Source organism: Pteronotus mesoamericanus, unplaced genomic scaffold (assembly GCF_021234165.1).
Source record: "Pteronotus mesoamericanus isolate MK-2021 breed Mesoamerican mustached bat unplaced genomic scaffold, CSHL_Meso_final scaffold_125, whole genome shotgun sequence".
Taxonomy (NCBI): Eukaryota; Metazoa; Chordata; class Mammalia; order Chiroptera; family Mormoopidae; genus Pteronotus; species Pteronotus mesoamericanus.
The window spans coordinates 9,869,232-9,931,363 of NW_026555304.1; the positions used below are offsets into that span (position 1 = coordinate 9,869,232).

The 62,132-nt window shown below is 41.5% G+C and overlaps 1 protein-coding gene across 1 annotated transcript; it reads right to left on the reverse strand.

Moving 5' to 3' along the window:
* Positions 1-26,403: 26,403 nt before the first annotated feature.
* Positions 26,404-57,450, reverse strand: FBP1 (fructose-bisphosphatase 1). The gene is made up of 7 exons (XM_054588086.1): positions 57,179-57,450; positions 46,092-46,254; positions 39,306-39,398; positions 33,413-33,553; positions 29,707-29,844; positions 28,790-28,909; positions 26,404-27,129 (listed from the first exon to the last, which is right to left on the reverse strand). Exons 1-7 carry the CDS (start codon positions 57,346-57,348, stop codon positions 26,938-26,940), a joined length of 1,017 nt encoding a protein of 338 aa, XP_054444061.1. The 5' UTR covers positions 57,349-57,450; the 3' UTR covers positions 26,404-26,937.
* Between the last annotated feature and the right edge of the window lie 4,682 nt (positions 57,451-62,132).

The following is a 62,132-nucleotide window of genomic DNA, read 5'->3' on the forward strand; positions in this document are numbered from 1 at the left end:
TAACAGCTGAAGGAGACAGCCACGAACAGTAGATTACTAGAAGTCTCCACCAGACTGCCTGAGGTCATACAGGGTCAACATCTGACATCATCAGAGGCAGATCCAGAAATTAAAGACATTGGTCTCCAACCATAGAAGTTCACACCACAAAGTCAGGAAATCAAGACAGATCAACTTGAGAATCAGAAGCAAAAGAGAGGAGTCTCACAAATAATGGGAAGACAAAGAAATATGCCCCACTTGAAGGGAAAGGAGGAATCCCCACAAAGAAAACTAAATGAAATAGAGGCAAGTAAATTATCAGATATTGAGTTCCAAACAACAGTTCTAAGGAAGCTCAATGAGCTCAGTAAGCTCAGAGAAAATTACAAAAAACCACAGGGAAACTATGAGGAACTAACTGCAAACTATATCAACATGAAAAAAGGACATAGAAACTATCAATGAGACAAGAGGAAATGAAGAATACAATTTCTGAATTGAAGAACACAGTACAAGGAATCAAAGACAGGCTAGATGAAGCAGAAGATCGAATCAGTGAGCTGGAGGATAAGGTAGAAAAAAGTTCCCAGAAAGAGAAGAAAAAAAAACAAAACTCAAAAAGAATGAAGAGGCATTGAGGGAAATGCAGGACAACCTGAGATGTAATAATATCCATATAATAGGGATACCAGAAGGAGAAGAGGAGGAGCAAGGGATAGAGAACCTGCCTGAAAAAGTAATGATGGAAAACTTCCCTAATTGGAGGAGAGAAGAAGTCACACAAGTCCAGGAAGCACAGAGGGTCCCACTCAAGAGGAACCCAGTGAGGCCCAGTCCAAGACACATCATCATTAAAATGGCAAATATCAAAGACAAACAGAGAATCCTAAAGGCAGCAAGGGAGAAACAGGTAGTAACATATAAGGGAGCCCCGATACGGCTAGCAGCTGACTTCTCAACAGAAACACTACAAGCCAGAAGGGAGTGGCAAGAAATCTTCCAAGTCATGAAAAGCAAGTGCCTGCAGCCAAGACGGCTCTATCCAGCAAAGCTCTCAATTAAAATAGAAGAGGAAATAAGGAGTTTCCCAGACAAAAGAAGGCTAAGAGAATATATCTCCACCAAACCAGCACTGCAAAATATGCTAAAAGAATTGCTTTAAGATGAAGAAAAAGTTTCTATAAATACGCAGTTCCTTTCAGAGTTGCCAAACTTGAAATTACCAATATTTTTAATACATATTAATCTGATTGTGACAATGTGTTATTTTAATTGTCCCTTTACTATTTGTTGAAACTAAACCCGTTTTTAGTATATTTCTTGCATATTTCTATTATTTTAAAAAAAGCTTTAAATGACTTTTTGGTATTCTTTATCCATTTATTGATTAAAGGTTTGTAGAACTTTATTCCCTAAAAAAAACTATTAAGCATGTTTTAGATGTGTTGCAAATACTTTTCTATTCTATTCCTTGTCCTTTAACTTTTTTATATGTATATTACTATATAGTTAAATGTTTAATATAGTCATATTGTCAATATTTATAACTTCTGGGTTTGAATATTTTACTTCAGGTCATGAAAAATATTAGTTCTATTTTCTTCTAAAACTCCTTAGATTCTACATGTTGATTTTTATCTCACCTGAATATTTCTTGTATAATGTGAGAAATAGGGCTCTATATCTGTTTTATTTCAAGTAATAGTGTGGTCCATGCACCTTATTTGTTGAATAAGCCTTATTTTACCCATTAATTTCAAATATCAACTTAATCTTATATTGTTAGACAGATATATACATTTGTCTCTAGGATGCTCATTATATTTCATTAATCTATTTGATTATATCTGTACTGATGTCATGTTGGTTTAATTGCTGAGACTTTATAATGGTTTTAAAATTTTTTAATATTTTATAATTAATTTTGACATTTAAAAAAATAAATAAAATCAATCTGCATTTAAAAAGAAAGAAAGAAAGAGAGAGAGAGATGGAACTCCTACCTTTTGCAACAACATGGATGGAACTGGAGAATATTAAGTGAAATAAGCCAGTTGATGAAAGAAAAATACCGTATGATCTCACCTATAAATGGACTCTATTCAACAAAATAAACTAACAAACAAAATAAACCACAGGCATGGAAACATGGAGCAGACTGAAAATGACCAGAGGGCATGGGGCAGGAGGACAATGGTGGAAAGAATGGGAAGGGACTAGACAAAGAACATGTATGAATGACCCATGGACATGGACAACAGAGTTGGAATTGACTGTGGGAGTGGGCGGTGGGGGTGGCCTGGGTGGATTAAAGGAGTAAAAATTTAGACAGCTGTAATAGAATAAACATGATGTACAAATAAAAAAATAATAAATTAAAAAAATATGTTTATAAAAATAAATAAAAGATAAAATAAATTTAAAAAATTTTAAAAAACAACCAATCAGAATAAGACGGAAAAAGAATTGAAAAAAAAATGAGGATAGCATAAGGATCATCTGGGACAACTTAAACGTTCCAAAATTCACATCACAGGGGTGTCAGAAGGAGAAGAGAAAGAGTGAGAAATTGCAAATCTATTTGAAAAATAATGGAAGAAAACTTCCCTAATTTGGTGAATGAAATAAAGATGCAATTCCAGGAAGCACAGAAAGCCTCAGATGAGATGGATGCAAGGAGGCCCACTCCAAGACACATAATAATTAAGATGCCAGAGGTTAAAGATAAAGAGAGAATCAAAAGCAGCAAGAGAAAAGCAGTTAGTTACCTACAGATGAGTTCCTAGAAGACTATCAGCTGATTCTCAAAAGAAAACTTTGCAGGCAAGAAGGTACTGGCAAGAAATATTCAAAGTCATGAAAAGTGGGTACTTATAGCCAATATTGCTCTACCCAGCAAAGATATCATTTAGAATAAAAGCACATATAAATAGCTTCCCAGACAAGAAAAAACTAAAATATTTCATCATCACCAAACCATTATTATATGAAATGTTAAAGGTACTTTTTTAAGAAAAAGAAGAAGATCGAAACTATGAACAATTAAGTGGCAATAAATACATTTCAATCAACAATTAATTCTAAAGAACAAACTAAGCAAACAAGAAGAACAGAGACAGAATCATGGATATGGAGAGCATCTTGATGGTTGCCAGATGGGAGGAGGGTGTGGGGGAGTGGGTGAAGAAGTGTGGGGATTTAGAACTACTAATTGGTCATGGTGATGTAATGTACAGAATAGGAAAAGGAGTAGCCAAAGAACTTATACACATGACCAACAGACATGAGCAAAGGGGTGGGGATTGCCTGAGGGAGTGGGGTTGCTGGGTGGAGCACTGCAATGTGGAATAATTGGGATAACTGTAATAGTATACATCATAAAACATAATTTAAAAAAGAAAATAAAGAGTACAATTTCTACTTTTCTATAGCATAGTTATACTAAGTCCAGTTTTCATTGTGTAACAAATATATACATTCTTCAAATGCAAAAACAAAGTTAAAGCCGGGCTGAAATATGTTAAACCTATATTTTAATTTTGTAGTACCCATTGTCCCTTTTACTTATATTCTCACTACTCTACTTCTTTCTTTTTTCATTTTTTAAGACTATTTTCTTAGAACATTTTAGGTCAACAACAAAATTGAAAGGAGATATAGTGATTTCCTATTTTCTCTGCAACCATATATGCATATCCTCCCATTATCAATACCATTATATATATATATATATGCGCAATATGTGTATGTGTGTGGGAGGGGTTTTTTTTTTGTTTGTTTTTGTTTTTTTTTTACCAAGGATGAGCCTATATTAAAACATCATATCATCCAAAGTCCATACTTTACATTAGGGTTCACGTTGCGGGGGAGTACCGTGCAGGGCATCTGGATCTGAGGGTTATTATCTGGAGCCAGCTGAGGAGAGAGCAGGGCTCTGAAGCCTGCAGAGCCCATCCTGGGGTTGTGACAGATGAGGGAAATAAACACAAGTCATCACAAACACTTCTCTGTTTGCCAGGAGAGGGGACATGGCTCTTTCCTCTAGTGGAGAAGGCCCCTGAGCCTTTTTATCCAAAAGCTTTTATTGAAAAAGTTATCAATGGAGCTAGGTAATAGGAATGTACAGATTATCTCATTACATCATTGTGTTAACGTTTACAGAGAATAGATGATGTTTTGAAGACAACAAATGGCAGGAACACACCAATTTACATGGGTCCGAGAGGAGACTAGTAAACAAGAGAGCGTAAACATGAGATCGCCAAAGGGTTTAGGGTTAGGGTCTGTGAATACTGTAAATTTCCTTCCGAGCATGAGCTGGCTATCATAGCTTTTGAGGGAGAAAAAAAAAAGCATGCTTTAAAGAATTTACTTTTAGGCCTGATCTAGTTTAAGACTGTCTCCAGTATTGCTTTGAGCCTGAGCCAGGCAGGGGTGGGAGCCGCCAAGAGACAAGGAGTCTTCTTTCAGACAGAATGAGGACCTCAGCCATATCCAAGCCAAGCTGAGGGGTGCAGGCCTTTTTGCCCTTTCTCCCTGTCCCCCAAGTCCTTGACCTGCTGCCCATACCGGCTGTGTCCTTAGATCGTCCCTCTTCTTGAGGAATCTTACCCGTTATTAACTACCAACTATCACAGGGCCAAACAGGGTGATGTGAGGACAGGTTCCGTCTCCTCAGTGGCCTGTTTTCCCAAGGCCTCCTTGATTATTTTAAGCCTTGGGGCCCTCTTGCCTGTGGGTGGGGCTACAATTCCTGAAACCAGACAGGGTGTTTCCCAACAGGTTCACTCTTGGTGTTGTATATTCTAAAGGTTTGGACAACTGTACAATGACTTACGCCTAACAGGTTCACTCTTGGTGTTGTATATTCTAAAGGTTTGGACAACTGTACAATGACCTACGCCTATCTTTATTATATCATACAAGTTTTTCACTGCCCTAAAAATCCTCTGTGCTCTGCCTATTCATCTCTCCCCTCCCCTACCTAACCCACAGAAACCATTAGCCATTTTATTGTCTCTGCAATTTTGTCTTTTTCAGATGTCATATATTTGGAATTATACAATATGTAGCGTTTTCAGATTGACTCTTCACTTAGTAATATTCATTTAAATTTCCTCCCTGTGTTTTTATGGCTTGATAGCTTCACTCTTTTTAGCACTGAATATTGGTAATATCCCATTGTCTCGATAATCCACAATTTATTTATTCATTCACCTACTGAAAGACATCGTGGTTGCTTCCAAGTTTTGACAATTTTGAATAGAACTACTATAAACATCCTTCTGCATATTTTGTTAGCAGAGAAGTTTTCGACTCCTTTGGATAAATATCAAGGAGTACAATTGCCACATCATACTGTCAGAGTGTATTTAGTTTTGTTAAAAATTGCAAACTCTTCTGTATTCCAAAGTGGTTGTACCATTTTGCATTCTTTACAGCAATGAATGAGAGCTCCCCACCAGCATTTATTTGGTGATGTCAGGGTTTTAGACTCTCATTCTGATAGGTGTGTAGTAGTACCTCAGTGTTGTTTTTATAAGCATTTCCTTGATGAAACGATTTGGAACATCTTTTCATATGCTTACTTGCTATCTGTACATCTCCTTTGGTGTGGTGACTGTGAAGGTTGTTGGCCCATTTTTTAAATTGGGTTGTTCATTTTCTTATTGTTGCATCTTTTAGAGATCTTCACATACTTTGGATTACAGTACTGCATCAGACGTGTCTTTTGCAAATATTTCTTTCAGCCTATGGCTTGTCTTCTCATTCTTATGAAATTGTCCTTCCTGGAGCAGAAGTTTTTAATTTTAATAAAGCCCAGTTTATTAATTCTTTTTTTCATGGATTGTATCTAAAAAGGCATCACCATACCCAAGGTCATCCAGATTTTTTCCTATGTTACCCCCTATAAGTTTTATAGTTTTACATTTTACATTTTGCTGTATGGTTCATTTTGTGTTAATTTTTGTGAAGGGTATAAGGTCTATATCAAAATCTTTTTTTTTTTTTTTTGCCTATGTATGTCCACTTGTTTCAGCACCATTTTTCAAGAGACTATCTTTGTTACATTGTATTACCTTTGCTTCTTTGTCAAAGATAAGCTGACTAAATATATGAGGGTCTTTTTCTTGGCTCTCTATTCTGCTCTTGATCTATTTGTCTATTCTTTTGCCAGCACACACTGTGTTAATTACTGCAGTTTTATAGTAAGTCCTGAAGTTGAGTAGCATCATCCTCCAACTTTGTTCCTCTTCTTAAATATTGTGTTGACTATTCTGGGTCTATTGCCTCTCCTTATAAACTTTAGAGTCAGTTCAGTTTGTCAATATCCATAAAATAACTTGCTGGGATTTGATTGGAATTCATTATATCTATAATATAATATAATATATCTAATGCATTTTATATTTATAAATTTGTATCAAGTTGGGAAGAACTAACATCTTGACAATATCTAGTCTTCCTATCCATGAACATAAAATTGATTTAGTTTTTCTTTGATTTCATTCATCAGAGTTTTGTAATTTTCCTTATATAAATCTTGTACCTATATTGTTAGATTTATACCACATTATCTTATTGAATGATAATGTAAATGACATTGTGTTTTTCATTTCAAATTCCACCTGTTCATTGTTGGCATATAGAACAGCAATTGACTTTTGTATATTAACCTCGAATCCTGAAATTCTGCTATAGTCTCATTAGTTCTAAAAGCTTTTTTGTCAGTTCTTTTGGGTTTTGTACATAGATGATCATGGCATCTATGAACAAAAGTAGTTTTATTTCTTTCTTCCCAATCTATATACCTTTTATTTCTTTTTCTTGCCTTGTTGCCTTAGCAAGGACTTCTAGTATGACATTGAAAAGGAGTGGTAAAAGGCGTCATCCTTGTCTTGTACCTGATTTTGGCGGAAAAACTGAGTTTCTCACCATTAAAAATAATAGTATTTGTGTGTCTTATGTAGGTAGTTCTTATCAAGTTGAAAAAGTTTCCCTCTGTTCCTAGTTTACTGAGAGTTAGCATCATGAATGGATTTTGTCAAATGTGTTTTGTTCATCTATTGATATGATCATTGATTTTTCTTTTTTAATCTGTTGATGTGATGGATTACATTAATTGATTTTCAAATATTGAACTAGACTTGCATACCTGGGTAAATCCCACTTGTTTGTAATATATAATCCTTTTTTATGATTTTAATGATTTGATTTGGTAATATTTTGTCGAGGGTTTTTACATCTATGTTCATGAGATATTGGTCAGTAGGTTTTTCTCCTTTTTTGTAATGTCTTTGTCTGGGTTTAGTATTAGGGTAATATTTTATTGAATGAGTTAGGAAGGATTCCCTCTGCTTGCATCCTCTGAAAAAGGTTTTAGAGAATTGGTATTATTTCTTCCTTATATGTTTGGTAGAATTCACCAGAATGCATCTTGACCTTATGACTTCTGTCTTGGAAGGTTATTCATTATTGATTCGATTTCTTTAATAGATAGAAGTCTATTCATAGTGTCCATTTCTTCTTGTGTGAGTTTTGGCAGACTATTTTTCAGTGAATTGATCCATTTCATCTAGGTTATCAAATTTGTGAGCATAAAGTTATTAATAGTATTCCTTCATTATTCTTTTAATGTCCATGAAATTTGTAGTGATGTCCTCTTTATTTCTATTTTTTCCTTTTAATTTTTTAAATTGTTATTGAATTTATTAGGAGTGAAACTGGTTAATAAAATTATACAGGTTTCAAGTATATAATTCTATAACACGTCATCTGTATATTATATTGTGTGTTCACCACCCCAAATCAAATCTCCTTCCATCATCATTTAGCCCCCATTTATCCTCTTCTACCCTTACCCACCCCTCTTTTCTTCTGATAATTACCTTACTATTGCCTGTGGCTGTGAGTTGTTCTCTTGTGGGGTTTTGTTGTTGTTGTTGTTGTTTTTGCTTAATTGCTTCATCTATTTCACCTGGTAGCTCCCCAATCCTGCACCTCTCTGACAGCTGTCACTCTGTTCTCTATGGGTCTGTTTCTATTTTGTTTACTTTGTTCATTAGATTCCACACATAAGTGAGATCATATGCTATTTGTCTTTCACTGTTTGACTTACTTCACCTTAGCATAATACTCTCCACATTCATCCATGCTGTTACAAGAAGTAAGATTTCCTTCTCTTTCATGGCTGAGCAGTAGTTTTTCATTGTGTAAGTGCATTACAGTTTTTTTTATCCACTCATCTAGTGAGGGGCACTTGTGCTTCTTCCAAATCTTGACTATTGTAAATAGCGCAACAATGAACATAGGAGTATATATATTCTTTCAAATTAGTGTATCAGTTTCTTTCTGGTATATTCCTAGAAGTGGAATCCCTGGGTCATAAAGCAGATCCATTTTTAATTTTCTGAGGTAATTTCCTACTGTTTTCCACAGTGGCTGCATCAATGTGCATTCCCACCAACAGGGCATAAGTGTTCTCCTTTCTCCACATCCTCGCCAACACTTGTTTGTTGATATATTGATGAGAGCCTTTCTGACAAGTGTGAAGTAATATCTCATTGTGGTTTTAATTTGCATTTCTCTGATGATTAGTGACATTGAGCATCTTTTCATATGTCTATTGGCCATCTGTATATCCTCTTTGGAGAAGTGTCTATTTAGGAGGTCTTTTGTCCATTTTTTAATTGGATTGTTTGGGGGTTTTTGGTGTTGAGTTGTATGAGTTCTTTATAAATTTTGGATATTTGTGTCCTCTCCTTTTTATTTAGTTAGGCTGACTAGAAGCTTATGAGTTTATTGATCTTTTTAAAGGGCCTGTTTTGTCTTTTTATTTTCTGTTGATTTCTTGTTTTCAATTTCATTGATTAAAGTTCTAATTCCTGTAATTTCTTTTCATATGCTTACTTTGGACTTAATTTGCTCTTCTTTTTCTAGTTTCTTAATTCCAGATTAATTTTAGATTTCTAATATATGTATCCAATGTATAAATTTCCCTTTAAGCACTGCTTTCACTGCATTCCACAAAGCTGCTAAGTTGTGTTTTTATTTTTAATTAGCTCAAAATATTTTAAAACTTGTGTTGAGACTGTTCTTTCTTCTATATGTTATTTAGAAGTATGTTGTTGACTCTCCATGTATTTTGGTGTTTTCCTATTAGTTTCCAGTTATTGATTTCAAATTTATTCCCATTGTGGTCTGAGAGCAGAAATTGCATGATTTCTCTTCTTATAAATTTGTTAAAGTATGTTTTGTGGCCACAAATGGGGAATATGTTGGTAAATGCCTGCTGTTGTAAAATGAAGTAGTCTAAAGATGCCAATTATATCTTTTTTATTTAATAAAGTTTTGTTTTCTAAATGTACACCTGGTGGGACTTGTTCATGTATCTTCAGCAGGTGGGGCAACCCCACCTTTGGTGTTTCTTATATAAATTACTTGAGCTCTGTGCTTTGAAACTAGTTTAATAAGTCCTTTATTAAGGAGTTCCTGAAGGGCTGCACTGGTCAAGGAACAATGGATCTTTAGTCTCTCAGAAACTACAGATGGGGTTATAAGCTTGTAGATGGGAACTTGCTGACAGAGTTTGCCATATGTTGTTTTGTCAAGATAGGTTATTGAACTTGTCCCAAACTTTGCCTTTGTTTGATCGGGTCTTTGTCTTTCTCAGCCAACTATCTAGCTTCCTTTTTTTTTCTTGTCATCCTTGGGCAGCACAGCAAAACTCAAAGAGCAGCTGTTACCACTGCAGCCTCCATAAGATGTCAGACAACAATAACAAAAAAAGCCCTATTTTATCTTATTGATTGATGGCATTGTTAAGTTCAATACCTTCTTACTGATTTTTCTGCCTACTGCATCTGTCCATTTCTCAAAGAGGACTGTTGGAGTCTCTAGCTGTTATAGTGGGTTTATCTATTTCTCCTAACAATTCCATCAATTTTGAAAATGTAGTTTGACTCTCTGTTATTAGGTGCATACATGTTAGGATTTTTATGTCATCTGAGAGAATTGACCACTTTATCATTATGTAATGCTCTTATTTATTACAATAATTTCTTTACTTTAAAGTCTCCTCTGTCTGAAATCAATGAAGCTATCCCTTCTTTTTGTTGGATTGATGTTAGCATGGTATATTTTTCCTTATCCCTTTACTTTTAGTCATGTGTCTATATATTTAAAGTGGGTTTCTTATAAACAGCATTTAGTTGAGTCTGAGTTTTGATCCACTCTAACAAGTTATCGTTTAAGAGATAAATTTAGACCATCAAAATTCAAAGTGATTATTGATATAGTTGGATTAATACTTACCATATTCATTACTGTTTTCTATTTGTTGCCTTTCTTCTTTGTTCTTATTTTAATCTTCCACCTTTTTTCTGCATTTTGTTGTTTTATTATTGAACATTTGATATGATTCAATTTTCCTGCCTAGCCTATTACTTCTTTGTTTTTTTTAAAGTGGTTGCCTTAGAGTTTGCAGTATCATTTACAATTAATTCAAGTCCACTTTTAAATAACACTATTGTATTTACAGATAGTGTGAGCACCTTATAATAATAAATAATCCAAACATCTTCCTTCTATCGCTGTTGTCATTCATTTTACTTTTATGTAAGCATATACCAGGTCTGTCTATAAAGTATCCAGCCATGTAAACTGGAAAAATAGAGGCATTTATTAAAGATACAAGGAACGTTGTACATAAGACAATGATGCCTCAGTCCCCTTCAAAGCAGGCACACTGGGACCACATGCAGCCCTCCCAATTACCATCAGCTGCCCCATCGTATTTTCCTGAATCTCACTGATGATCTGAAATCTCTTCCCTTTTACAGGTGATTTTAGTTTTGGGAAAAGCCAAAGGTGTGGGGGGTACTGAGTCGCCCAGGTGATTTGATGTTTCATCAAAAAACTCTGCAGGAGACGTGATGCATGAGCGGGCATGTTTTTGTGATGATGCTGCCAATCCCCAGTTGCCCACAGCTGCAGCCTTCTGAATCACTTGAATAGTTTCCATGTAGGAATGTTCAAACTTCATGCAAAATTTGATGCAGATTCATTGCTCAAGTTGCTCAGTTATTTTTAATGTGACGGCTACAAAGTACACATGCTCACTCAATGGGCATCTACCGCCCCCACTGGGTACAATGAAGTTGTAATTGTTCACACATGGACATTCCAGTCCACTATCCTTGGCTGTCAGGTTATATCAATGTTTCGCAAACCATTCTCATTATATGAATAATGTCTTCACATTTTCCGGACAGACTTTGTATAAGCATGTATACGTAAGATATATACTTAAGCACATATAATCAAATGCACTGTTGCTATTATTACTTCGAACAAACTGTTATATGTTAGATGAGCTAAGAGTCAGAAAAGTTTTTATTTTACCTTCACTTATTCCCGCTTCAGTGTTTTCCCTTTCTTTACGTAGATCCAACTTTCTGGTCTATATTATTTTCCTTCTCTCTAAAGAACTTTTAAACAGCAGGTCTACTGGGAACAAATTTCTTCTTCCCCCTTTTTTTTTTATTTGGCCTGAGAAGTTCTTTATTTCTCCTTTACTCTTTTTCTTTATGTTGGTTTAGTATATTATATATTTTACCTTTGAAAGTCATACAAATCAAATATTCCAGTTTTTCCTATAAAAGATCCATTTTTTCAAACCATTATGCACAATTATAATATAATGACAGAATGATATTCCATAATTTTTAAATATAAAATGAATTCAATGACTCAAAAAGGTTATCTGCTGCAGTAAGTTTGAGGGGAAATTTCATAATCTACATCGCTACAGATATAAAGTATAATGGTTCAACTTTCTAGTGCTTGACAGGGAGGAATCATGATTTTAAAGGTCAGTATGTAATCAAAGGTTAGATAGTATCAATATCTAACATTTGAAATGTATCCTTGTTCTTTTGTATAGTTGTAAAAGAGGGGATCTGGCCATATCCCTGGACAGAGAGGAGGGATCCTCAAAGAGGTGCAAAAGGCTGCATCCCCAAAGTGAGGGCAGGGTTGTAAGAAACCCCAAGGAGGCAGATTGAAGTGGCAGCTGGCATGACCCATTCCCCCAGATGAGGGTAAACAAACCAGCATGATATGCCCTGCCCTGCACAGAGGCGCTGTGCCCCTGCATGAGGCCAGAAACCCTCCTCCCCACTTCTGGGTCATGGTGGCGGGAGGAGGAACAGAGATGCTGTGCAGGCTGATGCATGAGATGGATGCTAGCCTGGATTGGCTGGCAAGGTGGACACTTCTGCAGCACACAGGATTTGGGGGTGAAAGATTTAAATGGCGGCATGCAGAAACTTGCTCTCTTTCTTTCATTTCATTCACCCTGTCAGGGGTTGTGGACCTGAGTGCCTCTGGCTGTGTGACCAGGCTACAAGCCCTGTGCCCCACCCCATGCGGGAAGCGGTGGCAGCGCTGGTGACTGGCACTGTGCTGCATGGTCCAGCCTGGCCTGGCACACAGACTTACTGGCAAGGCCACAGGGATGGGATGCATGTGCTAGGCTGGCAGGTAGCGGCCAGGAGGCTGGAGAAAAGAGCAATGTGCAACAAGTAAGACTCTGGTGAGTGCACAGACTCCAAAGACTCATGAAGCTAGACTGTGACTGGGAACAATCTACGCTGTCTGGATGATCATGCTATAGCCACCTACATATCCCAAAGGACAGTATTTTTAAGTGGAAGAAGGAATTCCAGGTGCAGCCTTGAACTGATCTGGCAAAGGGTGAAGGAGTTTTTTGTCTTTGGGTATTTTAAAAGGAATGGGCTTTGAGGCAGAAGCCCATTATTCTTCCAAAATTGTATAGCCTTAAAAAGACTTCTTTCCTTTTCCACCAAAACCTCTGCCTCCAGAATTTATGAGCAGCAGGTGGCAGAACCCCATGTGGCTGTTTGGTAGCATAATATTAGAATCAAATATATTTATTTTTACACCTGTTATAATTGCTGTTGCCAAGGAGAAATACTATTGTCTATTTTCCAAGAGATAGACACAGAGCATTTTTTTTCCTCCAGGAAATTGTGCAAACCAATATAAGATCTAAATTCTTTACATAGTATATAAAACAGAAGAAGCCTCTTCAGATATATTTTTTGAATGGAATGCTGGCTCCTTCCGAGTAGGCAATAGTTTTCCATTCCACTAATGTGGCTCAGAGTTGCTGCTTACCTTGGGTCTAAAGCAGCAGACCTGATTTTTTTTTTAATATTTCTTTTCCATTAATTTTTTTTCTCCTTTTCTGTCTGGCCATAAAATATCTCATTATGTTGACCTTTGACTTTGCAGAAGATTCTTTGTTTTTAAAGAATTTTTGTGGGTTTATTTGCACCAAACTGACAATTGCCAGTAAGCAGAACCTCAATGAATAGAGAAAATGCTCTGGAAAATAGCAGTTGTGCACCTTATTTTACGCATTACAATCAAAAGAGGAGGCATAAGGGATTACATAAAATCCATTGGTGATAGATTAGGGAGGCAGGAGAAAGCAAAGCGTGGAAACTTTTGGGACTGGATAAAAAGGTAAAATGATACACACATACTTCTTTTGCATAAGTGGGTAGAGCATGGTTAACAATCAACAATTAACATAATAACAATGAAGGGATTTATGGTCTCTGCTCAAGTTGGGTCATTGTGCCCCAGGGGTTTGGAAAAAAAAGAATTTACCAGATATTCCAAAGGTATGTTATTTATCATGGATACAAAAAGATAAAGAGACAGGCTCAATTAAAGACTGATACTTTGTTACAAAAAGATTCTAGCCTAGGGCAATGACTGCCCACCTGTTCTTAGTAAATAAATTTTAATTGCAGACCATCCTCATGGTTCCTTTAGGTCTGAGTTTGTAAGGCTGTCATGCAGGCCTCCCCTGAGCTTGTCAGGTTTCATATGTGGCCCCTTTTCATCAATACGTCCCCCTTTTGGTCATAAACCAAAGGAGGCATTGATGGCCAACCTTTTGGTTGGATAAGCTCATTCCTAGCAAGTCTCAGTGTCAGGATTTGTCTTGCTGAAAAATGGACCATTGGGGATGGGACAAGATGGTAAACTTGGATGGAAGTCTAGGCGAAATATTTTCTCCAAAGTGAAAGGCAGGTTAATGGGAGGCAGTCAGGTCTTATGCACCTTTATTAAGGAAAAACACTAGGGATCATTTTTAACCTATGAGCTGTAACCACAGCAGAATGCCAGGCTATGCAGTCCTGGAACAGATTTGGGGTCTATTGCCTACTGCCGAAAAACCTAAGTCCCACTGCCAGAGTTAGGTGAAAATGAAAGGGGGTATTTATTAAAAGTTATACAGATTTAGAATGATGGCAGAATTCTGTTTTTAAGTCCCATATTCCCTTAAAACCAAACGCCGATAAACACACACAATCTGGCCTCCCCTTGCCAAACCGGGCCAGTCAGAAGTAATGTCTCTCAGAATAGAAAAAGCACAAGTCGATGGCTTAGCTAGGCAGGTTTCCATTCAGCATTCCAGCTTCTCCCAGTCATCTGTGCTCGGCTAGGCTACTGCAATTTCCAGCACCAACAGCCACATCTCTGTGCTCTCCAGTTCTTAATTCAGAACGACGCATCCAAGTATGAGAACTGCTACAAGTGACCCATTTAAAACTTGCACCAAGTCTTCTACATCTAGCAGGATTTCTTGCATCTCACATGAGTTCCTTGCTTTTTCAGGCAGGTGTTGTAAAGCTTGCACAGCAATTAGCATTTCTATAATACTAGCCAGCTGTTATTTATATGCAGCATAACTCTTACTGCGCTGCCACTCTTCCTGGCCCCCAGCCAGATTTGGAGGTTTTAGGGCTTCTCAGCCTCCACCCTGTTCTGCACCTCGTTCCACACCTATTACAATTCCCCCCATTCAGGTTTTAAGACCCTTTATATTCTTATAAAGGACAATGGGAAACCTCAATTTTTTTCCAGTACAGAAACAGAACAAAATCCTGAACTCGGACAGTTTCCAACAGAACAATACAGAGGCGAGCTTTCCCAGGTCCTTCCTGGCACAAAGCTTCACTGACAGAGACACCCTCTCACCCCCACCAGAGCATCTACTGACTCGGCAGAGACATGCCCTTTTGCCTCAGGCCAAAATACTCATCAGCCCTGAATGACCCTTCCTGGGTCCCAAGTGGCAAAGGCATTCTCCTCAACTGGTTACAGGTGACCTTTCCTAGGTCTTACTGGCTAAAGAGATAACAAAGAATTTCTGATCAGAGACAGAGCATAATTCAAACCACATTTCCATAAAATCAGAAAACAAGTAGTTTAGGTTTCCTTTTCTCCAGGTTTGAAACTTTCACAATCTTTGTATACGTTTTTACCTGTTCAGTTTTAACCATAACTCACTTTCCATTCTTGTTCTTTTTCCACTGGGAAGGACTAGATTCAAACACAGTATCTGGCAGCTAAAGTCCGTAGCTTTTCAAGCGCATGCGTAAAGTAACAGAAACATTGTCACCCTGTGTTCACTGACTTTCTTCAGAAGAGGAATTTCAACCCTTCTTCTGGTGAGCAGGTCCAGCTTTCCTTTACAGCATCAACCACAGCAACAGGGTCTACATCCTCCCCAGGTGCCCATTTTACCTGTGTGTAGTGAATGCAGGGCTGAATTCCCATCACCTTCAGGGAAGAATGCATTGTCAACAGGACATCACAGGGACAAGTCCATTGTTCAGCCAGCTGTTCAGGGCCTTGAGCCTTCCATGTCTTCAGTGAGACTCGGTCCCCTGGCTGGAACAGGTGCAGGTAGGGGCTCATCAGACAGAGAGACAGACCTGCAATGAGCAAACTTATGACAAATAGTGTTTGCCCTAAATGTTGCGCATGTTGCTTAATTCTTGCCTCATGCTCCAAATCTAGAGGAGGCATTCCTAAGCCAGAGATTTGGGGGGATCTCCCATAAACTATTTTGAAAGGGCTCAATCTGAGCCCACCTTTGGGTGCTGCCCTAATTTGAAGCAGAGAAATGGGTTGTGCTTGGTCCCATTTTAAATGTGTTTCCTGGTATATTTTTGCCACATCTTTATTGTGTGATTCATTTTTTCAGTCTTCCTCATGGAGTGAGGACTCCAAGACGCATGCAATTTCCATAGTATTTGCAATGCCTGCCCAAACTTCTGGGAGTTCTCCAAAGCAAACAGTGAATGCTTTGAATGAATGAAGTCACTCTGAATGCTTAAAGGAGGTCCAATGTTAGGAATTATTTAAGTAACAGTTTTGCCACCTCAGTTGCTTTTTCAGTTCTAGTAGGGTGCCCATCCAGAAAAAGTATCTGCAAAGACCGACAAAAATATGAAATTCCTTTTGGTTTTAGGCATTTGTGTGAAGTCCACCTGCCAGTCCTCAAATGGACACATCCTTTTATATTGTACTCCCTTTCCCGTTGGGACACACTCTGTCTTGGGAATGTTCTTGGCATATATTTGACAGGCTTGGGTGAACCTTTTCAAATAAAGCCCTTTTAAATGTGGCCTAATGAAGTCCATTAAACCATCCCTTCCATAATGGGTCCCTTCATGTAGGTGTTTGAGGATGGGATACACTTGAGCCTCAGGGAGTAAAATCATACCATGTGTGTTGAACTTCCACATAGAATTGGGATCAGTGTTACTGAATTCCCATTCATGGACCTGTTCCTCATCCTGTTATTGTTACCAAACAAATGGACCCATGGTGGGGGATGCCCAGATGCTATTACCGAAACGACACCACCTTTCCCCGGGGTCCCTTGTTGTAGGTCCTTTGCCAGCCTCCCTTGGAGTTATGGCTCTGAATGGCAGAGTTTGGTGAAAAGGAAAGGAACTATTTATTCAAAAGTTATACAGGTTTAATTAATGGCTAAACGTCGCTCTTAAACCTCAAAATCCCTTTAAAACAACCACCAGCACACACACCGTCCTGCCTTCCCCGCTTTGCCCAGTTAGACCAGTCAGGGGTACTGTCCTTCGGAAGAAAAAGAACAGAAGTCCGGGGCTCGGCTACGCAGGCCTCTCACGGGTCTCAGCACCATCTGCTGTGTTGCCATGATCTCCAGCTCTTAATCCATAACCATGTGGCACCTTCTCCTGGCCCACTAGCAAGAGTCCTTTCTCTCCTCTTTCTTCCCACGTGGTCTTTACACTATTCCCCAGAGTCTGTGTCCCTTTGTCTCTCCTGAAGGCCCCTGTCTCTCCTCTCTCTTTCCCAGTTACATTCTGTATTAAGTCTTTTAAACCTCCCTGATTAGCCTTGGTGATATGCAAATAACCCTCTTTGCATATGAGGAATGAAGCTATCCTGTTATTGACATGCAAAATGACTCTCAATGGCCCTGCTCAAGGCTCTCATCCCCCATGGCGGCCCGCCCTGGGGTGGGGAGAATATATTTTTTTCTTGGACACCCCATTTTCTGGACCCTGTTATAAATACCCTTTGGGGGTGGGGGGCCCTGGCTGTGTCCTGTTACATTCTGTGAGCATGTATAGAATGTAACATTCTTCTTCCAGTGAGCAGGTCCAGCTTTCCTTTACAGCATCAACCACAAAAACAGGCTACATCCTCCTCAGGTGCCCATTTTACCTGTGTGTAGTGAATGCAGGGCTGAATTCCCATCACCTTCAGGGAAGAATGCATTGTCAACAGGACATCACAGGGACAAGTCCATTGTTCAGCCAATCACTACCTTTAGCAATTGTCGAATCTCTCCAAGTTTAACATTCCTCTTCCTGAGGAAAGTCCTCTTTCCCTCCATATTGCTCCCTAGGCATGTACTACCATGAAGGTTTATTTGGAGTCTGTATATATGTTAACTTTCTTTCCTTGGGACAGCATTAAGGCTCTTGTGAGGGCTATTAGCTCTGCCTTTTGTGCTGAGGTTCCCGGTGCAAGGGCTTGGGCTTGTATTACCTTTTCTGTGGTGACTGCCACATACCTAGCTCATCACTGGCCATTGTCCATGAAGCTGCTCCCTTTGGTACATAGCTCCCAGTCTGGTGCTGCCAGCAGCTGGTCTAGCAGATCAGGCCTGCTAGAACAAACTTGGTCAATAATTTCCAAGCAATCATGCTCGAGGGCTGAGTTCCCCTCCTTATCTGGGAGTAGGGTTGCCAGGTTCAGAGTTGTGGTGGTCTGCAAGGTGGCCACCAATTTGGGTTGTCCTGCAGAACAGCCTGGCATTTCCCTGTGTGTCTTGCTGCCAGCCAATACCCTCCTCTTTTCCCAATAGTGTCAGGACCTAGTGCAGTACCAATACTGTAGTGGGCTGTCCCAAAGTGAATTTGGCAGCTTCCTGCAAGATGTCACAGGTAGCTACTACTGCCCAGAGACATAGTGGCCATCCCTTTATTGTGTAACCCAACTTCTTTGAGAAATAGGCTATGGGTTGGGTTATATTTCCCAAAGTCTGGGTTAGTACCCCCAATCCAATCCCCTGCCTTTCCTGGACATACAATTTGAAAGGCTTCTGTAAATCAGGCAGTTCTAGTGCAGGAGCCGAAACCAGATTTTCCATCAAAGTATCAAATGTTACCTGACAATCCCCTGCCCATTCAAGGAGTTCAGAGTCCAGTCCTTTTAAGGAATTGTACAGTATTTTGCTATGAGTCCAAAGGTTAGAATCCAAATCCAACAAAACCCTGTAATTCCTAAGAACTCACAAAGCTGCCTTCAATATTCTGGGATTTTTAATACAGCAATGGCTTGCTTTCTGCCTCTCATCAGGCTCCCGGTACCCTGTTTCAGTTGAAATCCCAGATATACCACTTCCTGTTTGCAAATCTGGGTCATATGAGGTGACACCTATATCCCTTTTTTGCCAAATAATTTAGGACTGTGATGGTGTTGTGCAAACAATCTTCACAGTTGCTGCCAGCTATTAATAGGTCATCCACATATGGCAAAAGAACCCCCAATTTCAACCCCAATTTCAACTGAACATCCCTTAAGTCTTTTGTCAGCATTTCCCTGAATATAGCTGGGGACTTCTTACATCCTTGTGGTAGCACGGTCCAGCAGTATTGGAACATGGCTTTAGTTCCTGGGTTCTACCATTCAAAGGCAAATAGTTGCTGAGCCTATTTATCTATTGGAATGAAGAAAAAATCATCCTCCTAGTCCAGGAGTGAAAACCACTTGCTATCCCCAGGCACAATGGTCAACAGGGTATAAGGGTTGGGCACCATGGGATGAATATGCTGAACAATGCCACTTATGACCCTGAGATACTCATCAGAATGTGGCTTTTGACTGGCAGAACGGGAGTGTTGTAGGGTGGCTGGCATGACAGAATTAATCTTGATTTTAAAAACTTTTGGAACACTGGCTGGATCCCCTCTAAAGCCTCCTTCTTGAGGGGATACTGCTTCTTTTGTGGGACCCACATTCTTTATTTTAGATTCATCTTTGTGGGTTGCACATTTGCCACTTAACCTGGGGTTCCATCAGCCCAAACAGTTCAGTCGACCTGCTCATAGATCTCAGGTGGGAAGGGTTCACCTCCAGGACCTGGACAGGTCATGAACGTCTGCAGCTGGAGGCATGTTCCAGCAGGACATCCACACATAACTGCTGTCTCTTGGGGGGAAAGGTTATTTGTGCTGCAGTTTACAAAGTAAACCTCAGTCCAGCAATGGAATGGGACAATCTGGCATATAGAAAAAACTATGTATAAGCTTTTGATCCCAGAGCTAGCATTCCAGCGGTTGCAGGAATGCTTGTTTTTGTAACTGGCCAGTCACTCCAGGAACCATTGCTTCATTTGAACTTTTCTTGGTTGGTTTAGTGTTCAATACTGAGTATGTATCTCCAGTATCTACAAGGAAATCAATTGGCTTGTTCCCCAGAGTTAACTGTACCTGGGGCTCCCACGGGGAAATAGAAATAGTTCAAGAGATGTCCAGCAGAGCCCCTGGGCCTCCTGATTCACCATCAGACTCACCTCTCCTTTTTAGCATTGTTTAGGGAAAATTCCCATCTGTTTTCCTTTCAGTGATTTAGGCATTCATCCCTCCAATAGCCCTCCTCCTTGGAATAGGCACACTGACAGATGCCTGCAGAGTCTTTCCTCTGCTCTTCAGGGCCCTCCTTGCAACAGGCACAGGGGTGGGTGCCAAACAAGTCTTCTTTACTTTAGTGTCCTGCCTCTTCTTTTGGCCTCCCCTGCTTGCTTCTAAAAAACGCCAAGGCCTGTTTTGTCTTCCCTGTTTCCCAGGAATTGTAAACTTTAAATACTATGTCCACAAGCCAAGAGGGATTCATTCTCAATACCCTGTCTGCACACTGCAGTTTCCTTCTAATACCCAGGGCACTCTGCCCAATAAAAGTCGTGTTTATTATTCTCACATTTTCTGGTGTCTCTGGGTCAGAGTCAGTGTGGTTCCTATAAGCCTGATAGATCCTCTCTAAAAATTCAGAAGGATCCTCATCTGGCCTTTGCTGAAGAATATCAAATTCAGGAGCCTCTGCTTGGGTACTCCTTTTCTAAGCCTTTCCAATATGCACCTTTTGTAATGTGCATTTCAAGGAAGCTTGGCCCCCACAGTTTGGGTCCCAGTTAGGCTCCACCAGAGGAATTGCCCCAGCTGGGTCGGGGTCCCAGTGGGATCTTTGTCATGGAGACACTGGGCCTCTTCCCTCACCATATTTGTAACCAACTGTTTCTCATCTGTAGTTAGCAAAATATTTAGGAGAACCTTGTACATCTGCCCAGTCTGGAAGATGAGTGGCAAAAATGCCAAGGTGCCAAGATCTCCCATTCCCTGAGGATCCTCCCTATGGGGGGCAGCGAGGGGCAGGGGGTGTTTGGAACTCCTCCAGTTCAGTAAGTCTGAAGTGGAGAACGGGATTCAGGCCCAATAGTAGCCAGTGGGCTGGCCTTTCTGATTTACTCCACCTATAGGAATCTGCTTCAAAGGGAATTGCTTGCTCTGAATTGGAAGGCCCCCTGGCTGTACGGGGTGCCCTGATGGGTCCTAGCTGGGGAAACCCATTCCAGGTCCTGCAGGGGTGGGGCTCTTGGCTCTGTGGTCTCCACCTCTGGGGCAGTTCCCAAAACGGGTAATGGCAAGGAAGCCCCTCCTACCTGTGAAGGGGGCAGTGCTGTGCTGGCCACTCCCACTTGCAGGGGGGAGGTGCCATGGAGGCCCCTCCTTCTTCCTAGCTTCTGTCCTCTTTGTTCAGAGCATTAATGAGGTTTATTTCCTCATTATTACTTTCCTCCTGCATTATACTATCAGAGAGGGGTTTTGAGGCTACCTTCCTTTTCTGTACCTTCAAGCGATTCTCTGCCTCTGGCAAATGCTATTGTGTTGTAACCTTTCAAGGCCAGACAGGTTCAAGGGACTCATGCATAGGGATGAATATTCACAGAGCTGTTGGGATGTCTGACATGTCTTTATTCAAGGGTGGACAATCCATGTGTGCTGCAAGCTGCGTGTCACACTACATGTCACCTGTCCCCTCTGCATGGCACCCAGTGTGGCCCTTGAATTTCCCCAGCAGGAAGCCCCTACCCCTTAATATACTGGAAACAAACAAAGCCAGCAGGGTGCCAACATATCTTATGCAAAGAGATTCTTACCATGCATGCGAGCCCAGTCAAGGCTATGGGACAGTTTATTGGACCTAGTCTCAAGGCTATGAGAACACTGCTTATCAGGCTCATTCTCAGGGCTCCCTTAGTTACCCAGACACCTGGATGAGGAAGCCAAACTGCCTCCATTTATCCTACAGGTATTCTACAACAATATAAGCTCATTGAAATAGCAGAGTTCCTTCCATTTGTGTTGGCAATGCTGTTTCCATTGTTTAATGATACAGTAACTCAGGGAACCATCTACAGGCCACCTTTCCTCACCATTCAAAACATACTTAGGCCAAACAGTGTTATAGTAATAAATCAAAGTCTCCTTTAGACATAGGATTCTTAGACATCGGATTACAGCAGTGAATCTTCCAATCCTCTAAAATTCTACCCAGCAGGCTTCCCCTAGGGGCCAGCCCAGAACTGCTCTTATTGTTCTGGCAACACATGCAAAAAAGCCATAAGAAGTAAAATAAAAAGCACATGGAAGCCACGTACACCCCAAACTATTGTCCACAACTCCAGTTCCATTATCCCAAAGCCGTGCTCAGCAACAAATTTTCAACCAAACAATCTCACTTCTCTGATCCTTTCCCAGATCCATGATCCATTTCCTTTTCACCTTCCAGGTGTGTTTAGACAGTCAGTGCCCTCAGGAGATCTGCAGAGACATTCTCAGAGACTGGGGGATTCCACAGCCTCACTCTCCCACTGCCAAGGCGGTCGGCCTGCCACAGGCAATTCTCAGCCATGTGTGGGGCACCAAGAACTGTAACAGAATGCCAGCCTATGAGGTTCTGGAGCAGATTTGGGGTCTATTTCCTATTGCCAAAAAATCATAAGTCCCAGTGCCAGAGTTAGGTGAAAATGAAAGAGAGTATTAATTACAAGTTATACAGATTTAGAATGATGGCAGAATTCTGTTTTTAAGTTCCAAGTCCCTTAACCTAGCACCCGTAAATACACAGAGTCCTACCTCCCTTTGTCAAACCAGGCCAGTCAGAGGTAATGTCTCTCAAGGGGAAAAAAAAATAGAAGTCTGCAGCTTAGCTAGGCAGGTTCCTGTTCAGCATTCTGGCTTCTCTCAGTTGTCCATGCTTGGCTAGGTTCCCTCAATTTCCAGCACCATCAGCCACGTCTCCATGTTCTCCAGCTCTTAATCCAGAACTGCACATCCAAGTGCAAGAATAACTACATGCAACTAGCTTAAATACTCGCACCAAGTCTTCTACATCTAGCAGGATTTCTTGCACCTCACGTGAGTTCCTTGCTTTTTCAGGTAGGTGTTGTAAAGCTTGCACAGCAATTAGCATTTCTATAATACTAGCCAGCTGTTATTTATATGCAGCATAACTCTTAATCACTGCGCTGCCACTCTTCCTGGCCCTCGCCAGATTTGGAGGTTTTAGGGCTTCTCAGCCTTCACCCTGTTCTGAACCTTGTTCCACCCCAGTCAGATCACGCTCAAGGTTTTCTTGCCTGTCTCACTTTTCTGTATTTCGCATCTAATATAACATTCACTTATAGTCTGAAGGCACATCGTACACCTTCTCAGTTTTCATAATCTCACCATCAGATGGGGTTCTATTTAATATGGCCCATCTACTTCCCATTGGAAGCACTCAGGTGCTATTATTAATATGATTTCTGATAGTCGTGCAATTGGAAGCTGTGACCTTAAGTTTTAATCAGGGCCAAGGCTGTAAGAACACAATGCTTTGATTTACAGCTGCCATCTAAAATATTCCAGAGGCCAGGAGAACAGGAAGAGTTTTATAAGTAAATTTTTCTGTGTCTCAGCAGCGGCTATAGATGGCCATCTACAAAGACATGCAGAAGATTCTTTAAAAAGCAGAGTTACACCACTGTCTAGCTAAATTCTTATCCTGTTCTTTGCCAACTACTTGCTCATCTTCCACATCACATTTATTGCCAACAAAAATTAAAACATCTTCTTTTTCCTTAACCTGTAAATTTGTTACCTCAGGCCCTGTAAGTCATTAAATGTGGACTGAGCTGTAATAGAATATACCAGTGCCAACCCTTGGCAATTCTTAATATACAAATCCTTCATCACCATAAATTGCTTTGTTTCTGCTGTATCTAAGATTTTGAGCATACACTGTTGGCAGTCTACTTCAGCTTGCTTTCTGTAGGAATCTTCTATCATTGGGTCATATTATTCAACAAAAATTCAATGGACAAACTGAACTGTCAGAGACTTCCCCACCCCTCTTAAACCAAGGACCACTAGCTTGCACTCACAATAGGGTCTGTTTAAATGCTGACAATCCCTACCTCTCCTATCTAGCTCCTCCTCCCCCTCCTCCTCTTCCTCCTCCTCCTCTCCTTTCTGGGCTGTTCCTCTGCCTCAGGTTCTGCAATTTTATTTCTCCTTCACTTTTGAAGGATAATTTTACAGGGTACTGAGTTCCAGATTGGTGAATTTTTTTCTCTCAACACTTTCAATATTCACTCCACTATTTTATTGTTTGCATGGTTTCCAAGAAGAGAGATTTAATTTTATCTTTGTTTCTCTCTAGGTAAGGTGTTTATTCCCTCTGGCTTCTTTCAGGATTTTTAATTTATCTTTGATATTTTGTATTTTAAATATGTAGTTTTTTGGCATTTATTCTGCTTGGTGTGCTCTGAACTCCCTGGATTTGTGGTTTGATGTCTGGCGTTAAATGGAGGAGTATTCTCAGTCAGTATAGTTTCAAATATTTTTTCTGTTCCTTTCTTTCTTTCTTCTTTTTCTGGTATTTCCACTTCACATATGTTACATCTTTTGTACTTGTTCTATATTCCTTGGATATTCTGGGGTTGTTTTTTTTTTTCAGTCTTTGTTCTCTTTGTTTTCAATTTTTAGGGATTCTCTTGATATATTCCCTAGCTTTGAGATTCTTTCTTAAGCCATGTTCAGCCCATCAAAGGCATTCTTCATTTCTGCTACAGTATTTTTTAATCTCCAGTATTTCTTTTTGGTTCTTCTTTAGGATTTCCATCTCTCTGCTTACATTATCCATCTGTTTAAGCATGTTGTCTACTTTATCCATTAGAGCCCTTAGCATATTAATCAAGGTTGTTTTAAATTCCTGGTTTAATAATTCCAACATCTTTTCCTTGTTTCCAATCTTTGCTCTGCCTCTTCAAAATGTTGTTGTTTTTATTGTTTTTGCCTTTGGTATGCCTTGTAATTTTATATCGATAGATGGACATGATGTACTGGGTAAAAGGAACTACTATAAAAGGCTTTTCATAATGTGAGTGTGAGGTGTCGGCGGGGAGGAGAAGTGTTCTACACTCCTATGATCAGGTCTCAGTCTTACAGTGAGCTTATGCCTCTAGACTGTAAACTTCACAAGTGTTTTTTAGTTTGTTTCTCCTCCCTTAGGTGGGACAAAGGGCCTAGAGTTTTCCTTTCCCAAGTGAGGCCCTGATAATACCAAGTTAGGCTCTGGTTAATCAGTTTCCCCTGAAAGCAGGCCTTATTAAGAAGAGCAGAGTGCTCTGGTGAATTTCAAAATGGTCCCTCTTCCCCTCCATCCTCCCAGAAGCCCAATGGGATTTTTCTCTGATGTTTACTATAGCAATATGGTCAAGCTTCTAGAGATAAATGTCACCATAGAGTTCTTCCTCCCCTCATGACTGGAGTTTTTAACTTCAGCAACTTGTCAATTATAGTTCAGTTTCTCCTAATGCACAAGTTCCCATGGTGGTTTCCCCTTGTGTGTCTCTGATCTACAAATCCATGATCCCTGTATTTACCTGTTGGTCTCTCTAATCTTAGGGGCAGTGTTTTTTGCTGTGTCCTCCCATATCTTAGGGATCCAAGAAGAATTGTTGGGTTTTTCAGTCTAGCTTTTTATTTGTTAGCATGGAGTTTCATCATAGCACTGAGGTGGGGGAATGTCATTTCCCATCTATCTTCCAGACCGATGCATCTCCCTCAGTGCTTGGAGAACCAGAAGTTACAAGAACTGACTTACAAGTTGGTTAAAAATCAGAAGGTGCTTTGCAAGTCAGAGGACTTCTGCGTGAGGGTCAGCCTCCATGGGAGTGGGAGAAACATTGGCACTGGGTCCGTTGGTGGACAAAAGTAGAGCCAATGCTTAAGATCAAACTAAGTTTCCTACTGGAAAGTTGTGGAATTGATGAGGAGTGTTTGTAGAAAAAGCAGGGGGATTTATTTAAGAAAACTGTTTCAAGGTAACAAGTAAAAACAAGTAAATAAGTACTTTTTTATGAAATCTAGAGTAAAGTATGAGATTGTCTAACCACTATGCTGTCTGCCCAAAACTAATACAAAATAATATTCAATGTAAACTGTAATTGAAAAAAATTTAAATAATTTAAAAGAGCCCAAGAAAAAAGAGGTGTTTCTTAAAACCTGATATAATTTGCCACAACCTTGGAAATTCTAGTCCAGAAAGAACCAGGGTCAGCCAGGGGAGTAAATGTTTATACAGAGAGTCTAATAAGAAATACACTTGCTTGTAAAAATATAATATTTACATAAATTTTATTTCTATGATGAATCTCCTTTCTTATGGTAATTAGACCTTAGACATTATTAGGCTTTTTAGTTCAATAAGGTGTTATATTTTCATTTTTAATAGTCACCATTGAGTAATAATGTAAACTTTCATTTGTAATTCAGGTAATTATACCCATATATGAGAGAGAGGCCAAGAGGTTGTAGATGGGCACCACCACCAACATCACCTCTTCAGTTCCCAGGAGAGTATAAACAGCCTTGCTCAGGTTAGTTCTGCACACCCAGACCTGAACACACAATACGTAGGAAAAGCAATAGGCTAACTCCAAGTTTGGTGGCCAGAACACCTGGATTCATATCTGAGCTCTGCTACTCATTGGCTAGAGACCTTGGGCAGACTACCTCAACTTTCTGCCCTTCATTTCATCATGATGTAATGGTGAAATAAGTTATTCATAGACCCTAATTCATAAGGCTTCTGTGAAGATTAAATGAGTTAGCTAACATTATATGCATTAACTGTTATTATTATTATTCCTATCATTTGACACAAAGCAATGAAGACTATTTTTTAAAAGGAAAAATATGTTTATTTCTCCTCTACCCATTCAAAATATATCTTGAGCATCAGTGGCACTATATAGATAGCATTTTGGTTAGGCAGCACCAGACATTGCACACCATTTGCTGGTGAAGATATCTGTGCTTTTTATTTCTGCTGTCTAGGAATATACAATGCAGTCAGAAGGGGTAGTGCCATGTGAAATAAAAGTCTAGATAAAAGGTGATTATTTATTTATGTATGTATGTATTTATTTATTTATTTATTTATTTTTTAAATGTAGGAATCAGCTCTTCATTTGGCAGCATGCTTCTTATATATCTCCAAGAACTCAGTCACGTCTTCAGGGGACCCTAAGATGACTGGCGCCCTCTGGTGTATATCAGTGGGAACGATGTCCAGTATGGCTTCCTTCCCAGTTGTAGCCAATCCTCCCGCCTTCTCCATGATGAAGGCCATTGGGTTACACTCATAGAGTAGTCTCAACTGGAAAACAAGAGCCAAGGGCAGCGTCTTCACACCAGAAGGTATTACAGAGAAAGAGGGTTTATTTCATAGCAAAATAGTGCCGAGCTGGTGTAAGTTTCCAAGGTAGCTGATACTTTCTCTTTCCTTCTACGGGGTTGTAAAAGTCCCTCAGCCCAACACACACACACACACACACACACACACACACACACACACACACACACACATCAGAGGCTGCATATAAGACCAAATGGTTAATTTAGCCATTTGGTTAAATTAAGCCATTCATCAAGCCAGAGGCAGGAATAGATTGCTTGATGCAAATATGAGACAGACCACCTGGACTCAGTACTGAATGACATATTGGCAGAACTGATGGTTCCCTTCTCTTTATAGCATAGAAACTGGACCTAATGAGTGATTCGGTGTGTGTTTTGGATGGAGCTTTGCCTATTCTAAAAGCATACAAAAATTCATGGTTGTGTCTGGCTGCAGACATCTGGAAAGCAGACTGGCTCCTCCAAACAGTACAATATTGTTTGCAACTCTACACACATTCCTTTTATAATTCTCCCAGGGCTTGAGGGTTGGGATTTACTGTATTATATGCCTTGGCATTTACTTTTAAATATTAACTTTTTTTATTGTATGTATTTTCATGCAGTCTGCCTACTGAGCAGACAGGTTTTTGCAGGTGTTTCCTGACTCTACTTCCATACAGGTGACATGGCCAGATTTGCAAAACTGAAAGAAAGAAGGGACCTCAGTATTTGTGTTAAGGAACAATTTTTTTGAGGCACTGGAGAAAAGTGCTATGAAGAAGGCTAATCATATAGTCTGGGATGACTGGGGTGGCTGTGGCACGAGTGGTGTTTTAAGTGAGTAAGATGCCTTCAGTGAAATGGACTCCGGACCCCATGTGCTGTAAACAGAGATCTGAGCATATCTGAGTATACAGATTTCTAACTGTCTGAAGGGGATTATCATTCCTATTCCTTCTCTCATATTAAAAAAGGAAAAGACACTCTGTTTACTGGGAAAAACAGAAGGACAATACTTGAGAAGGAAACACTGTCCCTCTGTGTAGAAGAAAAGGGGGGCCGCTTAGCCGCCCTAAGCCAGCAGAGCCCCACCCCAGCTTGCGCAAGTGCTGTGGGCACTAACTGGCGCAGTCAGTGACAACAGCTTACCTAAAAGCTGGAGGTTCCCCCTGAGATTCTTTCCTTCCCTAGAAAGGTACCATTTTCCAAGCAGCAAATGTCAGCTCGTTAGTTATTTCTATTTTATGCCCTTTAAAAGCAATCAAAGAAAACTTGTATTTGTAATACTTATTTGATTTGCTGCCTCAGTAATGGGCCTGGACTGTTTCATTTTTCTTTATGAATGGCATTTATTTTGTTCACACCAAACCATGTGCCCACTGGAAGCGCTAAGCACTTTTAGTCCCCTCCTGACCATAACACCATTACTTATCTTTAGCAATGGAAGGGCTCTGCAGAGACCATTTTTAGGCAATACCACTTGGCTTGAACCAGGACAACCTTTAATCTAGACAAGAATATGCTACAGATACCCTTAGCATCCTACTGCAGAGTCTAACAGCTACCATAATCTTTCTTACTAAGTCAAATCCTCAGGCTGCTAATAAAATCCACTGCTTCGCAGAAGATCTATTTACCTTTCCTTTGGGGCTCTTCTTGTTAGCTGGATACAGAAAGATCCCTCCATAGACCAGGGTACGGTGGACATCAGCCACCATGGAGCCCACATACCTGGAGCCGTAGGGGGCTGAGTTATCCTGCAAGGTTAAGACCAGAAGTAATTAGAGTTGCAGAAAAGAAAGAGAGGGAGTTCTCTGTGTGTCCTCTACACTTATTTGATTCAAAATTGTTTAGTGGGCACCTACACGGTGCATGTTTAGGTCTTTGCTAGGAAATGTGATGAAAATCCTGTTTCCAAGGAGCAGAAAAATGGAACAATGGAGACAATCTCCCATATGTCTTAGAGTAGGCCAGCTTACCCTCAGAAGCCCTGAGGAGGGTGCTGTTGATTCTGGCTATGGGGTTGGGGCCGGTGTCACAGAAATGGTACCACTTACCAGAGCCTTGTAGGTTAAGAAGGATTTTGCCAAGCTAAGGAGGGTGGGATTTTCATCTTGTGGGAGAGGGAGGCACACAAGCAAACAATGTAGAGAAGCAAATGCTGTCTACCTGGGTTCTGGGAAGGAGCTGGGGGCAGGGCCGAGATGAGGGGAATTCACGGTATGGTGGAAGGAGAGATGATAAAGCTAGAAAGAGAGCCTGTGGCCAGCTCTGAAGGCCTACATTTGGGTTTCCTCCTCAGGATACAGCAACCAAAAATGGCATTTGACAAGAGTGTGACAAAATTGGATATTTCCAGATAGAAGCAGCTCTGCAGACAGTCATTTCTTTTCTTCACAGTCAGTAATTAGTAACTGAGGGACACCAAGATGGACACCCTCAATCTTGAGACAATTTGATAGAAATCCATCAGACATCATGGAACAGGTATCAGCTGGCTTAATTATCTCGAAATTTTTTTGCCGAGAGACAGTGGCAAAGAACTCTCACTTACTGGTGGGAACTTCTTCCTCTGGACATATTCAGTGACAACAGGGTCAAAGTCCTTGGCATAGCCCTCATTGAGGCTGTAGATGTTCCCTTTCTTTTTGATCTTCACATCCTTGTCCACCAGAATGAACTCTCCAATGGCCTGTGAAACAGGAAGGAAAGATAGAGAGGCGATGAATCCTCTCCACCATCCCCCATCCTGGCCACCCCTCCCCCTCCCGCTTGTGTGAGGTTGTGGCAGGCTGGGCTAGGTAGTGGGGAGGGGTGCAAGGCCAGCAGTCACACCCATGCATCAGTACCAGGAACTTGGTTTTTTATTTTGCAAGTTTTTCTTATTGATGTATAACTGACATGTAACATTATATTAATTTCAGGTGTACAACACAATGATTCACTATTTGTATACATTGTGAAATGACCACCAGCACAGGGAGCTTCTCCTGGCCCTGGGACATGGGTGCCTCCAGCCCACCTCTCCAGCAACTGTGAGCAGGGCCAGGGCCAGGAAGAGTCATTGGTGTGACATGTGGGAAGGAACCAGGGAAAGACAAGACACTGCTGCAGACATTGATAGGGGAGAGAAGACTTTTGGCTTTGCTTTTAAATGGTTTCAGTAAAAGATGAAAGAAAACATCACAGGCCATTGTGACTCAGTTGGTTGGAGCACCATCCAGTAAACTAAAAGTTGGTAGGTTTGATTCCTGGTCAGTGCACATAGGACAGGCAACCGATGGATGTTTCTTTCTCACATTGATGTTTCTCTCCCTCTCTTTCTCTCGTCTTTCCCCTCACTCTAAAATCAATAAGCATGTCCTCAGGTGAGGATAAAAAAGAAGAAAACATTAAAAAATACGGAGGGCAGAAATATGTGAAACAACAGCAAACCCTCAGGGAGAGTAAGAATTGTGTGTCCAAAGCAACGTAATATGTGTATGCCTTCTAAAACACACACACACACACACGCACACACACACACACGCACACACACAAAACCTTGGTTCACTTGGTGCAGACAGGAAGTGGGCTATCAGTTAAGTTATACCAACACACCCAGGGCTGCTTTCAGCTTTCCATTTCTATCTGCTGACACTTCCCTTTTGTGTGTTGCTATAGAAAAGAGTAGAACCCTGAGTTTTGATTCACAGCATATGTAACTTCAGGTGCCTTTGCTCAGTGACTCACAAAGTATTTCTCAGAACATCCTTCTACAATGTCCCAGTGCTAAGGTGGTGCCTTTACAGCTTAGGTTCTTCAAAAGAGATTGGAATTTGGAGGGAAAGTGTCACGTAACTCCTGTTGCTCTGGACTGAGGATTGCTTGGGACTCCTGTGTGTCACTGAGAAGAAGGTAATTGGGACTCTGCTCATCTGGGGTGGGGGTGCTCCATGGAGGCAAGAGCTGGAAGAAGGGAGGCCCCATCAACACATCTCTCCACAGCCATTTATTCCCATAGCAAAGATTGGTCCTTGCCAACGTGGAGCATATTGGAACTACAGAGCGAGGAAGGGTAGGGGAAAGGACAGAAAAGAGACTAGAATTAATAGTGATCACTGAGAGGTGTCATTGCAAATGACTCTTCTTTTTTCTTTTATTCTTTTTTGGTATTTCCAACTATTTTGACCACATGTATATAGAAATATTCTTTTATGATCATTAAACTAAGTAAGTAAGTAAATAAATAAAATCTTTACCAAAAAGAAGAAGTCCAGAAAATGAAGCCATTGCATAACAGGTGCTGCAGAGCTCACGCAGCTATGCTTTGCAGACACTCCACCCAGCTACCTGACTAGAGAACCCAGGAAGTGGAGGGGAGTCCCTGTACATGTAGACAAGAGATTGAAAGCTTTTTGAAGGTTAAAACCTCCTAGAAATGCAGACATAGCTGTTGGGGTCCCTTCTAGCAGAAACTCTCATCCTGTCCTTGCAGCAAGCCAAAATGAAAAGAAAATGCGAAGCTGGTCCAAGGCTCACCTCCAGCCAGCATCAGCCAGTGGAGGGTTAGTCAGGTCTCAGGAAGGCAGCCAGTGGGGGATAGCACAGCAGCCAGTGGGGGATAGCACGGCAGCCAGTGGAGGGTAGGACAGCAGACTGCGGGGTGGGGTAGGGGGTATAAGAGAGAGGGCCTGCGCTCTTCTTCCAAATGCTGAGTGGCCATTACGTGTGAGGAGGGCAAAAGACTATCAAATACACAGAAACTTACTCCTGGAGACACCAGTTTGCAATCTAGAAACAAGAAGAGAGTTAATATATTCTATATACCCATCAACGCAAAGGTAACAAAGAAGTCACCAGAAGAATGTTAGGGAAACAGAAAGTGTCTGGCAAGATGTTGAAATCAATACTCAGCAATGATCTCTGAAACTGTACCCTGGGCTCTGAGTGAAGTGTGCTCTGGATCTGCCACTATTTTCCCTGATGTCACCTCATTTGGAGGCTTAACCTAGTGCTGCTGCCCCACCCTTGTTTGTTTATTAAGTGCCAATACTTCCAAGGAGGCAAAGTCCAGTGGAGCAAGAGTGCAGAGACAAAGGCAGCCCAGGCTCCGATATGTGTGACCTGCCACTCAAGCTCTACACCTTATCCATCCCCCACAGGACTCCAGCTGGCTGTTTGTCCTTGTGTTCAGTTTGTCAGCAAAAAGTACCAAATAAATAACATGTTTCATTAATGTCCTCCAAGAACATTTCCAACTAAGAGGAAATAAACCCATTTTTTTTCCTCTTCGTACACTGGACCAAACACATAACGAACATGCCGGCCTATTAAAGATTATCCTGTGGAATTTGTATTCAATGATGGCTTTAGTTACACCAGATATTTTAAAGGATTTCTTTCCCTAATTTATCTGCTCTGTTGAAACTGTCATCTAACTCAATAAATAATTAACTCCAATTAATAGATATGTATGAGATATTATGCACAAATTTAAACTGCTAATGAATATTTTTCATGGCACCCTGAGCTTCTCTCCATAAGGTAGATTTTCCCTATAAGGTGGACTAAGGAATTACCTGCATTTCCTTCTTGATTTTCACATCCTTCAGTTCATCAAAGCCTTGTCAAAGCTGCAAAGCTTAACTAAAGATTTGCACGCATGTGCACATCAAATAAATTTGATAGCTATTTTTGAGGAAACAATGCTTCAGTTGGGATACCTGTTCACCTCAGGAAAATAAGCTAGTAATGAATACAGTGGGTGGTAAACGGACCGTCTACAAGCCCCATCTGGTCCATAAATGTGTTTTAGTTGGCTGGCACTCTGTTTTACAAGTCCAGAAATATCACATTAAAAAAAAACAAAAACAGTGTTTCTTAAATATTGGAAGCCTTGGCAGTGGTTGCTATTCCTCTCCAGTTCACTACAGTCCCCAACATCACCCCTGGCCTGCCTTCCCCAGAACATTTACTCATTTATATGGCTTACCTGGCCTCGATGGGCATTTGAGTCAGTTGAGTGATGTCTGTTCTAAAGATTTCATCTTGGAACAAAGGACCCATTTAATGTCTGGAGAGATGTTATTTAGCACCTCAATAATCTCATGATGTACATATTGCCCTCCATTTCACTCACTTCCTCACCTCATCTCTGTCCCTCCATAGAACTTATCTCCCACCTCTGTCTGCCCCTGCCAACACCCCGCCCCCCACACATAACAGACACGCACTCACAGCCATCAGCCAAGTACCCAGCCTCCCACAGCGTCTCTCACCGGGTCCAGCATGAAGCAGTTGACACCACATGCCATGGCCAGAACCAACATGGTAGCACTGCCATACAGCGCATAGCCAGCAGCCACCAAGTTCCGGCCTGGCTGAAGAGCATCCTTCTCAGAAGGCTCATCAGTAGAGTTCTAGGAAAGGAAGAAAACAAACACATTTTTGTGGCTCTTTTTTTCAGTTCAACCATTAGCAAAATTTATTGTGAAGGTGCTTTCCTAATGAAACAGGGCATCTTCTTAGAGGGACCTTCCTTCACAAATCAGTGATATCCTGATTATATTACCACAGCAGCCTTCCCACACACCCCAGATTTCCTGCAGCTGGGTCTTTCTTTCCAATTACAACCCTCCTCAATTTTACTAATTTGATATTCCCTCATTTCTCTATTTTCACTTTCAGGAAAGAGCCTGCTTGCTTGCCAGCTCCCACTAATTTAATCTTATTATGTACATCAATGTCTTTCACCTGCCTACTCCATCTTTATTTAAACAAATTAAGACTGGGTTGCAGAGCTGTGAGTCTGGTGGGGATATCAATTTCATGAGTTCTTGCCAGTTGCAGCCCATTCCCCAATGAGCAGTGTGGTCCACATCACTTACACATCAAAGAAACTTTCAGAAACACAGGAACTTAGAATGTCTCTCCAGAGTCATTACAGATTAGGGCAGATGCTTCCCATATTTTTGACCATGACTCACAGTATGAAATACATTTTCCATAACAAACCAGTATCAACACACACTCACATGCACACACAACTACAGATATGTAATGAAACCATACTCACACTTAGGACATGGCATGCACTCTAATCTTTTCTTCTTTCTTTCATTAAAACACAGTGCACTGGGTCATGTGACCCACAATTTGCCTAATATTAAGGAACTGAATACCTTAAGGAGATGGCTCCTAATCAATGATTGCTAACTGATAATTGCCATCTTTATTAATACTTCATTGGTTTCTTTGTTCCTCAGAACAGCCCCAAACAAATGTTTCAGCTTGCATACTCTCTACCTGAATTTAAAGAAAAATGAAAATGAGCAATTTCTGCCAATTTTATTTATTCCTTTCCCAACCAGAGATTCAGCAGCTGAGAGTAAGGGAACCTATAGCATGATGCTAAAGAAGGTCATTCCAACAAAAACATTCATAGTAATTTCCTCTTATAACTTTCGAAAGTGTGGCCCAGACACCATCTGCATCAGAATCACTTGGAAAACTTATTAAAATGCATATCCTGGGGCTGTTGGCTAATTCCACTACGTTAGATTTTCTAAGGTGGTGCCTGAGAATCTGCATTTTACCATTTATCATAGATGACTCTTGCTCTGAAGTTTAAGAACTACTTATGTAAAAGGAAGAATTGCTAAAATCATTCTTTCCATTTTTCCCCTCATCCCCACTCCTCATATTTAATAAATGGTTTTCTTCAAGGTGGTTGGCTAGATGGTTGGTTGGGTTGGGTCAAGTTATTTGATTTGGTCTAGTTTGCATTCACAAGTAGCAAGCAGAGGTAAACACAGACTAACCATAGAATAGAAAATTTGAGTTGTCTTCCCTAACTTCTGATTTTTTGTGTGTTTGCCAGTGCACAACCTTCTTCCAGCTTCCTTTGAAGCCAGTGATATAGTGGGAAGGCTCGGGCCTCTAACTATCCTCTATCTCAACCACTTATTCCCATTAGCCAGTGCAGTGCAAAATCAGACAAAGGGAATATGTAAACAAGTGAATTAGTTGGAAGCTGCCAGAGGCTTGGAGTGATCAGCTCTCCATTAGCAAAAGTTCCCCAGAGATTTCACCTTGCCCAGTACCATCCGTGCCTGCCTGTGGGGAAGGTGTAAGAGTAAATAGAATTTCCCTGAAATACTGTCCCAAATAATCTTACCCTTTGACACTTTTGCATGAAATAAGAAAGGGTAACACCATTTATGATCCACATACTCACAACAAACAGAAAATAATGCCTTCAAGTAATGGATTTGGAGGAATTCTTTTCTTGCCTGACCCCCTTTTCAGTGCATGAATTCCCTCCTCCAAGCCCCCAGTAGTAAATGCCTCTGCTTCAAGAGATTCATTACATTCCCATGTGGATGCTCACGGGACAATGTGCATAAAGAACTTGGCAGAACCAGAAAGCCTCTGGACCTAACCATTCTCTGTGTATCCTGGGCCACCACCTGCTGCAGGTATTGGTCTGTTTTATTCCACATTGCCCCATAAAGAGCACAGGGGGAGACACATGGATTCTGGACAGAGACTCAAGGTGGAAGAGGAGAAAGTCAGACAGAAGTGTGATGGGGCTGCCATGTTATGAGATAGTCTCCCCTTAGAGGGGCAGCCAAACGCTCCTTAGAAAGTCTCACAGGACATTTAGCAGAGTCCTCAGTAACTTGGCCAGTGTTGTTCACCTACTCTTGCTCCTGGAAACCTAGCAGACAAAAATATATTTGATGTCCTTGCCTCAAGGAGTTTATAATCTGTACTGAAGATCAGTTGGTTTTGCCTAGCTAGTATCCATTACCCCTCTGCTGATAACTGCACCTGAAGATACTGCCTCCCTCCCTCTCAGCGCCAGGTGTGGGTACGTGACCTTGGCCTGGCCAACCAGAGCATTGCATGCTTCAGGCCATAGTGATTGGTTGAGGGTTGGGTACATGACCTAAGCCAGGCCAATCAGAGCCAGAGAGATGATATTCTTGTTGGAACTGTTGGAAAAGAAGCTTAAATTTTCTGCGTGAGTTGCTTAGAGAATTGGGTGTGAGCCTAGACCTGTTGGCAGCCATTTTGCAATCAGAGAGGAGGGAAGTAGTAGAGATAAACAGGAAGTGTGTCCTAATGATGTGGTCTCAGTCCCTGATTGCAGCTGCTCCAGAAGCAGACCTACCCACTGGGCTTTTTAGTTATGTGAACCAATTTCCTTTTCCTCCCTCCCTCCTTTCTTAGAGTTGTGATACTGTCCATTGAATCTTAATACACAAAACAACAGTAGTAATATTAATACCTACCATTTACTGAGCACTTTTTATGTGTCAGGCACTAATTTCAGTGTCTTAACTGAAATTCAGCTTCAGTTAGACTTAATTTTCAGTATCTCCCCTTTAAGCATAAGGAAATAAAAGGCATAGAGCAACTACCTTGCCCAAAGTCCCACATAGCTAGTGTCAATGTCTGGAAGCTATTACTATTATTCCATATAGCTATTGTTAATATGTCTTCCTGTGCTCAGTTAAGGGAAATAAGTTGAATCCTGAAGATGCTAGAACACTTTTAAAACTCTGCTTTGAATTATGGGGACTGGATTTTTTAAAGGACATTGTAAATGATAATGTATCTGGTAGATGGTGACCACACTTGCAAATGTCTAAAAATGAACTCCTATGAAGGATGTTTAACTTAAGATTTGTTTTTAAAGGAGCAGAAGAAAGCCATTTCTAACCATGTGAAAGAGTCTTATTTTCTGAATCTCTAAAAGGCCAAATGACAATAGGGAGACAGATTTTGGCTCAATATTTGGACAAATATTCTAACTGTGATGGTTGCTCAACATCTCAGGGGAATTATACCCCTCCTGGGTGTGCCCAGCCAGAAGCTGGGTGACCCCTCCAGAGATGCTGCAGCAGGAACCACGTGGAACACTGCACCATGTGCCCTTCAAGGTCCCCTTGGAGCCTGTTTCCAGGCATTGTGTGGGCAAGGTCCGGTACTGTTGCAGGTTCCAGTTACAGATGCTGTGCTGCTTGCTGAGCAGGTGCCCTAGGGAGCTGAATTCTAGCTGAGGACCATCCCTGTAGAAAGCAGGAAAGGTCACCCTTGAAGTATCAGGCACATCAATATTGATGCCTCATAAGCCCTCAAGTGGTTTCAAATAATCAATAAGTCTTTTGAAAACTGAAATGACTTAAAGGCACTGTCACACTCTTTTTTTTCCCCAGTCTTTTGAGAGAGTCACTTCAGGCTTACTGCATGTGGAGATTCATTGCTGAGCTGTAGTATCTTTAATTCAAGCTGTTGTGGCAAGTAGGTTTGATTTTTTTAGTTAATAGCCAGTGTCCCTTAATTTTCCAGCTTACTTCTTTGTTTCCTTCAAAGAGTCTTTGTTTGGGGGGCTGAGTGGAGACAGTTGCTGGCAAACATTCATGCTGCTTTAGTTTGATTGAGTCATTAACCCATGGTTTTCCTTCACATGTAGACTTTTGTTACAAACCTCTCTATACTAGAGATGTGAAACTTTGCAGGTAAAATTATCTGCTTCCATGTCTATAACAGGAATAGTATATTTCATGGTTGACTTGGAAAATAAATAAATTCTTGCATTTACCTTTCTGATGTAAGCATTAGAACCTATTAGTCAAATTGATTTGATGTGGATCTCCCTCTGATCCCAGACAAAAGCAAAATACACTCCAATGACCAAAGAGAGCTGTACCATGGTTTTCCTAATTTCCATATGTTTGAAAGGAGATTATGTGCAATACTAGACAAGTCACTTTGAACAATAAAGTGAAAATCGGGGTCTCAATGCTTAAATTATGGCCTCTGTATTCTAAAATAGGAGAGTGGGAGAAACCTCTTTAGTCAGCTCAACCTGCCACCTTGTCCATTAAGATAAAGAAACTGATTGATCCTCAATGTCATCTGTGAGGTTTTATTTCTGAATTAAATAACAAGGGCTGAAGCCAAAATGACATTTCAGAGTTCATGTTTTATGATGGGCCCACAGATATTCATCCTATTTAGTTTGTATATTTGAGCACTGTTCTGCCACTTGTGCAGATACACACACACACACACACACACACACACACACACGATCCATGCCACTTAAAGAAAAAGAAGGAAAAGAGCCCTGCCTGGTGTGGCTCAGTGGATTGAGTGCCAGCCTAAGAGCCAAAGGGTCACCAGTTCGACTCCCAGTCAGGGCACATGCCTGGGTTGCAGGCTGGGTCCCCTGTAGGGGGCGTGCGAGAGGCAACCACACATTGATATTTCTCTCCCTCTTTTCCTTCCTTCCTTCCCCTCCCTGTGAAAATAAGTAAAATATTTTTTTTTGAAAAAGAAGAAGAAGAAAAAGAGAAGCTCTGGAGGTACAGTTACCTGCCCAGGTCACACAGGTAGAAGACTCAGGGCAGGGGTCCAGGTCCCCATTCTGCAGCAGCGCGCAGTAAACTGTTTCCATAAATGGATAGACAGTAAACATTGTGGGGTGTACTGTCATACAGGCTTTATTACAACCACTTAGTCCTGCCAGCGCATCATGAAATCAACCAAAAGCAGCATGAAAACAAATGAGTTGACCACATGCCATTAAAACATTATTTATGAACAGTGAAAATTAAATTTTATGTAAATGTTATGGGCCATAAAATATTATTCTTTAGTTTTTACAGCCATTTAAAAATGCAGAAGGGTTATTTTTTGCTCATAGACCATCAAGCAACTGGCTGAATTTTGCCCTGGGAAGGGGCATAGTTGGCAGACCCCTGATTTAGAGGATTTAAAGGACAATTTTGATATACATAATCTCTATTGTTGTCACATTCTCATAATTTTCAGTTCACATAGAATCACCACTATAACTACTCTCTACAGTCTCTTTTATTTTTAACTTTATTTTCTATTATAAAAGAAAGCATGATACAGTTATGAGTAAACTACATTTCTCTTCCTATCTACACTTTACTACATTTTCTTTTAACAACTTAATGGATCTTCTCTATGCAGCTAATGCTGAAAAAGTCAGAACTGGAGACATAAACCTATGGCAAGCCTCACAGTTTCATGATATATATTCTGGCTGCTCCAATAGTCAACCAGGACTGGACGCTGTACCTTAACTCTGCTCTTGATCCCAAACCAAAGGCTTGACATGTTACATTTTACCTTTCTATAGATGCCAAAAATGGTTCCAATGGACACAAGGCAATCGATGTTGGAGGATCCATCAAGGGGATCAAAACAGACCACATATTTACCCTGAACAAAAGATAAAAAGGAAATACAACTTTACGTTAAAAATAAACATATAACACATAAACTAAGGGGATAAAAAAGGGAATCTAGGGGGAAGTTCAAGAAATGTTAGTCTTTTTTTAAGTGTATTTTATTGATTATGCTATTACAGTTGTCCCATTTTTTTTTCTCCTCTTTATCCTCCCCTGCCCTGCACCTCCCCTCCCTACAGCATTACCCACCCCCCAACTTAGTTCATGTCCATGGGTTGTATGTATAAGTTCTTTGGCTTCTCCATTTCCCATACTATTCTTAACCTCCCCCTGCTTATTTTGTGCCTATCAATTATTCTTCTAATTCCCTGTACCTTTTCCTATTCTCTGCTTCTCCCTTCCCACTGATAACCCTTCATGTGATCTCCATTTCTGTGATTCTGTTCTTGCTCTGCTTGTTTGCTTAGTTTTTGTTTTTTAGGTTCAGTTGTTGATAGTTGTGAGTTTGTTGTCATTTTATTGTTGATAGTTTTAATCTCCTTTTTCTTAGATAAATCCCTTTAACATTTCATATAACAAGGGCTTGGTGATGAAGAACTCCTTTAACTTTACCTTATCTAGGAGGCACTTTTCTTGCCTTTCCATTCTAAATGATAGCTTTGCTGGATAAAGTAATCTTGGATGTAGGTCCTTGCCTTTCATGACTTTGAATACTTCTTTCCAGCCCCTCCTTGCCTGTAAGCTTTCTTTTGAGAAATCAGCTGATAATCTTATGGGAACTCCTTTGTAGGTAACTCTCTCCTTTTCCCTTGGTGCTTTTAAGATTCTCTCCTTATTTTTAATCCTGGGTAATTTAATTATGATGTGTCTTGGTATGTTTCTTCTTGGATCCAATTTCTTTGGGACTCTCTGAGCTTCCTGGACTTGCATGTCTAGTTCCTTCACCAGATTGGGGAACTTTTCCTTCATTATTTGTTCAAATAAGTTCTCAACTTCTTGTTCTTCCTCTTCTCCTTCTGGAAGCCCTATGATCCAGATGTTGGAGCTTTTAAAGTCGTCCCAGAGGTTCCTAAGTCTCTCTTTATTTATTTATTTATTTATTTACTTTTGAATTCTTGTTTCTTCATTCTGTTCTGGCTCAATACTTATTTCTTCCTTTTGTTCCAAATCATTGGTTTGATTCCCGATTTCATTCCCTTCACTGTTGGTTCCCTATACATGTTTCTTTATTTCACTTTTCATAGACTTCATTTCTTCCTTTATTTTGCAACCACACTCAATTATTTCTGTGAGCATCCTGATTACCAGTGTTTTGAACTCTGCATCTGATAGGTTGGCTATCTCCTCATTACTTAGTTCTTTTTCTGGAGTTTTTCTCTGTTCTTTCATTTGGGCCACATTTCTTTGTCTCGGTGCACCTGTTAGGTTATAAGGGGTGGAGCCTTAGGTTTTCTCCAGGGTGGGGCAACCCACTTCGCTGCATTGTTGGAGAGGGGTCAGAGAGGGAACAATGCCGCTTGCTAGCTTGCTCAGCTCTCGCCCCACTTTCCGTTACTTCCATCGCTTCCCAAAGTGGATTGTGACCTTTTGGGTGCTGATTTCTGGGTAGGTGGGCTTGTGCACATTCTAGGATGCCATGGGTCCCTCCAATGGATTCTCCTGTGAGATGGGGTATTTCTCCCGCCACTGCAATCCCCAAAGGTTTTTAAGAAATGTTACTCTTATATATGTTTTGTCATGGAAGGTATGAGTGGCATACAAAATGAAAGTAACAACTATGTATGTACACCAAAACATCATTAGGCAGAGAAAACACAACTTAAAATAGGAGGTATAGATGAAGGTAATGGAATATAGATAAATAAGTCTTAATTTTCTACATCATTGTTATAGCTGAACCATAATTTTGGCTTAAGTTTACTGGTGGCCAAATGAGGAAGAGAAACAAGATTAGTCATTTATTTCTTTTTATTTACTAGGGAAATAAGGGACATAATTCTTTCAGTGAAGCAAAGACATTAAGATCAATAAGAAACTTCTCATTCAGGTCTTATTGATCACCCTTGGCAATGCAGTGCACAGAGCTCTCAACAATATCCCAACTGGACCACCCCAAAGGAAGTAACCCTCTGTTGCAGTGGGAATACTACTCATTCTTTCAGTGGAATTGTCAGTGGGATGCTGGAGGTGGCTGCTATCCACGCTCAAGAGCTAATTGTGCACATCTCTTCCCAACTCTATTTTCAGTGATGCCATGTCTATAGCTTGAAATCAACTATGGAGCCCTGGCTGCTGTGGCTCAGTGGATTGAGTGCCAGCCTGTGAACCTAAGGGTCACTGGTTCAGTTCTTTAGACAGGGCACATGATGGGTTGCAGGCCAGGTTCCTGGTTAGGGGCATGTGAGAGGCAGCCAACTGATATTTCTGTCTCACACTGATGTTTCTCTCCTTCTCTTCCTCCCTCCCTTCACCTCTATCTGAAAATAAATAAATAAATAAAATCCTTTTTTAAAAGGAAAAGAAATTAACTATGAGGAGTATTATAAAGTTGATAACGGCAATTACTAAAAATTGGAGATTTTTCTTTTCAAGACAGAACCAGTTTACCAGCATACCACTAGGGTTTTCTCATCTCCAAATTAGTTGCTTTCAGATGTGGTTTTTAAATTTCTGCATCGACTTCCGGTCAAGATGGAGACATAGGTAAACGCAGCTTGCTTCCTTGCACAACCACATCAAAATTATAACTAAATTATAGAACAACCATCAATCAGAACGATCAGTAATTGAGTTGAATGGAAGTCCAACAATGATGTAATTAAAGAAATAACATTTATCCAGACTGGTAAAAGGGATGGAGATGCTGAACAGGCTGGTCCCACATCCACATGTGGTGTATAAAAATTTGGGAGGTATATCTTAGGAGCAAGGAGTCTCAATTCCACACCAAGACTCCCCAGCCCAGGGTCCCAGTACCAGGGAGATAAGTCCCCATGAGTTCTGGCTGCAAAACCCAATGTGGATTGAGTAAGTAGAATAAACCTCTGGAGTCCCAAGGAGTTCTCTTTAAAGAACCCACACACGGACTTACACAGACTCACTCTTTCTGAGCTCCAGCATCAGAGTAGCAGCATAAAAGGCACCAGTTGCATACAGGGAGAAACTGAAGTGTCTGGAATCAAGGCAAGAGGTAGAGGACAGCTTTCTCCCAGACAGAAAGGTGCGCAGAAGCCCTTGTCCCTTTTCTGAACCCTCCAACCACAGAGCCACAGAGCCAGCAGGTTGGTGCCATATCTGAGACTCCAACAAACTGGCTAACAGTTTGTCCCACCATGGAAATCCCCTGAGGCTTCATCCAACCTAACTTATGGGCCCACCCAAGCTGTTGACTGTGGCTTTTCCATATAAATGGCTGGTTTGGGCTCATGCTTCATGACTTCCTAAATCCTCTCAATCAAGCAATAGCTGGCCTCAGTGAACCCCAGCCCCTGTACTTCTTGCTAAGTGGCCCAGGCCCAGCAATAGCAGCAATCAGCTGTTCATAGCTTGGCTTCACCTGGGCTCCCAGCCCAGCACAAGAAGCAGCCATCTGCAGATCACTTTGTATGCAGGGTGGCCCTGAGCAGAACATAGTTTGGGGCTGACCTTGGCCTTCACCACCCAGGAAACCCCAGAACCTGTGCAACCAGTGGACAGCTACAGACCACATCAGAGCACCACCACACTTCCCCTACACAGCTGATACAGCTGATCCTACATGGAGGGCAGAGGTTGGTGGTCAGTGGATATAGCCAGTCCCTGAGGCTGACAGACCTAGGAAAATCCCTCCTATTGATCTTCCAACAGAAGCCAAGGCTCAACTACAAGAGGAGGGTGTACTCAGCCCACACAGAGGATGCACCTCAAGTACCAAGCTTGAGAGATAGGGGTGGCTGTGCTATTGGACCCTAGAGGACACCTACTATATTAGGCCATACTACCAAGACATGGAGTCAAGGCACCTCTAGCTAATACATAGAAACAAACGCAGGAAGGTTGTCAAAATGAGAAGACAAGGAAACATGGCCCAAATAAAAAACATAGATCAAAACTCCAAAAAAAGAACTAAACAAAATGGAGATAAACAATCTATCAGATGCAGAATTCAAAACACTGGTTGTAAGTGTACTCAAGGAATTTAGTGAGAACCTCACAGCATAAAAAAGACCCAATCAGAAATGAAGGTACACTAATTGAAATAAAGAACAATTTACAAGGAAACCACAGTAAAGTGGATGAAGCAGAGAATCAAATCAATGATTTGGAACATAAGGAAGCAAAAAACAACCAATCAGAACAAGAAGGAGGAAATAAGAATCCAAAAAAAATGAGGATACTATAAGTACCTTCTGGGACACCTTCAAGAGGTTCAACATATTCATCATAGAGGTACCAGGAGGAGAAGAGAAAGAGCAAGTAATTGGAACTCTATTTTAAAAATAATGAAAGAAAACTTCCCTAGTTTGACAAAGAAAATAGACATGCAAGTCCAGGAAGCACAGGGAATCCCAAACAAGATGGATGCAAGGAGGCCCATTCCAAGGCACATCATAATTAAAATGCCACAGGTTAAAAACAAAGAGAGAATCTTAAAAGTAATAAAAGAAAAGCAGTTAGTTACCTACAGGGGAGTTCCCATAAAGCTGTCAGCTGATTTCTCCAAAGAAACTTTGTAGGCCAGAAGGGATCGGTAAGAATATTCAAGGTCATAAAAAGCAGGGACCTACAGCCAAGATTGCTCTATCCAGCAAAGCTATCATTTAGAATCAAAGGGCAGATAAATAGCTTCACAGACAAGAAAAAAAACTGAAGGAATTCATCATCACCAAACCATTATTTTACGAAATGTTAAAAGGATTTAAGAACAAGAAGATCAAAACTATGAACCATATAATAGCAATAAATACATACATATCTATAACTGAATCTAAAAAACAAACTAAGCAAACAAGAAGAACAGACAGAATCATGGATATGGGAACTGTTTTGATGGTTGCCAGATGGGAGGGGAATGTGGAGGAGTAGGGAAGAGGCGAGGGCATTAAGAAGTACAAACTGGTGATTACAGAATAGCCACTGGGATATAAATTACAGTATAGGAAATAAGTTCTTGCCAAAGAACTTACATGCATGAACTATGGATGTGAACAATGGTGTGGTGACTGCCTGAGGGAGTGGGGGGTGCTGAGTGGTGTAGTGCAAAGAGGGGGAATTTGGGACAACTGCAATAGCATAATCAACAAAATATAATTTAAAAAAACAGACTCAAGGCAAGAAGCAAAAGGGACAGGACAATGCTAGGCACTATTTAATTGCCCTTGTACAAAGCAGGCTCATTGCAGTATAGAAATGACTCCAGCAAAGGGGCTGGGAAGAGGTGAAGCCAAGGGGGTATAAGATGAGCTCAGATGTATGTGATAATTACTGTGTTGGTATAATTATTATTATGCATTCTTATTAAATCTTTATGTTGGAGATTCTTATCTGTGGTTCTTGCTCCATTAGATGTGCTCCCAAAATGCAAGGCTACTTTCTTCTTTGCACACCTATAACTCAGTGTATTGCAACAGAATATAGTCAATATTTCTTAAATTAAAATTATTTAATGTAGCATTAAATAAATAAATTTATGCATCAAATTAAGACAATTCTATGATTTCCTGACCATTTTTTCTTAACCAATCACCCTGGCTGATGCACTGTCATCTAAACTGTCATCTAAAAACGGGGAACATGCCTATTAGGAAGGCACATTGTGGTCAGAGAAGTTGGGCTGGCAGAGAATATTGAACAACAAATTCAATCCACATGCCTGAAACTGCCAAGTATCTTGAGAAGCCCAACAGAGAATAACGTGAACTTTGAATCTGACATGTAGTAGTATTTTAGGAATGATGTAAAACAAATTAATTGGCTGTGGCTCCCCACCCTCTTCAAAAGGTCAATACTGGGTATCAGGCAGCCTTTATAAGTTCATCTTCTGAATGCTTTTTTCTACTACTCCCACATGTCCCCAGTTTGTCTCAAACAGTGAGGGATAGTAAGTAAACCCATATAATTCCACTTCTCATTTCAAAAACATTTTTTTATTATATGATTGTTGTTATTCTATAAGAGCTGGATATACTTTATCGATTCCCTTTTGCAACAATAATTTATTACTGAGCCCTTACAATTGACCAGGCATTATGCTTGATGCTGGAATACAGAGAAGAATATAAATCATTCTCTGCTCTCAAGAAACAATCAGATTAATAGGATTCCAAATGGATTGCAATGCACAAATCAGTGACATGAATTACGAGCAGTTTAGTTGGCAGGAGAGTTGGATATGAAGGGTGGGAATTTGGTGGGTAGAGATAAAGCAACATAGGGCCAGACTTTGAAGAACCTTGAACATGACACAGAGAAGTTAGGAATAGGGATGAGCATGAGTATACAAGACTCCCATGTATGAGTCTGCCAGGGGGGTGATAGTGACATGAACTGTGGTGATAGAGTAAAGAGGGGTGTACAGTTTGAGATATGAGAGTGAGGACAAATCTGTGAAATGATGACTCATGGTTCAGAAGGAATCTAGGGTGATTCCTAGGAATGCAGCTTGGTTGAACAATTAGAGTCATTTATGAAACTAGGAAGGAAAATGGTTACATTAAAACCCTGCATGGTGGACGTTCAGACCTACCCTTTTCTCAGGTTCTACAATTATGGCTTGTTTATTTTCTTCTGACACAAGAACACAGGTTGCAAACGATGACTGTAACACGTTAATGACCAGGTCATTGGAAAGGACATCCAGCTTCTTCACTTGATCACCCGTCACGTTGGTAGAGCCAGCAATTCCATAGCTAGAGGGAAGAAAAGTCAGAAAAATATAAGCTGTGACCATCAGAATATGTAAATGCACCTATAAACCCACTGAAAGTGGCATGGAGTAGGGTTTAGAAGAAAGAAAAGAAGATGCATGGTTTGGAAGATGGGCTCCTGGAGGGAAGGAAATATTGTCATTCACCTGTCCTGCACTTGTCATGGTACCCAGCACACACACCTTCATGGTTGAATCTGTGTTTCTCAACCTTCCCCCCGACCCTTATGGCCTCTAAGGAAGCTTTTTAGGTATTTTTTCCTAATCACACTCCCCCATGAGATTTCAATTTTAATACTAAAGATAGGATGTATATCTGTTTACATGCTGTATGTATACATATCTGTGTTTTATACACAAAAACATTGATTTTTTTTCACCTCACCTCCCAGAACCAGTTTTACCCCCGAATTCAGCATTAATTGCTTAATGAATTTGTTGAGAGGCAAAGCAAGCCAGGAAACCTTCTGGGTAGGAGGGATCCTGAAATGTGAGTAAAGCCAAGGGAGTCTATGGTTTTGCAGCTGAAAACATCCTAAAAGAAAAGATACTGACTGGTCACCCCACCTTATTTCACAGAGGCAGGAGGAAGCTCACTCCTAGGCAGCAATGGACTTGTCCAAACCAGAGCAGCAGAGCACAGGTGCAAAGCTCACTGGGACTCCCAAGCCAGGGCTCTCTTAGTGGCACCCCACTGCCACTGGCAAGGGTCCTAATAGCTGGAGGGACTGGCAAGTCTGGAGTTTCTTTGCTATTTTCAAGGTATCTGCAAGTCAATAATTGTGGAATTCCCAGAATCTGAATGGCTTGTCCAAAATGCAGCTTAGTTTGTTAGAATGAGGGAAGAGGAGGGTTGTCATAGCCTGGGGTTGAATAGGACCACTGGAAGGAGGGGAAAGGTTTTAAAGGAAGGGTGCACAGAACAAGCTAAGAGACTGGATATGAGATGGAAAGAGTAGGAGCGTGGAAGATACCATGAGAAGGCTGGGCTGGGAGTAGGTGAGGAGGGCACAACCTGTGCCTGTGGTCAGATTTCTGGGAGCACATACCTGGGGACTGATTGTCATGGCATGCACAGCTTCAGCTCCAAAAATGCACTTTCTCCAAACATAACTTGCATGCCTCTGGTTGGACAAACCTTAACCAACACCAGAAATCGTCCAAGTCCAAGTGTTTTGTCTGACTTGACTCAGGGAGGTAACTCAGTGATCTCATCACCCTATGGTCCATTATTTCCCAGAGACACAGGCTATGGCTGAAAGTCTGATTGATTCCTTCATCTTTTATTCATGAAATAAGATGGTGAAAGGAGAAGAAGCGGGAGGAAGCCTATAGGGATGAAATGCTGTTTCTCCAGATGGGCAAGGGGATGATACTGTGTCTCTAAACTTTTTGTCCTCATTCTACATAATCTCTTCCTCATTTTAACTGTAAGGCCAGCACTTGTGGAGAAAGGAGATAGCCAAATTCTGACTGGAGCTGGAGGGGCTTGGCAGAGCCCACCAACTGAAATATATGTCCCTGACTGGCCCTATTGGCACCTATTACCTCCCCTTCTTAGCTAGGGGTTTCCAGGATCAAAGTCACTGCTAATCCAGGAGGATGAGTAATGCTCAGAGAGAACAAGGACATGACGGCAGTGACCTGGCTTGGACCTCAGCTCTGCAAGCCTCTTGTCCTCATGGAGTCTCCCTTTTTGCCTTTGCCCATGGAAGCAGTAAGTTCCTCACGAAGCTGAGAGAGGACTACTGGTGATAGATATAAATACACAAGGGCTCGCACAGCCCTGGGCCCCTAATGTTAGTTCCCTCTTTGATTTCTAGAGGAAGCTCATTTCAGATCTGCACAAAGAGGAAGGTGGGGGGCGGGGGGCGCGGGGGGGGCGCGGGGTGGGGTGCAGGTCTCAGGGATCCCCCCAGGTTTCATTCACCACATGCTGGCATGATAGTTTACCCTTTCCTTCCAGGAGGATGAGGACAGAGAGCATGTGTTTTCCTAATGTCCCAGCTTCCAGAACATAGTAGGTCCTCAGTAAATATTTTCTGACCAAATGAATGGCATTCACTGAGGAGAGGAGAGGCTGTGCCTGAAGGAATGAGTACAGGAGCAATCAACTTCTCAGGTCGTTACACAACTTGAAGTGTCAGGGGAGGCCACTGGCATGGTCCCCAGAGGGTCAGGCCTATTGGGACAGTTCCAGGGAGGCCTGGAGGCTGGGGAAGAGGGAAAAAGCAGGCATGGGAAAGGACTGTTTCACACTTTGATGCCCATACTACTGGCTCACATATTTCACTCAGCAGGATGGGAGAAGGCCAGTCAGCTCCTCAAGGAGTTGTGTGAGAATTCATTCATTCTGCAAGTGTTTATTGGGTACCCAGTATGACCCTCAAAACTGCCCTGACTGCTTGGATTACAGTGCAGAACAAGACTGATGATACCACTGGCCTCACGGAGCTTTTATCCTACTGAGTGAAACAAACAAGAAACAAGTGCTTTTGAATGAATGAGATAATGTTGGATGGTGACCAATGCTCGGATAAAATGAAACAAGATGCCTGGGGATGGCAGGGGAGGGAATTAGATAGTCAAGGAATGTCTCACTGCAAAGGGGCCATTCAAGCTGAATGACGCCTTGAATGTTTTTTATTAAAAAGAAGATATAAAAACACCCAAAAGGAACCCAAATAGGTCCACTGACAATAACTCCACAGAACAGCTCCATGTCAGAAATGTATCCATAGAAAACAGGAGTTTGTTTTCCACAGATGTCCAAATGGGAGGGGGTACTCTGTGCACATTTACATAACTTTTTAAACCTCAGGATCTTTCCCCTGTGGATTCAGGGAGCTCTGAAATGAGGGAAGAGGAGACCAAGAGGGGAGGGCCCTGCCTGGACAGCTCTGGTTTGCGGGGCTCCCAGGGCAGCACCTCTCCCCACACCCCTCCCACCTCGTTCAAGGGCAGACTGGGTTTCCTGCGACTGTTCCACATGTGCAATCCCCACCATTTGTTCAGGGGGAGTGAATGGAAGTAGCAGAGTTCCTGATGCATGAGACTGACTGCGTTTTCTGAGCTGGCATGCTTAGCAGTTGGCCTAACAAAAGTGAGAAGCAAGTCCTATAGTTCCAGATCATGCCTTGGACGTGGGCTATGAGGGGTTACAGTCAGTGTCAAGGCAACTGACTTGTCCAGCCAAGACCACCAACTGGGTTCCTCACTGCTGCTCCAGAATTCTAAGGTGGCTGCCCTTGGGTCACAGGGGGTGACACCACCTGTTTATGATGGGAGTTGGGTGAGGTCACATAAACTGCTGCAGGATGAACACTGTGGGGACACTCACTACACCTGGCACTGAAATGACCCTTCACAGACAACTGGCCACTTCTCGGGCTCTGCCTCCCTGCAGGGTTAGGTGGTTACTCCTTCCCTTTCTTCTCTTTAACTTCCCCCAGAATTGAGGGTCCCCTCCTTGTTTTAACCAAAAGGGAACTTACTCAATTATCCACCAGTTGCTTGTAAAGAATAACATTAAAAAAATGGAGATTGATTATTCTGGGCCACTCCAACTCAAAACTCAGGCACTTTATAACTTTTCTAGGACCTCATCTCATGAGAAGAGTTCCCCTAGTAAAACCTGGTGTTAGGAAAGCCTCCGAGAAAGCATAGGAAAGTGACTCTAAGGTAGAAACAAGGTTCAGGAGAATGGGTTCCCAGACTGCCATCTGAGTTTATACATTTCACCAGGTAGTCTTTGTTTTGTATCTCAGCTCAAAATGTTAGCTGTGACTAGGGTTTCCCACACAGCCCTGCATTTCTGCTCAGTCATGATGAGTTAGGCTAAGCACATGATCCATAGGGCTCCTCCCTACATGCCTCAGAAGAACACTCTGAAGGCAGCAAGCTGCTCCCAAGGTAATCGTTTTCACAGGTCAATGAAAATTCAGCAGTCAAGTTTCTGATGACTTTGACAAAGGAAAAAAAGCTCTCAGAAATATCCTCAGGGAATTAAGTAGCAAAAGAACATATGGAGTTTATTTTCTCCACAAATTTTCAGAATCCCCCTTAGAAACAATAAATGTCTGCATTCTGATCAGTCATCATTCCTCAAGAGACAGGTGAACAAGAGTCTTCACTATATGGCCGCTCAGAGGGGCAGTGTAACCAGAAAAGAGAGCAGACATGGGCCACAGATCCTGAAGACACAGCCCCCTCCTTTGCTGGGCACATTTGACCCAGGGATTGGAAAATGAATTAGCTGAGTTCTAGGCAGACTCCAGGACAGCCCAGCAGGTCAGGAGTGCTACCCTGGTTTGGACAGAGCTTCCGTGCTTGTTGTTATGAACAGGAGAGGATGGTACCAATGACCATCATTGGGACTCCAGCAATGCCTATCACATATCACCTAGCTCATGGCTCATTCTTAGGTCAGTTCCTAATGTGCTACTCCCCAGGGCCAGAATTAGGCAGCAAATAAGGCTGCAGGGATGTAGGGAAATTATCACACAATCCTGTCCGGAAAGTCTTCCAGGGGCCAACTGTGCCTTACAATCAATAGAGAAGGAGAAACAAGTCAAATGGTTGAAGAAATGTGTTGACCTGAGCAAGCCGTAAACCTCTAGCCTTGGCTTCCTCTGTCGCGTTACCGGTGCCGCAACAAATTGAAGAGGCAGGAGACTGAATGCGATAGCAGTAGGGGACTTAGCAGATGTGACTGACTAAGCCCCAAACCTAGGGAAAGCATCTTATTTATTAGCAGGCTTAAACAATACAAAGAATGCAAGCTGATTTGAGAACCACCTGACCTGATATTTATCAATACTGCAGTGACAAACATTTATTACATTAATCTAGTTACTAAAGCCAGTTCTTAAGAACCCTCAAGGAAGTACTATACATCGATAACACTCATTGTCTCTTGGTGGCGTTCCACCTCCCTTGCCGGCCAGTTTGCTGGTCAAGCAAGGATATGCAGACAATAAGCTCCTCCATGCAGGCAACTCCCTTGGCTAGATATGTCCATCTTCCACATCCATCCCCTACCCAGGCGGAAAAGTAGCCAGAAGCAGTTGGGCACTGATCAAGCAGGGAAAAGGACCTTAGCTGTGACTGAGCCAGTGACTTGATCTGCCAAGGAAGCTTTCCCTAAATGTAAGTTATCACAGAAGGGAAGGCATCATCATGGGCTTTTTCCCATGGGCTGGGACTGTAGACCACTGGGGTCCAAATCCCAGTTCTGCCCACCACATGCTAGGCAACCTTCAGTAAGTCACTTAGCATCTCTGACCTTTGGTTCTTTACCTGTAAAATAGGAATTTAGTATCACTATATCTATATCATAGCACATAGTGAGGGACAGTAAATGAATTGATATAGGTAAAGGGCTAGAACAGAGCCTGGCAAGTGGGCAGGAAGTGCTCTTGTCCCATGCCCATCCCTAACTCCCCTGGCAGCCATACAGCCACGCAAGGCAGGTCCTGACAAAACATAGCACCAGAGACCTGGGTCCTAATTCGGCCTTTCCCTCCTAGTGATTATGTGTTCAGGTGTCACAGCTTCCTGATGGATTGTTTCTGTTTTCAGGCTTTGTAAGAATGAGGGCTGATCTGTGTGATGCACCTGTTTCAGAGCATCCAAATGGCAGCTCCCATTGTTCTTCATAGAGCCCCCTGGCAGCCATTGAGTAAGTGCTGAGTGATGAGGGGAGCAGAAACCAAGACCTCTAAACCAGTTTTACAGGCAACTCCTGGGAAGAGAGCCAGCACAGAACTGTGACACAGGTAACCAGGAAAAAAAGAAAGTGCTCCAAGTTTACATATGACTAAAGTCTCACTGTAAATATTATTTCATTTGAGATGCGTACAACATTTCACTTCCATTTCATTCCATTTAGTTGACTATGCAGCCCAAGTCAACTGAGGTTGGAGGAAATCCTCCCTTCAAGGTTTAAGCCCCTGTGGCTCTTCTTCTTTAAATCCCTAGAAACACAAAAGTTCTTTTTCTGGAGTTTCAGAGCAAAGGTTGATTTGAAAATATATCTCTTACTTTTACTGTAAACCTCAGTGAAAATCTGAAAAACTGTAAGTCATTTTAATTCATATGATTGGGAAACTCCTTAGAATAATAGGTTAATTTAGCCAGCTTTTATTATCCTTAGAAATTTGGATTAAATATTAACATTGTTTTTGAATTGACATATAGTTTCTAGGACAGACTGAGCCATTTCCTAGCCATAGAGTATGTGATTCACTATTTCTGAAGCACAGCCCTGGACACAAGGACAAGAGCCAGGGCCACACTTAGGGAAGAATTCTCAAAAACTTCCTTGATTTACTAACTTCAAATCATTTCCTCCTGATGTCAACATGACAGCCTGATACAATTTTCTCCTGATATTACCATGACAGAAAGGGAGACACTTCAGAGAGCACACAAAAGAAACAAGTGGGAAAGCTTGCTTTCCGAACACACAACCAAAGTAAAAGGGAGGCAGACTATGATGTAATCCTTATCACTGAAGTCCAAGGTGACACTGACTTGTTATTCATTGATTCCAAGGTAAATGACCAACCAAACAGTCACCGAGCCGGGAACGTCCAAGGGTCAGATCAGAAATACACTGAGGGAGAGGCACCAACCTGAGCAGCTTTTAAATGTCATAATCCACAGCCTTTGTTTGAGTTCATGCTAGCCAAAGTGGGCAAATAGGATGGAATGTGGTTGGCTGTGCTTCTGGTACGAAAAGGAAATGTGGAGAAGCTAATTCAAGAAATATAAAATATAAATCTGATAGTTTCCAAAAGTTAATGTTAGAAACTCTGCAAATTTGAAGATAAACTGAAGCATGTATTAACTGACCTGTAATTCCAAAATTAGAGAACTGAAGTTATTTATTATTTTCTTCCATAGATATGGAGAGGGCCCCATACATAAAAGTAACTGTTCTTTACTTCTAAAAACTCTTAAAAAAAAAAAGTTACACCACCTGAATATGACAGGAGGAGATTTCCTGTAACCCATCTGAGGGTGCAACATTGTTTTAATATATAATGGTCTAGCTTGAAGTACATGCCTACTGTATATGATGTAGGCAACTACTAAGGAATGAAAAGCAAAATAAAAAGATACCAATTTAGTAAAAAAAAAAAAAACTTCAACCTAGAAAAGTAATGATGATATTAGTACCCATTTAATGAACTCAGTTCATCCTCACACAACTCTCTGAGGTTGAAAAAGACAGTTGTCTCCATCTTACCAGTGAGGAAACTGAGTCACAAAGATGTTACATCAATTGTCAAAATTCTCACAAAAATTAAATGTCAGAGCCAGAATCTGAGCCCAGCTCCATCACTCTGAAATTTGTTCTTAAGCCCTGCATGTTCCTGTTCTTCTCCATCTGGTCCTGGTTTTCTCCTCTTTCTTTCTACCTCGGGGCAGAATGGACCAAAACCCGGTGGTCAAATCTTTAGTCAGTGCTTCATGCCCAAATTCCAAACTGGTACGTCCAGCTGCTGACTGGACCACATGTCCAACTGGATAGCCTTCTAACACCTTAAGTTCAACGTTTCCAAAATGTCAGAATCATCTTCTCACCCTTCCCCAGCCTCAAAAAACCAGCTCCTCCTTCGAAATTTTATTTTTGTTTAATTCGGTTTTTAATGGCAAGGCCCTGTTGTCACTTGCTGGGACCGACTCTTTGAGAAGTTGCCCTTCTCACCCAATCCACACTCAGACTTCTCCCAGGCCCTCCCCCTCCTCTTGCTAACGCCCTAGCTTGGTTGAGCTTTTCTTGCCCTGCCCCTTTTCGGGGAGCTCTGAAATGTGGGAAGAGGAGACCAAGAAGTGAGGGCCCTGCAAGGCCAGCTCTGGTTTGTGGGGCTCCTGGGTCAGCACCACTCCCTAACCTCCGTGGATCCTTTGCATCCTTTGCATCCACATCATGTTTTTGGCCTCTCTATGAAAGCATCTTTCAGAATCTCTATTGTGTTTTATAACTAATTCTATATTGTATTTTTCCTATAGTATAAGCTCTGTGACATTCTCATCTCTTAGGCTCTTTTAGAGTTTTGTGTATTATGGTTGTTCAATAACATTTTGTTGAATTACATAGAACCAGTGAATTCTTCAGTGATTTGGAAATACGCACAAAGGGAAGTCAACTGAACATGCCTAAAGCAAAAGCGTAAGCCACTGGAGGACCACTTTCTCCCAAAGGAATGGAAACAGAGAAGCGGGAGAACACTGGAGTTTGAACCATGAATTCATCAGGTCCACCTTCAGACTGCTGACTGGTCTCATGAGAGAACAGAAGACTGGTTGCCCCTCATCTCTGCCAACAGTAGGTAGAGGCCAGAAGCATGGGCTTCAAAACACATTGACTCTAAGGCAATGGCTTCTCAAGATACAAATCTTAATTCACATCAAAAATGTAGTTAATAGATGAGATTTAGAGTTGGGACAGCTTTAATAATCTTCTAAAAAATAAAGGAAGAGATGTGTGGTTTGGTGAAAAGAGCCCAACCTGTGCCAAAGGCCAAGTCACCTTGTCTTCCTTGGCTGTGGGGTCCTCATCTGTACAAAGAGGGGTGGGACCAGGTGATTTCTGAGGCTTTCAGCTTAAAACTCTGTAATTCTGTGAATATCTTATTAAGAGCAAGAAAAGTAGCTAAAGATCAACTGTTGGTTGAGAGAGAGAGAGAGAGAGAGAGAGAGAGAGAACAAGCACTCCAGCGGGCTCTTTGCGGAAACTTCTAAAGTCTCCCGGATGGGACCTTATACCTGAACTCCAAAAACTGGTTCCTGTGAGGTTCCTGCAAATCAGCAATCATCTTGTCATTCTGGGTGCCTGTTCTTCTAGGGCAAGTCTTCAGCACTAACAAGCTATCTGCAGGCACGCTAGCCTTTTCATCCAGAACATCAAAGCCAATAATGAATGTAATTTGGAGCCCTGACTTGAGATCTTGTCTTATTGTTGCCTCCCTGACTACATGTCATACTGAGACAGCAAACTCTTCCCAGTTCTGGTCCTCCCCGTCAACTGCCCACATGACCACCATCAACCTGTGTTCCACGAATACAATGCTCTTGTAAATAGTCAAAGACCAGTGAAATAAAATGTGCTAACATCAGGGAAAAATAAAACAGCTCATGATATATCCATGCAATGGAATACTAGGCAACAGTTAAAATGAAGGAGGCGGATTTATATGTCCCATCATTGAAGGATGGTCATTATATATTGTTGAGTGATGAAAGCAAACTACAGAAGTATATGTTAGCTGTGATCCCATTTTGTTTGCTACTCACATATACACACATGTAAAGATATCCATCTATAAACTTATATGAGTATAAATAAATAATTGATAAAATAACCAATAAATTATTAGTGGAGGACACCCCAGAGAATGGACGGAGATGCGTTTCACTTTTCCCTTAATGTTCTTTTGAGTGGTTTGAATTTTTGTCAATGAGTGCCTTTTATTAAGTAGTTTATAGTAATAATAACAACAATATTTTTTAAATCTGTATTCACTGCTATTTAGTCTAAAAATATATACATATTTTATACAGCCAAAATTAGTACCCTTTGTCCAGGTCCCACTATCTGAGGTTTCTTAAAAGGTGAGAAATATACATACATCTCAAAGCAGATCTTGCATTTCCAAGTTTCTTTGAGGGTGTGAAAGGTATAGACACACTTTTAAAGTAATACAGGAAATGACAAGTACTCTTTTTTTAAAAGGCCTCCTGTTCTTTTGTTCTCAAAGACAGGTAAATCTATGAGGTCACCTCTACTTTTTGACAATTAAATTTGAAGTGAGATTTTAACTAAGTGTGTTTCCTTAGAAATGTATTAAGAGGACCTTCCTAACATACCTGCCCCAGTCCCTCTCCCTGCCAGGCCCATCCCTGCTTGACATCTAAAAATAAGGGTGACCATACACTCCTTTCTTGAGTCAACAATCCATGCTATGTGACCAGAGCCAAATGGTTCACTAGAAAAGGAAGCCAGGTTGCAGGGGTTATACTTTCTCAGATCATCTATGAACATCACACACAATTTTTATACTGTCTCTGAGTATGTGAAATATTAGGAAGGAGTGGGGACAATCTGAAAGTCAAGGTACCCTTCAGCTAAGTGAGGACCAAATAAATATAAAATAATTGTGGACACCAGAATAAAATAAAGAGTATTTGTGTTACTTACAGAAGGTGCCTTTTGAATCCCCAAGTTTTATGATTCCATTGATGTGCACAAGGTGATCTGCGGCTCAACAGCATGGTAACATAAACACCACCTAAGAACTTAGAAATGCAGACTCTCAGGCCCCAACAGGGCCTGCTTGACCATTTGCACACAGCATTACTGCTGCAGAGAACTCTGAGCTGCAGGCTTCCTCCCAGCCTGCCTGGGGCTTCAGTGGCTCCTAACAGGACTTGCTGAGGCTCAAGGAGATACTGGATTAGAAGCCGGATTTGAGACCCAAATTCCATAAACAATGAAGGATATCAAAAAAGAGAAAGGGAAAACAAAGTACCCCGCCAACACTTTCCAGTATGAGGCTAGGATGGGTATGGCCAGCAGGCCATGTGCCCACCAGCCATCCACTTTCACCAAGAAGAAGCTGACGGCGTGCCAAGCAAAGCAGGCTGCTCAGCCCCTGTAAGAGAGATGTAGGATGGAGGCAGGTGTGGACCCGGTGACAGGGCCCCAGGTAGGAGCCTCGAAAATCAAGAGAAGAGGAGGAGGGAACCAGGGCTTGAGTGCAAACTTCTGGAGAGGAGAGGACGCACAGACAGACAGACTGATAGCAGGAGGACCTGAGGACCATACATCAGACTGTCGGGCACATCCCCAGCTGGACAGACAGACAAGATGAGGCCCAGTGACCTGAGGCCTGACTCACAGGTTCGCGATGCCTGCCTTGCGCACAGCCGTGGAGATGGCTTTGACCGCAGTGCAGAGCGAGTTGAGCAGCTGGGTCATCTCGCCCGTGCCGCGGGCCTTCCTGCCCTCCTCCATAACGAAGCGGGTCAGGGTGACGATATCCGTGTCGAAGGCTGCCTGGTCGGTCATGCTGGGGCCGGGCTGCTGCGCTGTAGGTGGTGGGTGCAGGCGAGGACGCGGCGGAAACGCGGCTAGAGGTCGGAACACGGAGTGTCCGCACCGATCGGAGCGTAGCTGGCCCTAGACAGCTCTTCCTGTCTTATTGAGTCCCGGGGACGCCTAAAGATGCCAGGTCACCGTTCCCGCCCCCGGGAACACCTCCGCGTCTGGCCCCGCCCCAAATGGTACGGCGTTTGCTCCATCCCTCTCCCCAAGACGTCCAGATCCGTGTCTCGTCTCCCTTCCCCCACCTGCTCTGCTATCCCCACCAGCCTCTGCCCCCCGCAACCACCTCCACTTCCTCCTGTGTTTCCTCACCGGACTCCCGCCAATCTGAGAACGGCCAATGGCATTGTGGAGCGTTCCTCTGAGCCACCTGCATTATTGCTTTCAGTCCCTGCAAGGACCTGCCATAAAACGGAAGTTCAAAGAGTTACGTAAAGTGCTCAGTTGTAGCACAGCTGGTCATTGCAGCGGCTCAGAATGCTGAGATTCGCTCCCTTACGTTGTTGCCGCCTACACCTTGCCACCCCTCCCACTGTCTGTCCCTGCTTGTCCTTTCAACTGGCTCTTCTGGCCAACCTCAGGAGAAGAGATTTCAACCTGCCCTTCACACGTGTGATGGCCCACGTTTGGATCCTTAGTTCAGTCTTCTTCTAAAAATTCCAAAAATTCGAGAGCTTTGGGGGACTTTATTTTCCATTATCTTGTTTTGCAGAGAAAACAAAGGCAGGCACACTCAAAAGTGTCTCCAGGATACACACTGAAGCCAAAGGTTTGGTAGCCCACATCCTGACCACGCTTTGTAGCCACAATGATGCTGCCCTGATGCATGAAACATTTATTGAGCACCTACTGCATGCCAGGAACTGGAACCTGAACAAAACTGATAACTGTCTGCTTGGATTGACCTTACATTTTAACAGAGAGACAAGGAAAATTAAACAAATAATAGATGAATATCTTAGATGAACCGTAAGTGTTGTAAAGAAAAATGAAATAGGGAATGTTAGGAAAGAATTAAATAGAAGAGTCAGGGAAAACTTCACTGAGAAAGTGACATTTGAGCAAAGAGCTGCAGGATGTGAGGCAGGAGCCTGTGGAGGCCGGAAGAGTGTTTCCCTCAGAGGGAAAAACTGTGAGGTGCACAGGCCCTGCAGGGAAACTGTGTATGGCATGTTTGAGGCATGGCCTAGAGACAAGTGGAGCTGGAGCAGAGCTGACCAGGGGGTGAAATAGAGGAAATAGGGTCTCTGAGGGGAGAGGAGGTAGTAGGGGTGAGGCCTGGAGAGCCCAGTGATGTTTGACTTCCACTGGGAGGAAATCACTGGAGAGTTTGCAATAGAGGAGAGGCATGATCTGCCCCTTGTCTTCATACTCTGGCTACTGTCTTAAATTAAACCAAAGAGAGAAGGCAGATGCTCTTGAGGTTGCTGAGAGATGGTAATCCAGGGAGGTAGTAGGAAAAATGGAGAGAATATCCTGGATTTTGGCTTGAAGGTAGAATGGAGAGGTTTTTTGACAGATGAGATATGAGAAAGGAAATTTCAGGATGATTCTAAAGGTTGGAGCCTGAGCACCTGGAAAGGCAGAGTGGCCCTGAACTAGGAGTAAGAGGGGAGTATGTTAGGGGCAGAGTTGAAGATTAGGAATTAATTATGGGATACACTAAATTCGTAATGCCTATTAGACATCCCAGGGAATGTCAAGTAGACCGTTGATTTGTGAGTCTGAATTCAGAGAAGTCCACACTGGAGAAATAAATTGGAAAAGCTTGCTGATGAATAGTGGTTGGAGCCATGAGACTGGATGTGATAAATTACCAAGGAAGGGAGGAGTCAGCTGAAAGCCAAGAGGTGTGGCATTCAGGAGCCAAATAAAGAATGTGAATCGAGGAGCAGGGTTGACCTTTGTGCCAAATGTGCAGACAAGGCCAGCAAGACAGACCTGAAAACTGACCTCTGGGTTCAATGGCAGGGCCCTGGTTGGTGTACTGATGCTGGATTGCATTGTCAGATGGGACCCTGGATGAGAGCAGATAGTAGTATCCCTTTGTAGCCCAAGAGGGCATGATACCACCACAAGGAGAGCAGATACTTCTCTTTTTTTTTAAATCATGTTTATTCTATTACAGTTGTCTCAGTTTTCCCCCCTTTGCCCCCCTCCACCCATCCCACCTGCCCCTCGCCTCCTGGCTCTCAGAGTCAATTCCCACTCTGTTGTCCATGTCCATGGGTCATTCATACATGTTCTTTGTCTAGTTCCTTCCCCTTCTTTCCACCATTGTCCTCCTTCCCCATCCCTCTGGTCACTTTAAGTCTGCTCCATGTTTCCATGCCTGTGGTTTATTTTGTTCGTTAATTTTGTTGAATAGATTCCACTTATAGTTGAGATCATGTGGTATTTGTCTTTCACCAACCAACTGGCTTGTTTCACTTAGCATAATATTCTCCAGCTCTATCCATGTTGTCGCAAAAGGTAGGAGTTCTTTTTTTCTTTTTTTTAAATGCAGATTGATTTTATTTATTTATTTAATGTCAAAATCCATTATAAAGTATTTAAAAATTTAAATCAATGATAAAGTCTCAGCAATTAAAACAACATGACACCAGCACAGAAATAATCAAGCAGATCAGTGAAATAAAATGATCATTCTAGAAACAAATGTGTATGTCTGTCTAACAATGTAATATATGATTCAATAGATATTTCAAATCAATGGGGAAAATAAGGCTTATTCAACAAATAAGGTGCATGGACCACTATTACTTGAAATAAAACAAATATAGAGCCCTAGTTCACACATTATATAAGAAATATTCAGGTGAGTTAAAAATCAATATATAAAATCTAAGGAGTTTTAGGAGATAATGCAAACTAATATATTTCTTATCCTGAAGTAACATATTCAAACCCAGAAGCTATGAAGTAAAATATTGACAGTATGACTATATTAAACAATTAAGACTGTACAGTCATATACATATAAAAAAAGTTATAGGACAATTAATAGAATAGGAAACTATTTGCAACACATCTAAAACGGGTTAATGGTTTGTTTTTTGTTTTGTTTTTTTTTTTTTAGGGAAGAAATTCTACAAACATTTAATCAAAAAATGGATAAAGAATACCAAAAAGTCATGTAAAGCTTTTTAAAAATAATAGAAATAGGCAAGAAATATACAAAAACAGGTTTAGTTTCAACAAATAGTAAAGGAACAATTAAAATAAAACATCATTGTCACAATCAGATTAATGAGTATTAAAAATATTGGTAATATGAAGTATTGGTGACTGTGAAAGGAATTAGGTATTTATAGACTCTTTCTTCATCTTTTTAAAGTAATCCCTTTAACATATTTAGCAGTGCTGGTTTGGTGGAGGTGTATTCTTTTAGCCTTCTTTTGTCTGGGAAACTCCTTACTTCGCCTTCCATTTGAATTGAGAGCCTTGGTGAGTAGAGCAGTATGGTTGCAGGCCTTTGCTTTTCATTACTTGGAATATTTCTTGCCATTCTCTTCTGGCTTGTAATGTTTCTGTTGAGAAGTCAGCTGCTAGCCGTATCAGGGCTCCCTTATATATTACTACCTGTTTCTCCCTTGCTTGCTTTAGGATTCTCTGTTTGTCTTTGATATTTTCCATTTTAATGATGATGTGTCTTGGAGTGGGCCTCATTGGGTTCCTATTGAGTGGGACCCTCTGTGCTTCCTGGACTTGTGTGACTTTTTCTCTCCTCAGAGTAGAGAAGTTTTCCATCATTACTTTTTCAAGTAAGTTCTCTATTTCTTGCTCCTCTTCTTCTCCTTCTGGTATCCCTATTATGCAGATATTATCACATTTCAGGTTGTCCTGCATTTCCTTAAATGCTTCTTTATTCTTTTTGAGTCTTTTTTCATTTTCTTCCTCTTTCTGGGAGCTTTTTTCTACCTTATCCTCCAGCTCACTGATTCGATCCTCTGCTTTATCTAGCCTGCTTTTGATTCCTTCTACTGTGTTCTTCAATTGAGAAATTGTGCTCTTCATTTCCTCTTGTCTATTGTTGATAATTTCTATGTCCTTTTTCATAACAAAAAGGTGATATAGTTTGCAGTAAATTCTTTGTAGTTTCCCAGTAGTTTTTGGTAATTCTCTCTGAGCTCACTGAGCTCATTGAGCTTCCCCAGAACCATTATTTTGAACTCAATATCTGATAGTTGCCTCTATTTCATTTAGGTTTCTTTGTGGACATTCCTCGTTTCTTTTCTATTGGGGGGGTGTTTCTTTTTCTTCCCATTATTTTTGAGACTCTTCTTTGCTCCTTCTTAAGTTGACCTGTCTTGATTTCCTGACTTTGTGGTGTGAACTTCTATGGTAGGAGGCCGTTGCTTTTTTTTTCTGGATCTGCCTCTCATGATGTCCCTTGTTGATCCTGTATGACCTTAGGCAGTCTGTTTGAGTCTTCCAAGAATCTACTGTCTGTGGCTGTCTCCTTCAGTTGTTAATCTAGTCACTCTGCACTCAGCAGTCAGGCTTAGACACCACAGGGCAGGGCAAAGTCCCTCCTGGGTGCAGGGTTTTTGGGTACTCTCATGCTGCTGCCACTCAGGGGACTGGTCTGCCTGAGCCAGATGGCTGCTGCCATATCGGGGAGAAGTCAACACCAGGATCCTGCTGGCTACTCAGTTCTGGGACAGCAGATGCTTCAAGTGTCTACTTAACTCTTTTCCCCTTGGACAGCTTTTCAAGAGAAACACTGCAGAGTGTTGGGGCAGGGA

Coding starts and splice junctions, on each gene's coding strand:
- FBP1 (XM_054588086.1), bottom strand. CDS start 57,348: ATGACCGACCAGGCAGCCTTCGACACGGATATCGTCACCCTGACCCGC. Junction 39,399..46,091: donor TTGTAGAACCTGAGAAAAGG/GTAGGTCTGAAC, acceptor TCTTTTGTTCAG/GGTAAATATGTGGTCTGTTT. Junction 33,554..39,305: donor TTTTTGGCATCTATAGAAAG/GTAAAATGTAAC, acceptor TTCCTTTCCTAG/AACTCTACTGATGAGCCTTC.